The sequence below is a fragment of the Brassica rapa genome, unplaced genomic scaffold (genome assembly GCF_000309985.2).
Source record: "Brassica rapa cultivar Chiifu-401-42 unplaced genomic scaffold, CAAS_Brap_v3.01 Scaffold0472, whole genome shotgun sequence".
NCBI lineage: Eukaryota > Viridiplantae > Streptophyta > Magnoliopsida > Brassicales > Brassicaceae > Brassica > Brassica rapa.
In genome coordinates this window covers 45,277-117,365 of record NW_022610413.1, presented here as the reverse complement: position 1 = coordinate 117,365, position 72,089 = coordinate 45,277, and the positions used below count along the sequence as shown (strand labels likewise).

Here is a 72,089-nt window from a genome sequence, read left to right as displayed (position 1 = left end):
CACCACGCCAACTTCTAGATGGCTTTCTCTTGGAAACCAGATGAGAAACAGCTCTTGAAGCAAGGCGCCCTAGAGGTAGGATAACTCAACCTCTCCATACACCTTTGCTTCCCGTGAGAATCTTCATTAGGACAGGTAGGGACGGCTGAGAGACAAGGAGTACACGCCATGGCTTCAGTCTTCTTCTTCCTCTTGAAGAAACAAGATCCGGATGAACATGTCTTTAAGGTTTGGCTTTGGCTTTGAGCTGAGGGTAGAGCTGGTGTTGTGTGGAAGCTACAGCTCAGGTTCTGATGAACCTGGCTCTGATACCATGTGATTTTTAAAGAGATCTCTACTCTGGTAGTATGTGTGTGTGTATAAGCTTCAATGAAGAATGATTAGAGCTTGTTCTAAGTGATATAGAGAAAAGGATTAGTGAGAGTGTTTATGAGTATGTGAGAGACTTAAGAACAGAGATTAAGAGACTTAAGAGACTAGAGAGAGACTGAGAGAATAAGAGACTGAAGATTAGAGAAGGAGAAGGGAAACCCCCTTTCTCACTTGAGTGTTTACAAAATCGCATATACAAGGCTTTTATATGCCTTTACATTTCACTCATAAACCCTACATCCTAAGGCTGTAAATAAATGATAGAATGGATGGTAAGGATGAGAGAAGACTGGTCTTGATGTTGCTGGAGCTAGCTGGCGAATTGATTCAAATAGAAGGCTCAGATTGCTTCTTTTGAATGAATGGATAGGATGAGTCAAGGTTGTAAAGGTAAAGCACCTTTACCTTTCCAGCTCATACCAACAGCTCACCTTATCCATTTGAATCTTCCTTTACCTCCAAGGCACTTCAACGGACACTTAAGGAAGCTTATCCCGCGCCCACACATTGCACAACTTGACTTGATGCCGAACTGGATAAATGAATGAGGCTTGGGTGTTGTACGGTCTCTTGTACGGCTTGTACCATCCGTACACTCGCCCTAATTATGCACAACACTTCCCCTCCTCTTTAGTTGATCCATTCCTCTTCTTGATTCGCTCATGGCCTTATCATTCTCCCAAGCTTTGCACTTCATGCCATCTTCTCTCTAACTCCTTCACCTCTTCACATGATCAGTCTAAGTCTTTCCTAGACTTAACTTCACAAGATAACTACTTCAGGACACTTCTGAAGCTTGATTGAACTCTTCTGGACATCTTCTAGAGCTTGCCCTATTATTGTACAAGCTCTATCTTCTCTTCAGTTCAACAATATGCTTTGCTGTGAATCAGGTGAGTCAACACATGCAGCTTCCCAAGGAACATCATTGGCGTATGGTGGAGAGGCTGCTGATGTATCTAAATGGCTCGCCAGATCAAGGGGTTTGGATGGGATGCAATGGAAGCTCAGAAGTGGTGGGCTATTGTGATGCTGATTGGGCAGGAGATAGAACTGATAGGAGATCAACTACTGGCTATTGTACTTTCATTGGAGGCAACTTGGTGACTTGGAAGAGCAAGAAGCAGAAGGTGGTGTCATGTTCAAGTGCTGAAGCTGAGTATAGAGCCATGCTGAAGCTGACAAACGAGTTGGTGTGGATCAAAGGCATCTTGAAGCACTTGGAGATTGATCAAGCCACTCCAATGACAATGCATTGTGACAACCAAGCTGCCATTCACATTGCATCCAACTCAGTGTTCCATGAGAGGACCAAGCACATTGAGGTTGATTGCCACAAGGTGAGACAGATGATTGTGCTTGGAGTGATCTTACCTTGCTATACAAGAAGTGAAGATCAGTTGGCTGATGTGTTCACCAAGGCGGCAAGACAAAAGACTATGGAGTCCATTCACATTAGATTGGGACTCATAGATCTTGGGAAGAGAAGGAGCTGATCCCCTTAGCTGTGAGATCTTTACTCTTTTTCCCTCATTAAGGTTTTATCCCAATGGGTTTTCCTTAGTGAGGTTTTTAATGAGGAAGATCTCATGGCTGTCCAAGCTTAGGCTTTCACAAAGCTAAGCTTGAGGGGGAGTGTTGAGAAGAATGCACTATAATATGAAGAAGAAGTCCAAGAGGGTGTAGAAGTGTTGAGGAGTTAATAAGCAAGTAAGAGAAGGAGCATGTACGGACAGACAGTACGGATAGGGAGAGCAGTACGGACGCAGGCCGTACCAATGACCATCCGCAAGAAGTAACTCGGCCAAGGTGAAATGTAAACAGGCTGGAGTTACTTTACCTTTCTTACCGTGAGCTGAACATTAGAAGGATAAGGGAGGCGCGTCTGACAGGCTGTCATAGGCTGGAAAGGTAAAGGCATATTCAAAGATGCTTTACACATGTGGAGACTCTCATTGGAAGGATTCAAATGAGCTCTTAGCTGGTTATTGACCTCACATGCTTTCTACTTTGTGTAATCGAAACCCTAGTGTCTTAAGCTTCCTATATAAGTGTAAACTCTCTCATTAATAAGATCAAGCAAGTTATGAGTCTCTCTTAGCCTCTCTTTAGTTCTTTAGACTCTTAATCTCATTTCATACTTTAATCTTCTCTAAATCTCTTCTAATCTTTCCTAAATACTCAGATCACTCTAAACATCACTAAAAGTGATATTTACAGCCTGTTCCAGCCTGGCACGCTCTTCCCTTATCCACTCAACGGTCTGATCCCTTCTCCTTAAGCCCCCAAGGTAACATTTCCTTGTTGTTGAGATGTGCTGAGGTATTTGAGAAGGCATTGAGGAGTTAAGGAAATGAGGAAGCAAAGGAGTGAAAGGGAAGAGAGAATTGGGCAATGGTACGGACGGATCATCCGTACACTGACCGTACAAGGTAAAAGGGAGGATGGTAACTTCACCGAGTAACCACATGAACTGAGGTGAAGTTACACTCGACCAAAACCTTATCCAGACGTTGGAGTGGATAAGAGAGGCGCGCATTGACAGCTAAGACAGGCTGGCAAAGACTGGAAAGGAAGAGCATCTTGGACTTGGATCAGGAAGATGCCTAATCGTGTGAAGCTTGTCATTGGCCGGTTCAAACAAAAGCAAAGGCTCTTCCCTTGACTTCACATGCTTAGCTATCCTTATGTTTTCGAAAAACCCTAATGCTTAGGACTATATATATGTAACCTCAGTCATTAATAAAGATTAGACAGTTCTAAACAATCCTTCTCTTTACTCATTTCACTATGATTCTCCATTAGTCTCTAAGTTGTCTCTTAATCTCTTATTCTCCTTCTTTAATCCTTTCTAAACTCAGATAATCTTTTACATTCCTAAATGTCATATGGTATCAGAGCCAGGTTGATTACAATCTGAGTTCGTGAGTGTTTCTCTTAAGGATTCAAGTTTGAAACTTTAAGAGAACAAGTGAGTGTGTTTGAGAGTTTCTTGAGAGTTCCAAAAGCTCAAGGTGTTTGTGTGTGTCTTGGTGGTCCGTGAGAGGTTCATTTGAAGACTCAAGAGTGAATCTGTGTTCTAGAGAGCAGCGTGGGTTCTCAGTACAAGATCTAACCGGTTGTTCAAGCTAGAGACGTCAAGCTGTTCAAGATGGAGAGTGGCATGAAGATGAAGGTCGCGGTGACATTCAAGGGAACCAACTACCTAGTCTGGTCTAGGATGGTGAAGACTGCTGTGGGAAGCAAGGGTTTGTGGAAGCATATCACATCTGGTGAGGCTCCAAAGGTGATTACTCAAGGGGATGAAACGGAGAGTCCCGAGGAGAGTGTTGTAGAGAAGTGGCAACAAGAAGACATGATGGTGATGTCAGTTCTTCATGCCTCTTTGGAGCCGGCTATACTAGATGCTTATAGCTACTGTGAGACAGCCAAGGAGCTGTGGGATACTCTACAGAAAGTGTATGGAAACACTTCTAACCTGAACCGAGTGTTTGAAGTCAAGAAGGCAATCAATGGGTTAACTCAAGATGACACGGAGTTCACTAAGCACTTGGGGAGGTTCAGGTCTCTTTGGTCTGAGTTGGAGATGCTGAGGCCAAGCACGGTTGATCCAGAGCTTCTAAATGAGAGACGTGAGCAGGACAAGGTCTTTGGGTTGCTGCTCACGTTGAATGCAAGCTACAGTGGTCTTATCCAGCACATGCTATGGTCTGAGAAGCTGCCTGACCTTGAAGAGGTGTGCGCTAAGATACAGAAGGAGCAGGGCTCAATGGGTTTGTTTGGAGGCAAGGGAGACTTATCTCTTGCAAATGCTGTGCAACCTGACCGGGAAGAGCCTCCACAAGCCAACAAAGCTGGTTACAACAAGTATGAGGATAGGAAGTTCAATGGGAACTGTGATCACTGCAAGAAGCATGGACACAAGAAGAGTCAGTGCTGGATACTTCATCCCCACTTGAAGCCGGCTAAGTTCATGAAGGAGAGAGAGGCAAAAGCTCACATGACTGAAGGATCAAGTGGAGCAGGGCCATCCAACCGTGGAGCTGAAGGGGAGAACCGTGAAGGAGATGGAAAAGCTTTGGTGACCTACACTGGAGCTATCAACCCCCGAGGCAATGATCAAGACTTCATCAGGAGATCCGAGATGGATGCACTCATCAAAATGCTCAAGGATAATGGTAACATTCATGGGTATTCATTTGGTGCTTCTATGATTGCTAGAACTATAGAAATGACTCCTAATGTGGCTGAGATTGCTAGGATTGATAGGAAGACTGGAATTGAGCATTGCATTGATAGAAATGCTAGGATGAATGCATATAGATCACAAATTAGCATCTGCCATAGTGCTAGCAATACATCCAAACCATTGATTATAGATTCAGGTGCATCTCATCATATGATTAGTGACACCAACCTGATTAAAGATATAGAACCTACTAATGGATGTGTGATGATTGCAAATGGGGATAAGATACCTATTAAGGGAATAGGAAACTTAAAGCTATTTGATAAGAACACTAGAGCATTTTATATTCCGGAATTCACATCAAACCTTCTTTCAGTTAAGAAATGCACTACTGATTTGAATTGCAATGTTATATTCAGTCCTAATGATGTGAAGTTTCAGGATATTGAGAGCAGCCAATTGATTGGAAAAGGAGTTACAAAGGGAGACTTATACATGCTTGAGAAGCTTGATCCTGTTTCCAATTATAACTGCTCATTTACTTCTGCTTCTAGTTTGAATAAAAATGCATTGTGGCATGCTAGATTAGGTCATCCCCATGAGAGGGCTTTAAACTTGATGTTACCAGGTGTGGTTTTTGAAAATAATAAGTGTGAGGCTTGCATTTTAGGCAAGCATTGTAAGAATGTGTTTCCAAGAACATCTACTGTCTATGAAAATTGCTTTGATTTGATTCATACTGATGTGTGGACTGCACCTAGTTTTTCTAGAGATAATCATAAGTATTTTGTCACATTCATTGATGAAAAATCTAAATACACCTGGTTAACACTCATTCCATCAAAAGATAGGGTGATAGATGCATTCAAGAACTTTCAAGCTTATGTGACTAACCATTATCATGCTAGGATTAAAATTTTGAGATCAGATAATGGAGGGGAGTACACAAGCTATGCGTTCAAGAGTCATCTAGATCACCATGGAATCCTTCATCAAACAAGCTGTCCCTACACACCACAACAGAATGGTGTAGCTGAGAGGAAGAACAGGCACTTGATGGAAGTGGCTCGGTCACTGATGTTCCAAGCTAATGTACCTAAGAGATTCTGGAGTGATGCTGTATCTACTGCATGCTATCTAATCAACAGGATGCCTACAAAGGTGTTGAAGGTGTTAATATGAAGGCATTGGATGATGAGAAGTGTTGAGAGTAATAGATGAGGTTGGGAAAGAGTAAGGAGTTGGAGAGGAATGAGTTTGGGTCGACCTAAGCCGTACAGGCCGTACAGGCCGTACTGGCCGTACTGACCGTACCATTAGGGTCGATCAAACTCACCAAAGGGAAGTTACCATGCCACGGTAACTTAGGGAAGTAACACTGATCTTCTACCACACTGGTTTACGCTAAGATGGATAAGGAAGAGCTTAGATACAGGCTGTCACTTGCTGGATAAAGCTAAAGGTGCTTTACATCCAAGGATAAGCTAATTGGACAGTTTGAATTAAAGTAGAATCCTATCCATTGTAATAGTGTGATTTCGAAAACCCTTGTGTCTCTTGTAGCCTCACTATATATTGTAGTCTCTCATCATTAATAAAGATTAGACAGTTCTAAACAAATCAATCTCTCTATACTTTTCACAATGATTCTCATTTAGTCTCTTAATCTCTTAAATCTCTCTAATCTCTTCTCTACTCTTATCTAAACTCAGATTATAGTTTACATTACTCAAAAGTGATATGGTATCAGAGCCAGGTTGATTTCAATCTGAGTTCTTGGCGTTTTTCTCTTGAAGATTCAAACTTGAAACTTTGAGAGATCAAGTGAGAGTGGTGTGAGTGTTCTTGGAAGAAGCTGCATCCCGAGAGCTACATCTTCATTCCGGGAGTCTTATCTAGCTGTTTGAGGGTTCCTTGAAGAGTAAAGACAAGGCACGGAAGGGTTTGAGCTGGTGTGGTAGTTCTGAGTCTCAAGATCAAGTCTTTTACAAGTTGTTGAAGTGAAGCCGCTTAAGATGGAGAGTGGTTCCAAGATGAAGGTTGCTGTGACTTTCAAGGGAAGTAACTACCTAGTATGGTCTAGGATGGTGAAGACTGCTGTGGGAAGTAAGGGTTTATGGAAGCACATCACATCTGGTGAGGCTCCAAAACTCATTACTCAAGGAGGAGACAAGGAGAGTGTCTCGGAAGCTGAAGCTGAGAAGTGGCAACAAGAGGACATGATGGTGATGTCTGCTCTTCATAGCTCATTGGAGCCAGCCATTCTTGATGCTTACAGCTACTGTGAGACAGCCAAGGAGCTGTGGGAAACGTTGAAGAAGGTGTATGGAAACACCTCCAACCTCAGCCGGGTCTTTGAAGTGAAGAAAGCTTTGAATGATCTAACTCAGGAGGACATGGAGTTCACTAAGCATTTGGGGAGGTTCCAGACACTTTGGTCAGAGCTGGAGATGCTGAGGCCTAGCACAACTGATCCGGAGCTGCTGAATGAAAGAAGAGAGCAAGACAAGGTCTTTGGGTTGTTGCTGACATTGAATCCAAGCTACAGTGGGTTGATTCAGCATATGTTGAGGGCTGAGAAGCTGCCGGACCTGGAGGATGCGTGTGCTCAGATACAAAAGGAGCAAGGCTCCATTGGCTTGTTTGGTGGTAAAGGAGACTTGTCCCTAGCCAATGCTGCGCAAACTGATCATGAGGAGATACCACAAGCCAACAGAGCAGCACACGGCAAGTATGAAGACAGGAAGTTCAATGGCAATTGTGATCACTGCAAGAAGCATGGACACAAGAAGAACCAGTGCTGGATACTGCATCCTCATCTGAAGCCGGCGAAGTTCATGAAGGAAAGGGAGGCAAGAGCTCATGCTTCAGAGGGAACAAGTGGAGCAGGATCATCTAGCCGTGGAGCTGAAGGAGAGGGACGTGAAGGTGATGGCAAGGCACTGGTGACATACTCAGGAGCTCCCAACATCCGTGGCAATGATCAGGACTTCATCAGGAGATCCGAGATGGATGCCCTCATCAAAATGCTCAAGGAGAATGGTAACACTTATGGGTACTCCTTTGGTGCATCCATGATAGCTAAGACTATAGAAACATCTCATTGTGTTGCTGATATTGCTAGGATGGATAGAGTTAAAAACAATGAACAGGCTAGACATGAGCACACCTTTGCTAGAAATGCTAGGATGAATCATGAACTAAATGCATTTAGATCACCTTTGAACCTGTGTCATAATGCTAGCAGTATAACTAAGCCACTAATTGTTGATTCTGGTGCATCTCATCACATGATTAGTGATACAAACCTGATTAAGGACATAGAACCAACTAGTGGACATGTTATGATTGCAAATGGGGACAAGATCCCTATTAGAGGAATAGGGAACTTGAAATTGTTTGATAAGAACACTAGAGCTTTCTACATGCCTGAATTTACATCTAACTTGCTATCTGTTAAGAAATGCACAACTGATTTGAATTGCAATGTTATATTCAGTCCTAATGATGTAAAGTTTCAGGATATTGAGAGCAGCCACTTGATTGGAAAAGGAATCACTAAAGGAGAGTTGTATTTGCTTGAAGAACTTGATCCTGTTTCCAATTACAATTGCTCGTTTACTACTGCTTCTAGTTTAAATAAAAATGCTTTGTGGCATGCTAGATTAGGACACCCTCATGGTAGAGCTTTGAACTTGATGTTACCAGGTGTTTTATTTGAGAATAAGGATTGTGAAGCTTGCATTTTAGGCAAGCATTGTAAAACTGTGTTTCCAAACTCTACTAGTGTTTATGATAAGTGCTTTGATCTTATTCATTCTGATGTTTGGACTGCACCTTGCATATCTAGAGACAATCATAAATACTTTGTCACATTCATTGATGAAAAATCCAAATACACCTGGTTAACTTTAATCCCATCAAAAGATAGAGTGATAGATGCATTTAAGAACTTTCAAGCTTATGTGACTAACCATTATAATGCCAAGATTAAAATTTTTAGATCAGATAATGGAGGGGAGTACACAAGCTATGCGTTCAAAAGTCATCTAGAGCATCATGGGATCTTACATCAAACAAGCTGTCCTTATACTCCACAACAGAATGGGGTAGCTGAGAGGAAGAACCGACACCTGATGGAGGTTGCTAGGTCCCTGATGTTCCAAGCAAACGTTCCAAAGAGGTTTTGGAGTGATGCTGTGGCTACTGCTTGTTATTTGATCAACAGGATTCCCACAAAGGTGTTGAAGGATCAAGCACCATTTGAAGTTCTGAACAAGCACAAGCCATCAGTGGATTACTTGAGAGTATTTGGATGTTTATGCTTTGTGTTGGTACCAGGAGAGTTGAGAAACAAGTTAGATGCAAGGAGCACTAAGGCTATGTTCATTGGCTACTCAACAACACAAAAGGGATACAAGTGCTATGATCCAGAAACTAGAAGAGTCCTAATCTCTAGAGATGTGAAGTTCATAGAAGCAAGAGGATACTATGAAGAAAAGAATCAAGAGGAGTTAAAGGATTTAACATCAGACAAGGCAGGCGCGTTAAGACTGATTTTGGAAGGTCTAGGTATCAAGATGAACCAGGATCCAAATGTGGGGAGGAGGAACCAACATGAGAGTTCTCCTGCCCCTGTTGAAGCCAATCAGTCACCTCACCTTGATCGTGAGGGGGGAAGGGACTCTGAAACTCAAGAAACTCAAGAAGATGGTCAGGATGGAACCGGCTTGAGTGAAGAAGAAGAAGAGAGTGTTTCAGGCTCTCACAATCAAGGTGATCAAAGCCAAGGAGAAGGAGAAGCTCAGGCTGAAGCACCAGAACCGAGTGTCCAAGAGGAGCAGGTTCAGAACCAACCAGTATTGAGGAGAAGCACAAGGCTGAGAAAGGATCCTTCTAGTTGGGTAAACACGCGAGTGTACTACAATGCCCAAGCTGTGGAGCATCCTACTCAAGCTGTGTGTTCCTTTGCTGAATACCCTGAAGAACATTGTGCTTTTATGGTAAACTTGGATGAGAACTACATACCAAGAAGCTATGAAGAGGCAATGATGGATAAAGAATGGAAGGAATCAGTTGGAGCTGAGGCAGGAGCTATGATCAAGAATGATACATGGTATGAGAGTGAGTTACCAAAAGGGAAGAAGGCTGTGACTAGTAGATGGATCTTCACAATCAAGTATAAGGCTGATGGAAAGGTGGAGAGGAAGAAGTCAAGACTGGTTGCAAGAGGCTTTACTCAAACTTATGGAGAAGATTACATTGAGACCTTTGCACCAGTAGCTAAACTACACACAATCCGGATTGTCTTAAGCTTAGCTGTGAACCTTGGATGGGGCTTATGGCAAATGGATGTGAAGAATGCATTCCTACAAGGAGAGCTGGAGGATGAAGTGTATATGCATCCACCTCCAGGCTTGGAACACTTAGTGAAGAGAGGGAATGTGTTGAGACTGAAGAAAGCTATCTATGGACTGAAGCAATCACCAAGAGCTTGGTACAACAAGCTGAGTACTACTCTGAATGGCCGAGGCTTCAAGAAGTCTGAACTAGACCACACCCTCTTCACACTCACCACTCCCTCAGGTATGATTGCACTCCTTGTGTATGTTGATGATATCATTATCACAGGAAGTGATAAGGAAGGTATCATAGCAACCAAGGAGTTCCTTAAATCCATGTTTGAGATTAAAGACTTGGGAGAAATGAAATACTTTCTTGGAATTGAGATATGTAGATCCAAGGAAGGTTTGTTTATGTCCCAAAGGAAGTATACACTTGATCTTTTGAAAGGTGCAGGTGCTCATGGAGGCAAGACAGCAAGGATGCCTATGGAGGATGGCTACAAAGTCCCACGAGAGGGGGAGATTGAAGACAGCAAACCTTATCAGGATCCTAAACTCTATAGAAAGCTAGTTGGAAAATTGATTTACCTTACCATAACTAGGCCTGACATTTGTTTTGCTGTGAATCAGGTGAGTCAACACATGCAAGTGCCTAAGGAGCATCATTGGCGCATGGTGGAGAGAATCTTGATGTATCTCAACGGCTCACCTGATCAAGGAGTATGGATGGGTTGCAATGGGAGCACTGAAGTGGTTGGATACTGTGATGCGGATTGGGCTGGTGATAGAGCAGACAGGAGATCAACCACAGGCTATTGCACATTCATTGGGAGAAATGTGCAATAGCCTGTGGTTGATCTCCTGTCTCCAAAAGCACCTGCACCTTTCAAAAGATCAAGTGTATACCAAGTTGCCTCCAATGAATGTGCAATAGCCTGTGGTTGATCTCCTGTCTGCTCTATCACCAGCCCAATCCGCATCACAGTATCCAACCACTTCAGTGCTCCCATTGCAACCCATCCATACTCCTTGATCAGGTGAGCCGTTGAGATACATCAAGATTCTCTCCACCATGCGGCAATGATGCTCCTTAGGCACTTGCATGTGTTGACTCACCTGATTCACAGCAAAACAAATGTCAGGCCTAGTTATGGTAAGGTAAATCAATTTTCCAACTAGCTTTCTATAGAGTTTAGGATCCTGATAAGGTTTGCTGTCTTCAATCTCCCCCTCTCGTGGGACTTTGTAGCCATCCTCCATAGGCATCCTTGCTGTCTTGCCTCCATAAGCACCTGCACCTTTCAAAAGATCAAGTGTATACTTCCTTTGGGACATGAACAAACCTTCCTTGGATCTACATATCTCAATTCCAAGAAAGTATTTCATTTCTCCCAAGTCTTTAATCTCAAACATGGATTTAAGGAACTCCTTGGTTGCTATGATACCTTCCTTATCACTTCCTGTGATAATGATATCATCAACATACACAAGGAGTGCAATCATACCTGAGGGAGTGGTGAGTGTGAAGAGGGTGTGGTCTAGTTCAGACTTCTTGAAGCCTCGGCCATTCAGAGTAGTACTCAGTTTGTTGTACCAAGCTCTTGGTGATTGCTTCAGTCCATAGATAGCTTTCTTCAGTCTCAACACATTCCCTCTCTTCACTAAGTGTTCCAAGCCTGGAGGTGGATGCATATACACTTCATCCTCCAGCTCTCCTTGTAGGAATGCATTCTTCACATCCATTTGCCATAAGCCCCATCCAAGGTTCACAGCTAAGCTTAAGACAATCCGGATTGTGTGTAGTTTAGCTACTGGTGCAAAGGTCTCAATGTAATCTTCTCCATAAGTTTGAGTAAAGCCTCTTGCAACCAGTCTTGACTTCTTCCTCTCCACCTTTCCATCAGCCTTATACTTGATTGTGAAGATCCATCTACTAGTCACAGCCTTCTTCCCTTTTGGTAACTCACTCTCATACCATGTATCATTCTTGATCATAGCTCCTGCCTCAGCTCCAACTGATTCCTTCCATTCTTTATCCATCATTGCCTCTTCATAGCTTCTTGGTATGTAGTTCTCATCCAAGTTTACCATAAAAGCACAATGTTCTTCAGGGTATTCAGCAAAGGAACACACAGCTTGAGTAGGATGCTCCACAGCTTGGGCATTGTAGTACACTCGCGTGTTTACCCAACTAGAAGGATCCTTTCTCAGCCTTGTGCTTCTCCTCAATACTGGTTGGTTCTGAACCTGCTTGTAACGGCCCGGTTCCTAGCCCAAAAATTTTCTTAAGGAGAGCCCGTTAAGACTGCAGCCCATTAGGGTAAATGACCTAGGGTTCCCTCCTTTTCCTATAAATAAAGCTGCCTCCTCTCATTTTTCTCTCATTCTGAAACTAGAGCGAAGCTCTGCAGAGATTTAGAGAGACTAGAAAACCCTAGCCGTCAAGCTTCCCTTTTCCTCTTCTCTCTTCTTCTCTCACGCCTCCTCTCTCTCCCTCTCCCTCTCCTTTCTCTTTCCGTTGGTTCTCTTCCTCTCTCCTCGCCGTGAGTCCCCCGAGAGCAAGCCGAGCCGCCGGTGGTGGTGGTGGTGGTCGTCCAAGTGGTGATGGGGTGATCGTCCGAGTGTGGTGATGGTGGTGGATGTGTGGTGTTGTGGTGGTGACCAGATCTCGTCTCTCTTGTTTACTTGTTCCAGATCTGTTCAGATCTCATCCCCTTTGTCTCTTGTTCCAGATCCAGATCCAGATCTAGGCTAAGGTGGAGTGTTTCGAACCCAACCTTCTTTCATGGTTCTGTATACTCCTTTATGTTGGAGTTAGGCTTGATTAGACCCTGATTGGGAGTTAGGTTGATAGGACATGGTATTGCTAGGATGATAGATGAATGAATCATGATGCATAAGAACCCTCATACTGATAAATGGGACTTGATGAACTGAATTGAATTGTCGTGGTAATGATTGATTGGTAGTTGATACTTGTATGTTTGGTTGTGTTGTCCCATGTGTTGTTGTGATTGAAGTTAGGATGCTAGAGAGGAACAAATGCTAGGATGATAGATGAGCAATGATTATAAACGTTATTGAAGTAGAACTTGAATGCGATGTGTATTGTGTGTGACACCGATAACGGGTGGCGTCTAGTGATTTAGTCCAAGTTCAAGTATGAATGAAAAGGGAAAGTAATTGGGAATGGGGAGGATTAAGTGAAAACGATAAGGAAGTGAAATGATAAGTAAAAGTATGAAAGAAGGATGTTAAGGTTAAGCATGGGTGGGAAAGCATATAGAGAGTCTAAGGTTTGTAGGTGGGGTAAGTGGTCCAAGCTAGGTATCCATAGGAGATGTGGCGAATCCACATGAATATGGAAGCACCCATAGGAGATGTGGCGAATCCACATGAATATGGGGTAGAAGCCTAGTGGGGGGCTACCCACTGAGGAAAAGAGGAAAAGAGGAAAAGAGGAAAAGATGAAAAGTTGAAAAGGATGTGCATTGTAGGGTTTTAGCTCATGGTCGGGTAACGGGGAGTTAAAGGTGTCATAGGGTCGGGTCGGACGGACAAGAGGAGTCGGTTAAGTCTAGGGTTTGACGTGTGTGGCAATGAGTGAGATCATTGTATTGATTGATCGCTAGGTTGTTAGAAATGAATGGAAGTGATTGTGGAAATTGCAGATAACATTAGGAAATGATGAAAATGCATTAACTGATTGTAGTGGCTAGTCAGTCCTAGTTCCCGCATGGAGTAGTATAGAGTGTCATGCGGGCAGGCTGGTCTAGAACCACTTCACTGAGTAACTTGTTGCTCACCCCTCCATTTCCATTTTTCCTGTGCGCAGGACTGTAAGTAGAAGTATATGGATGTGGGTATGACGGTATTTCAAAGAAGGTTATGCGCTCGTCTCTCGGGACCAGTAACGGGACACGTAGGGTTGTCTAGATGAGTAGACACGTGTCCATAACGCCCCTTCGATAACCCCGGTCGGACTCCGGGGAATCGGGCTGTTACAATTGGTATCAGAGCGGGTTAAGATCCCTTAGTTCTGTCCTAAGGGATCAGCATTTCCGACGTTTTCGAAAAAAAAAAAAAAAAAAAAAAAAAAAAAACTTGTTTTCATTAAAAGAAAAGAGTTTGTAAAAGTTTTGTTTCTTCTAACACTCCTGGAAATGATTTCAAAACCACCCATTATATCTATACGTTATTATGATTTTGATCGGATCCATTGTATTTGCAAAATTTCTTTTTGAGCTTAATTCATTCATTGGTTTTTAAAAGATCCCCGAGCAAAGTTGTTCTCGCCTTGTGTGCCTCCCTTGTATGATGTGTGATTGTGTGAGTTCCTTTTGTTATCGGATGTTAAGTTTGGAAGTCTAGGGCTTGGAATTCGGGGACGAATTCCGATTAACAGGGGAGAATTGTAACGGCCCGGTTCCTAGCCCAAAAATTTTCTTAAGGAGAGCCCGTTAAGACTGCAGCCCATTAGGGTAAATGACCTAGGGTTCCCTCCTTTTCCTATAAATAAAGCTGCCTCCTCTCATTTTTCTCTCATTCTGAAACTAGAGCGAAGCTCTGCAGAGATTTAGAGAGACTAGAAAACCCTAGCCGTCAAGCTTCCCTTTTCCTCTTCTCTCTTCTTCTCTCACGCCTCCTCTCTCTCCCTCTCCCTCTCCTTTCTCTTTCCGTTGGTTCTCTTCCTCTCTCCTCGCCGTGAGTCCCCCGAGAGCAAGCCGAGCCGCCGGTGGTGGTGGTGGTGGTCGTCCAAGTGGTGATGGGGTGATCGTCCGAGTGTGGTGATGGTGGTGGATGTGTGGTGTTGTGGTGGTGACCAGATCTCGTCTCTCTTGTTTACTTGTTCCAGATCTGTTCAGATCTCATCCCCTTTGTCTCTTGTTCCAGATCCAGATCCAGATCTAGGCTAAGGTGGAGTGTTTCGAACCCAACCTTCTTTCATGGTTCTGTATACTCCTTTATGTTGGAGTTAGGCTTGATTAGACCCTGATTGGGAGTTAGGTTGATAGGACATGGTATTGCTAGGATGATAGATGAATGAATCATGATGCATAAGAACCCTCATACTGATAAATGGGACTTGATGAACTGAATTGAATTGTCGTGGTAATGATTGATTGGTAGTTGATACTTGTATGTTTGGTTGTGTTGTCCCATGTGTTGTTGTGATTGAAGTTAGGATGCTAGAGAGGAACAAATGCTAGGATGATAGATGAGCAATGATTATAAACGTTATTGAAGTAGAACTTGAATGCGATGTGTATTGTGTGTGACACCGATAACGGGTGGCGTCTAGTGATTTAGTCCAAGTTCAAGTATGAATGAAAAGGGAAAGTAATTGGGAATGGGGAGGATTAAGTGAAAACGATAAGGAAGTGAAATGATAAGTAAAAGTATGAAAGAAGGATGTTAAGGTTAAGCATGGGTGGGAAAGCATATAGAGAGTCTAAGGTTTGTAGGTGGGGTAAGTGGTCCAAGCTAGGTATCCATAGGAGATGTGGCGAATCCACATGAATATGGAAGCACCCATAGGAGATGTGGCGAATCCACATGAATATGGGGTAGAAGCCTAGTGGGGGGCTACCCACTGAGGAAAAGAGGAAAAGAGGAAAAGAGGAAAAGATGAAAAGTTGAAAAGGATGTGCATTGTAGGGTTTTAGCTCATGGTCGGGTAACGGGGAGTTAAAGGTGTCATAGGGTCGGGTCGGACGGACAAGAGGAGTCGGTTAAGTCTAGGGTTTGACGTGTGTGGCAATGAGTGAGATCATTGTATTGATTGATCGCTAGGTTGTTAGAAATGAATGGAAGTGATTGTGGAAATTGCAGATAACATTAGGAAATGATGAAAATGCATTAACTGATTGTAGTGGCTAGTCAGTCCTAGTTCCCGCATGGAGTAGTATAGAGTGTCATGCGGGCAGGCTGGTCTAGAACCACTTCACTGAGTAACTTGTTGCTCACCCCTCCATTTCCATTTTTCCTGTGCGCAGGACTGTAAGTAGAAGTATATGGATGTGGGTATGACGGTATTTCAAAGAAGGTTATGCGCTCGTCTCTCGGGACCAGTAACGGGACACGTAGGGTTGTCTAGATGAGTAGACACGTGTCCATAACGCCCCTTCGATAACCCCGGTCGGACTCCGGGGAATCGGGCTGTTACACTGCTCCTCTTGGACACTCGGTTCTGGTGCTTCAGCCTGAGCTTCTCCTTCTCCTTGGCTTTGATCACCTTGATTGTGAGAGCCTGAAACACTCTCTTCTTCTTCTTCACTCAAGCCGGTTCCATCCTGACCATCTTCTTGAGTTTCAGAGTTCCTTCCCCCCTCACGATCAAGGTGAGGTGACTGATTGACGTCAACAGGGGCAGGAGAACTCTCATGTTGGTTCCTCCTCCCCACATTTGGATCCTGGTTCATCTTGATACCTAGACCTTCCAAAATCAGTCTTAACGCGCCTGCCTTGTCTGATGTTAAATCCTTTAACTCCTCTTGATTCTTTTCTTCATAGTATCCTCTTGCTTCTATGAACTTTACATCTCTAGAGATTAGGACTCTTCTAGTTGCTGGATCATAGCACTTGTATCCCTTTTGTGTTGTTGAGTAGCCAATGAACATAGCCTTAGTGCTCCTTGCATCTAACTTGTTTCTCAACTCTCCTGGTACCAACACAAAGCATAAACATCCAAATACTCTCAAGTAATCCACTGATGGCTTGTGCTTGTTCAGAACTTCAAATGGTGCTTGATCCTTCAACACCTTTGTGGGAATCCTGTTGATCAAATAACAAGCAGTAGCCACAGCATCACTCCAAAACCTCTTTGGAACGTTTGCTTGGAACATCAGGGACCTAGCAACCTCCATCAGGTGTCGGTTCTTCCTCTCAGCTACCCCATTCTGTTGTGGAGTATAAGGACAGCTTGTTTGATGTAAGATCCCATGATGCTCTAGATGACTTTTGAACGCATAGCTTGTGTACTCCCCTCCATTATCTGATCTAAAAATTTTAATCTTGGCATTATAATGGTTAGTCACATAAGCTTGAAAGTTCTTAAATGCATCTATCACTCTATCTTTTGATGGGATTAAAGTTAACCAGGTGTATTTGGATTTTTCATCAATGAATGTGACAAAGTATTTATGATTGTCTCTAGATATGCAAGGTGCAGTCCAAACATCAGAATGAATAAGATCAAAGCACTTATCATAAACACTAGTAGAGTTTGGAAACACAGTTTTACAATGCTTGCCTAAAATGCAAGCTTCACAATCCTTATTCTCAAATAAAACACCTGGTAACATCAAGTTCAAAGCTCTACCATGAGGGTGTCCTAATCTAGCATGCCACAAAGCATTTTTATTTAAACTAGAAGCAGTAGTAAACGAGCAATTGTAATTGGAAACAGGATCAAGTTCTTCAAGCAAATACAACTCTCCTTTAGTGATTCCTTTTCCAATCAAGTGGCTGCTCTCAATATCCTGAAACTTTACATCATTAGGACTGAATATAACATTGCAATTCAAATCAGTTGTGCATTTCTTAACAGATAGCAAGTTAGATGTAAATTCAGGCATGTAGAAAGCTCTAGTGTTCTTATCAAATAATTTGAGGTTCCCTATTCCTCTAATAGGGATCTTGTCCCCATTTGCAATCATAACATGTCCACTAGTTGGTTCTATATCCTTAATCAGGTTTGTATCACTAATCATGTGATGAGATGCACCAGAATCAACAATTAGTGGCTTAGTTATACTGCTAGCATTATGACAAAGGTTCAAAGGTGATCTAAATGCATTTAGTTCATGATTCATCCTAGCATTTCTAGCAAAGGTGTACTCATGTCTAGCCTGTTCATTGCTTTTAACTATATCCATCCTAGCAATATCAGCAACACAAGGAGATGTTTCTATAGTCTTAGCTATCATGGATGCACCAAAGGAGTACCCATGAGTGTTACCATTCTCCTTGAGCATTTTGATGAGAGCATCCATCTCGGATCTCCTGATGAAGTCCTGATCATTGCCGCGGTTGTTAGGAGCTCCTGAGTAAGTCACCAGTGCCTTGCCATCACCCTCACGCCCCTCTCCTTCAGCTCCACGGCTAGATGATCCGGCTCCACTTGTTCCCTCAGAAGCATGAGCCCTTGCCTCCCTTTCCTTCATGAACTTCGCCGGCTTCAGATGAGGATGTAGTATCCAGCACTGGCTCTTCTTGTGTCCATGCTTCTTGCAGTGATCACAGTTGCCATTGAACTTCCTATCTTCATACTTGCCGTGTGCTGCTCTGTTGGCTTGTGGTATCTCCTCATGATCAGTTTGCGCAGCATTGGCTAGGGACAAGTCTCCTTTACCACCAAACAAGCCAATGGAGCCTTGCTCCTTTTGTATCTGAGCACACGCATCCTCCAGGTCCGGCAGCTTCTCAGCCCTCAACATATGCTGAATCAACCCACTGTAGCTTGGATTCAATGTCAGCAACAACCCAAAGACCTTGTCTTGCTCTCTTCTTTCATTCAGCAGCTCCGGATCAGTTGTGCTAGGCCTCAGCATCTCCAGCTCTGAGCAGAGTGTCCGGAACCTCCCCAAATGCTTAGTGAACTCCATGTCCTCCTGAGTTAGATCATTCAAAGCTTTCTTCACTTCAAAGACCCGGCTGAGGTTAGAGGTGTTTCCATACACCTTCTTCAACGTTTCCCACAGCTCCTTGGCTGTCTCACAGTAGCTGTAAGCATCAAGAATGGCTGGCTCCAATGAGCTATGAAGAGCAGACATCACCATCATGTCCTCTTGTTGCCACTTCTCAGCTTCAGCTTCCGAGACACTCTCCTTGTCTCCTCCTTGAGTAATGAGTTTTGGAGCCTCACCAGATGTGATGTGCTTCCATAAACCCTTACTTCCCACAGCAGTCTTCACCATCCTAGACCATACTAGGTAGTTACTTCCCTTGAAAGTCACAGCAACCTTCATCTTGGAACCACTCTCCATCTTAAGCGGCTTCACTTCAATAACTTGTAAAAGACTTGATCTTGAGACTCAGAACTACAACACCAGCTCAAACTCTTCAAGGAACCCTCAATCAGCTAGATAAGACTCCCGGAATGAAGATGTAGCTCTCGGGATGCAGCTTCTTCCAAGAACACTCACACCACTCTCACTTGATCTCTCAAAGTTTCAAGTTTGAATCTTCAAGAGAAAAACGCCAAGAACTCAGATTGAAATCAACCTGGCTCTGATACCATATCACTTTTGAGTGATGTAAACTATAATCTGAGTTTAGATAAGAATAGAGAAGAGATTAGAGAGATTTAAGATATTAAGAGACTAAATGAGAATCATTGTAAAAAGTATAGAGAGATTGATTTGTTTAGAACTGTCTGATCTTTATTAATGATGAGAGACTACAATATATAGTGAGGCTACAAGAGACACAAGGGTTTTCGAGATCACACTATTACAATGGATAGGATTCTACTTTAATTCAAACTGTCCAATTAGCTTATCCTTTGATGTAAAGCACCTTTAGCTTTATCCAGCAAGTGACAGCCTGTATTAAGCTCTTCCTTATCCATCTTTAACGTAAACCAGTGTGGTAGAAGATCAGTGTTACTTCCCTAAGTTACCGTGGCATGGTAACTTCCCTTTGGTGAGTTTGATCGACCCTAATGGTACGGTCAGTACGGCCAGTACGGCCTGTACGGCCTGTACGGCTTAGGTCGACCCAAACTCATTCCTCTCCAACTCCTTACTCTTTCCTAACCTCATCTATTACTCTCAACACTTCTCATCATCCAATGCCTTCATATTAACATGAGGTCTTTACTCTTTTTCCCTTATCAAGGTTTTATCCCAATGGGTTTTCCTTGGTAAGGTTTTTAATGAGGAAGATCTCATAGCTATCCAAGCTTAGGCTTTCACAAAGCTAAGCTTGAGGGGGAGTGTTGAGATGTGCTGAGGTATTTGAGAAGGCATTGAGGAGTTAAGGAAATGAGGAAGCAAAGGAGTGAAAGGGAAGAGAGAATTGGGCAATGGTACGGACGGATCATCCGTACACTGACCGTACAAGGTAAAAGGGAGGATGGTAACTTCACCGAGTAACCACATGAACTGAGGTGAAGTTACACTCGACCAAAGCTTATCCAGACGTTGGAGTGGATAAGAGAGGCGCGCATTGACAGCTAAGACAGGCTGGCAAAGACTGGAAAGGAAGAGCATCTTGGACTTGGATCAGGAAGATGCCTAATCGTGTGAAGCTTGTCATTGGCCGGTTCAAACAAAAGCAAAGGCTCTTCCCTTGACTTCACATGCTTAGCTATCCTTATGTTTTCGAAAAACCCTAATGCTTAGGACTATATATATGTAACCTCAGTCATTAATAAAGATTAGACAGTTCTAAACAATCCTTCTCTTTACTCATTTCACTATGATTCTCCATTAGTCTCTAAGTTGTCTCTTAATCTCTTATTCTCCTTCTTTAATCCTTTCTAAACTCAGATAATCTTTTACATTCCTAAATGTCATACTCCTCTCTTCAGGTCTTCACCACGCCAACTTCTAGATGGCTTTCTCTTGGAAACCAGATGAGAAACAGCTCTTGAAGCAAGGCGCCCTAGAGGTAGGATAACTCAACCTCTCCATACACCTTTGCTTCCCGTCAGAATCTTCATTAGGACAGGTAGGGACGGCTGAGAGACAAGGAGTACACGCCATGGCTTCAGTCTTCTTCTTCCTCTTGAAGAAACAAGATCCGGATGAACATGTCTTTAAGGTTTGGCTTTGGCTTTGAGCTGAGGGTAGAGCTGGTGTTGTGTGGAAGCTACAGCTCAGGTTCTGATGAACCTGGCTCTGATACCATGTGATTTTTAAAGAGATCTCTACTCTGGTAGTATGTGTGTGTGTATAAGCTTCAATGAAGAATGATTAGAGCTTGTTCTAAGTGATATAGAGAAAAGGATTAGTGAGAGTGTTTATGAGTATGTGAGAGACTTAAGAACAGAGATTAAGAGACTTAAGAGACTAGAGAGAGACTGAGAGAATAAGAGACTGAAGATTAGAGAAGGAGAAGGGAAACCCCCTTTCTCACTTGAGTGTTTACAAAATCGCATATACAAGGCTTTTATATGCCTTTACATTTCACTCATAAACCCTACATCCTAAGGCTGTAAATAAATGATAGAATGGATGGTAAGGATGAGAGAAGACTGGTCTTGATGTTGCTGGAGCTAGCTGGCGAATTGATTCAAATAGAAGGCTCAGATTGCTTCTTTTGAATGAATGGATAGGATGAGTCAAGGTTGTAAAGGTAAAGCACCTTTACCTTTCCAGCTCATACCAACAGCTCACCTTATCCATTTGAATCTTCCTTTACCTCCAAGGCACTTCAACGGACACTTAAGGAAGCTTATCCCGCGCCCACACATTGCACAACTTGACTTGATGCCGAACTGGATAAATGAATGAGGCTTGGGTGTTGTACGGTCTCTTGTACGGCTTGTACCATCCGTACACTCGCCCTAATTATGCACAACACTTCCCCTCCTCTTTAGTTGATCCATTCCTCTTCTTGATTCGCTCATGGCCTTATCATTCTCCCAAGCTTTGCACTTCATGCCATCTTCTCTCTAACTCCTTCACCTCTTCACATGATCAGTCTAAGTCTTTCCTAGACTTAACTTCACAAGATAACTACTTCAGGACACTTCTGAAGCTTGATTGAACTCTTCTGGACATCTTCTAGAGCTTGCCCTATTATTGTACAAGCTCTATCTTCTCTTCAGTTCAACAATATGCTTTGCTGTGAATCAGGTGAGTCAACACATGCAGCTTCCCAAGGAACATCATTGGCGTATGGTGGAGAGGCTGCTGATGTATCTAAATGGCTCGCCAGATCAAGGGGTTTGGATGGGATGCAATGGAAGCTCAGAAGTGGTGGGCTATTGTGATGCTGATTGGGCAGGAGATAGAACTGATAGGAGATCAACTACTGGCTATTGTACTTTCATTGGAGGCAACTTGGTGACTTGGAAGAGCAAGAAGCAGAAGGTGGTGTCATGTTCAAGTGCTGAAGCTGAGTATAGAGCCATGCTGAAGCTGACAAACGAGTTGGTGTGGATCAAAGGCATCTTGAAGCACTTGGAGATTGATCAAGCCACTCCAATGACAATGCATTGTGACAACCAAGCTGCCATTCACATTGCATCCAACTCAGTGTTCCATGAGAGGACCAAGCACATTGAGGTTGATTGCCACAAGGTGAGACAGATGATTGTGCTTGGAGTGATCTTACCTTGCTATACAAGAAGTGAAGATCAGTTGGCTGATGTGTTCACCAAGGCGGCAAGACAAAAGACTATGATCTCTTATTCTCCTTCTTTAATCCTTTCTAAACTCAGATAATCTTTTACATTCCTAAATGTCATAATAGGACCTTCAGATATGGCTAGAGCTCCTCCATCAGCTGGATCTTCCATGCTCCCATCATCTTCTTTGTTTGACTGGTCCATGATCATATCATCCCCTCCCTCTTGAAAAGGATTTGTCCTCAAATCTAGCTCATCTGCAACAAAAGGAGCCAAGTCAGTAACATTAAAGCTATTACTTATATCATACTTACCTTGAAGATCAAGCTTGTAGGCATTGTCATTGATTTTCTGGATGACTTCAAAAGGGCCATCAATCCGCGGCATGAGCTTAGACTTTCTTTCATTTGGAAACCTCTCCTTGCGCAAGTGAACCCACACTTTATCACCTACATCAAAGATCATCTCACGCCTGCCTTTGTTTGCTCTTTTAGTGTACTGCTTGGTTTTCTCCACAATGTTTCTTCTTGCCTGCTCATGAATCTGCTGCACCATTTCTGCTTTCTTTTTCCCATCCATACTCACCCTTTCACACTCAGGTAAAGGCATTAGATCCAAAGGTGAGATGGGATTGAACCCATAAACAATTTCAAAAGGAGAATACTTAGAAGCAGAATTCTGAGCATGATTATAAGCAAATTCACAGTGAGGCAAATACTCTTCCCATGATTTCAGATTCTTTTTAATGAATGCACGCAAGAGAGTTCCAAGAGTTCTATTAACTACCTCAGTTTGCCCATCAGTTTGTGGATGACATGTAGTAGAGAATAACAGCTTAGTACCTAGCTTAGACCAAAGAGTCTTCCAAAAATAACTAAGAAACTTAGTATCTCTATCAGAAACTATAGTCTTAGGCATGCCATGAATGCGCACAATCTCTTTAAAGAACAGGTTAGCAACATGCAATGCATCATCAGTTTTATGGCAAGCAATGAAATGTGCCATCTTAGAGAACCTATCCACAACTACAAAGATAGAATCCTTTCCTGTCCTAGTTCTTGGCAATCCCACAATAAAATCCATAGATATATCATTCCAAGGATGAGTAGGAATAGGCAAAGGAGTATACAAACCGTGGGGTTGAACCTTAGACTTTGCAAGCTTGCAAGTTGTGCACCTTCCACAGATTCTCTCCACATCTCTTTTCATATGTGGCCAATAGAAGTGATCCTGCAAAACTTTAAGAGTTTTTGCTATACCAAAATGACCCATCAAGCTTCCTCCATGGGAGTCCCTGACAAATAGATCTCTCAAAGAGCAATTAGGCACACATAAACGATTGTCATAGAATAAGAATCCATCATGCCTAAAATAATGTCCAGCAGCATACTTAGCACATGAATTATAAGCTTCTTGGAAGTCAGGATCAGATTCATACATTTCTTTAATCTGCTCAAAGCCTAGCAACTTAGCATCAAGAGTATTTAAGAGGACATACCTTCTGGATAGTGCATCAGCAACTATATTTTCCTTACCTTGTTTGTATTTGATCACATAAGGGAAGGTTTCAATGAATTCTACCCATCTGGCGTGTCTCTTGCTGAGCTTACTTTGTCCTTTGAGGTACTTGAGAGATTCATGGTCTGTGTGAATGACAAACTCCTTTGGCCAGAGATAATGCCGCCAAGTCTGTAGAGCTCTCACCAAGGCATAGAGTTCTTTGTCATAAGTGGCATAGTTGAGAGTAGCTCCACTGAGTTTCTCACTGAAATAAGCAATAGGTCTTTTATCCTGCATCAACACAGCACCAATTCCAATTCCTGAGGCATCACATTCTATTTCAAATGTTTTAGAAAAATCAGGAAGTATGAGAAGAGGAGATTGAGTAAGCTTCTCTTTAAGGAGTTGGAATGCGGCTTCTTGAACTTCTCCCCACTTGAATCCTACATCCTTCTTTATTATCTCAGTCAGGGGAGCTGCAAGAGTGCTGAAATCCTTCACAAAGCGCCTATAGAAACCTGCCAGTCCATGGAAACTCCTTACTTCTCCTACTGTAGTTGGACTCGGCCACTCTTGTATTGCTTTGATCTTCTCCTGATCCACCTTTACACCATCTGCACTTACAACAAAACCTAGAAAGACCAAGTTATCTGTGCAAAAAGTGCACTTCTTCAGATTGGCATAAAGTTTTTCTTTTCTCAAAACATCCAAAACAGCCCTAAGATGTTCTATATGATCTTCTAAGCATTTGCTGTAAACTAATATATCATCAAAGTACACAACAACAAAGATGCCTATGAAAGACCTAAGAATATGATTCATCAGTCTCATGAATGTACTAGGAGCATTGGTTAATCCAAATGGCATAACTAACCACTCATACAAGCCATGTTTAGTTTTAAAAGCAGTTTTCCACTCATCTCCTTCTTTCATCCTAATCTGATGATATCCACTTTTCAAGTCTATCTTAGAAAAGAAGCAAGAACCATGTAACTCATCAAGCATATCATCTAATCTAGGAATAGGGTGGCGATACTTCACTGTTATGTTGTTGATTGCTCTACAATCAACACACATGCGCCAGCTCCCATCTTTCTTAGGCACAAGGAGCACCGGAACTGCACAAGGACTTAAACTCTCCCGGATATGACCCTTCTCCATCAGCTCCTCTACTTGTCTTTGCAATTCTTTAGTCTCCACTGGATTAGTTCTGTATGCAGGTCTGTTTGGTAGTGTTGAACCAGGTACAAAGTCGATTTGGTGCTCAATCCCACGAACTGGAGGCAATCCAATGGGGCTATCTTCTGGAAACACATCTGCATATTCCTGTAAAAGAGAGACTAGTTCACTCGGATGATCCGGTGTGTGATCAGTAACTGTTAGTAAAGTCTCCTTAAACATAAGCAAGATAATAGAATTTTGAGAGTAAAGAATTCTTTTGATATCTCCCTGTTTGGCATAGAGGCTGTGATGCTTGTTCTGATCAGGTTTGAGGTCTATCGCTTTCTCTTTCTTTTTCTGAAGCTGGAGTTGATCTTCATGAACCTCTTTAGGAGATAAAGGCACCAGTACAGTCTTCTTTCCATTGAATTCAAATGAGTGCTTGTTGGTGAAGCCATCATGATTCACACGTCTATCATACTGCCAGGGTCTTCCAAGGAGTATATGACTGGCTTCCATTGGCAACACATCACACAAGACTTCATCTTCATATCTACCAATGGCTATAGGAACCAGCACTTGAGTAGAAACTCTCATCTCGCCCTCCTCATTAAGCCACTGCAATCTATATGGTCTTGGGTGTTTCTGAATTTTCAAACCCAATTTCTTCACCATTGTCTCACTAGCTACATTGACACAACTTCCTCCATCAATAATGAGACTGCACACCTTTCCCTGAACCATACACCTTGTGTAAAACAGATTCTCACGCTGCTCAAGCACTTCATGCTTAGTTTGCAAGTTCAAGAGCCTTCTTGTCACCAACAACCTTCCTTTCACTGGTTCTACTTCACTTTCTTCTCCAGACTCCTCATGATCAGACCCAGACTTCTCTTCTTCTGATTCATACTCTCCATTCTCAAGAAGAATCATAACCTTTTTGTTGGTGCACTCATTAGCATAATGCCCACGCCCTTGACATTTGAAACACTTAACATCTCTGGTTCTGGAACTAGTAGCTTCAGCTTTGCCTTTGTCTTTGCTGGATGTGCTGCTTGGCTTAGTCTCTTCTTTCTGCTGAGGCTTGCTATCCTTCAGATAGGATGTTTTCTCTTCCTTAGAGTGGTGGAACCTAGAAGATCCATAGCTGCGTGAGTTACCCTTCCTCTTGAGCTGCTGCTCCACTAGAATAGCTTTGTGCAACATCTCTTCTATCTCCACATAGTGTTGCATCTCCACACTGTCTTGTATCTCACGGTTAAGCCCTCCAAGGAACCTGGCCATAGTAGTTTCTCTATCCTCCAAGATACCAGCCCTTAACATCAGCATCTCCATGTCTTGATAGTACTCTTCCACAGTCTTAGATCCTTGGGTAAGTCTTCTAAGCTTCTGATGGAGATCTCGGTGGTAATGGCTTGGCACAAACCTCTTGCGCATAAGAGACTTCATCTCATTCCATGAGTCAACTGGATATTCCTGGTTAAGTCTTCTAGTCGTCACCAACTGATCCCACCAACTCAAAGCATAGTCATAGAACTCAGTGGCAGCAATCTGAATTCTTTGGGCATTGGAGTAGTGTTGCACATTGAAGACAAGCTCTATCTTCTTCTCCCAATCTAAGTAAGCATCCGGATCAACTTTCCCATGAAAGGGGGGAATTTTAAGCTTTAAACCAGCAAGCTCATCCCTGTGAAGTCTTCTTCCATCATGACCACGCCTATGCCTCCTCCTACTGTCCCTAGAGGAAGAGCTACTGCGCTCAGATCGGTTGCGGTCATAGTAGTTGTCAGTCTCTTGTGAACCAGCATGCTCCTGTTGTGGTTGAGTCCGTCTGTTCCTCCTAGATTCATTACTGTGACCCTGACCAGTAGCTTGTCTGATCTCTTCTCTGATCTCTTTCAGACTTTCTTTCATCATCTCGGTCATGTTGGTAAGCATAGTCTGATTGAGTTGATTAGTCATGGCTTCCATCAACAACTTGTTCTTCCTCATTAGTTCTGCTTCTTCATCAGTTGCATTACCCATTGGTACCTGAAACCAAAAGATAACACTCAACCAGTAAGGAGTTCGAAATCAAAATCAAATAAGGAAAACAAACAAGAGATGAAACAGATTCAGCACAGATCTAGAATAAAATTTCTCAGATTTTCGACAAACAATAACAGATCTATCAGGTTTACACAAGTTAATCAACAGATCGGATGATAAACTGATAGAAACAATAGATCTAACTCAACAACACCAAAAGATGAACAGATTCAGTACAGATCTAGAATAAAAATTCTCAGATTTATCACTTTCAAAGCTCAGAACAACAGATCTACCAATATTGAACTCAGAGTGAAACAGATCGACAGAAATAAGACAACAAACCCAGATCTAGCAATGGTTATGAAAACAAATGAATAGATCTAGTAAAAGCTTAAAGAAAACGAGAACTTCCCTAGCCAGAGTTGCTCTGATACCACATAATACACTCCTAGGATGCTTCTCTGGTTGGAATGGGATAGATCCTTGCAAATAGAGAATCAACAGACTCAATCTACTTCAAGGTGTGTGGATTGAATGGTGACACAAAGAGATGTGAGAGGTCTCCTTGATACTCCTAAGTAAATCCCTTGGATATGACACACCAAGACAATCACTCTTGTGGTTTTGTTAGATATGACACACTAACAAAGACTCAAGAACACTCAGATCTACAAGAAGACTTGCATATGAGATTAAGAGATCTTTAGAGTAACTAGAATGTAAGTGAGAGTTTTAGGTGAAGTTTAGAAGAGATTATGAAAGACTAAGTAACTTGAGAAACGTTTAGAGTCTAAGAGAGAACCATAGTGTCTAAGAGATTAGAGAGACTCAAACTGCATAATATTTATTAGTGTTGATGAGTTACAATATATAGGAGAGCTACTAGGGTTTACAAATCGCAAGGTTAAGGAGTAAGCATGTGAAGTCAAGGTAAAGGATTCAAATTAGCCACTAAGAGGCATCACACGCTTATGGCATCTTGGACTAAAGTTGCTTTAGCTTTCCAGCCTGTCCCAGCCTGGCAATGCGCGTCCCTTATCCCTTAAACGGTCTGATCCTTCTCCACTTGAGTAACTCTTCCATAGTTACCGTTTCACTTGTGCAAGGTAAGTTTAGGTTGAGGCTTGGATGGTACGGACTGTACGGCTTGTACGGCCTTGTACGGACGTCCGTACCATGCTCTCCCTAAACTCCCTTAAGTTTCCTCATCTCCTTTCCTCTTCAACTCCTTAGCTCTTCATACATATACTCAGCTCAACTCAACACTCCCCCTCAAGCTTAGCTTTGTGAAAGCCTAAGCTTGGACAGCCACAAGATCTTCCTCATTAAAAACCTCACCAAAGAAAACCCAATGGGATAAAACTTTGATGAGGGAAAAAGAGTAAAGACCTTGCAGCTAAGGGGACTAGCTCCTTCTCTTCCCAAGATCAATGAGGCCCAACCTGATGTGAATGGACTCCATTGTCTTCTGTCTTGCAGCCTTGGTAAACACATCCGCTAACTGATCTTCACTCCTTGTGTAGCATGGCAAGATGACTCCTAAGGTGATCATCTGCCTCACCTTGTGACAATCAACTTCAATGTGCTTGGTTCTCTCATGGAACACCGAGTTGGAGGCAATGTGAATGGCAGCTTGGTTGTCACAATGCATGGTCATTGGCGTGGCTTGATCAATCTCCAAATGCTTCAAGATGCCTTTGATCCATACTAACTCGTTGGTGAGCTTCAGCATGGCTCTATACTCAGCTTCTGCACTTGAGCAAGACACCACCTTCTGCTTCTTACTCTTCCAAGTCACCAAGTTGCCTCCAATGAATGTGCAATAGCCTGTGGTTGATCTCCGGTCTGCTCTATCACCAGCCCAATCCGCATCACAGTATCCCACCACTTCAGTGCTTCCATTGCAGCCCATCCATACTCCTTGATCAGGTGAGCCGTTGAGATACATCAAGATCCTCTCCACCATGTGCCAGTGATGTTCCTTAGGCACTTGCATGTGTTGACTCACCTGATTCACAGTAAAACAAATGTCAGGTCTAGTTATAGTAAGATAAATCAATTTGCCAACTAGTTTTCTATAGAGTTTAGGATCCTGATAAGGTTTGCTGTCTTCAATCTCCCCCTCTCGTGGAACTTTGTAGCCATCCTCCATAGGCATCCTTGCTGTCTTGCCCCCATAAGCCCCTGCACCTTTCAAGAGATCAAGTGTATACTTCCTTTGGGACATGAATAAACCTTCCTTGGATCTACATATCTCAATCCCAAGAAAGTATTTCATCTCTCCCAAGTCTTTAATCTCAAACATGGACTTAAGAAACTCCTTGGTTGCAATGATACCTTCCTTATCACTCCCTGTGATAATGATATCATCAACATACACAAGGAGTGCAATCATACCTGAGGGAGTTGTGAGTGTGAAGAGAGTGTGATCTAGTTCAGACTTCTTGAAGCCTCGGCCATTTAGAGTTGTGCTCAGCTTGTTGTACCAAGCTCTTGGTGATTGCTTCAACCCATAGATAGCCTTCTTCAGTCTCAACATATTTCCCTTCTTCACTAAGTGTTCCAAGCCTGGTGGGGGATGCATATATACTTCATCCTCAAGTTCCCCTTGTAGGAATGCATTCTTCACATCCATTTGCCATAAGCCCCATCCAAGGTTCACAGCCAAGCTTAATACAATTCGGATTGTATGCAACTTAGCTACTGGTGCAAATGTCTCAACATAATCCTCTCCATAGGTTTGAGTAAAGCCTCTTGCAACCAGTCTTGACTTCTTCCTCTCAATCTTTCCATCCGCTTTGTACTTGATTGTGAAGATCCATCTACTAGTCACAGCCTTCTTCCCTTTTGGTAACTCACTCTCATACCATGTATCATTCTTGATCATAGCTCCTGCTTCATCTCCTACTGACTCTTTCCATTCTTTATCCTTCATTGCCTCTTCATAGCTTCTTGGGATGTGATTCTCATCCAAGTTTACCATGAAAGCGCAATGTGCTTCTGGATATTGAGCAAAGGAGCACACGGCTTGAGAAGGATGCTCCACAGCTTGGGCATTGTAGTACACTCTCGTGTTTACCCAACTGGAAGGATCCTTCCTTATCCTTGTACTCCTTCTTAGTGGCTGCACAACCGGTTCTTCTTCCTGTTGTTCTTCTACAACTTCATCTTGAGAAGGTGTTTGTATCACACCATGATCATGCCCATGACCATCAGAGCCTATGCTCTCTTCTCCTTCATCTTGGTTAGTCTCTTGCGTAGGCTCCTCCTCATGTGTCTCTCCTCCCTCATGATCAAGGTGGGATGGTGAACCAACTTCAGGAGGTGTTGTTGCGTGATCTCTTGGATCCTGGGATGTACTGATTCCAAGACCTTCAAGGATGATCCGCAAGGTGGTGGCCTTGTCTGATGTTAAATCCTTCAAGTCTTCTTGGTTCTTTTCTTCATAGTATCCTCTATCTTCCAAGAACTTCACATCTCTAGATACAAGAACTCTCCTTGCTATAGGGTCATAGCATTTGTATCCTTTCTGTGTAGCTGAGTATCCTATGAACACAGCCTTAGTACTTCTTGCTTCTAGCTTGTTGATCATCTCTCCTGGTTTGAGCACAAAGCATAGACATCCAAAGACTCGCAAGTAATCAAGCACTGGTTTGTACCTGTTCAGAACTTCAAATGGAGCCTTCTCATTCAGAACCTTGGTTGGAGTTCTGTTGATCAAGTAACAAGTAGTGGCAACCGCATCACTCCAGAATCTCTTTGGAACATTACTCTGAAACATCAGAGACCTTGCCACTTCCATGAGGTGCCTATTCTTCCTCTCAGCCACTCCATTTTGCTGTGGAGTATACGGACAGCTTGTTTGATGTAGGATCCCATGTTGTGATAAGTGTTCCTTGAAAGCATGACTTGTGTACTCTCCTCCATTATCTGATCTCAAAATTTTAATCTTAGCATGATAATGGTTAGTTACATAAGTTTGAAAGTTCCTAAATGCATCAAGTACCCTATCTTTGGTCTGAATTAAGGTTAACCAGGTGTATTTGGATTTTTCATCAATGAATGTGACAAAGTACTTATAACTATCTCTAGATAAGCAAGGGGCAGTCCACACATCAGAATGAATTAAATCAAAGCAGTTATCATAGATAGTAGTAGACTTTTGAAACACAGTTCTACAATGCTTGCCTAAAATACAAGCTTCACAATCTTTGTTCTCAAACACAACACCTGGTACCATTAAGTTCAAAGCTTTAACATGAGGGTGTCCTACTCTAGCATGCCACAATGCATTTTTATTCAACAAAGAAGCAGAAGTAAATGAGCAACTATAATCAGGAACAGAAGTGAGTTCTTCAAGCATATAGAGATCTCCCTTAGTCACCCCTTTCCCAATCAATCTGCTGCTCTCAATATCCTGAAACTTCACATCATTAGGACTAAAGATAACATTGCATTGTAAATCATTAGTACATTTCTTCACAGATAATAGGTTTGATGTAAATTCAGGCATGTAAAAAGCTCTAGATTCTTTGTTAAACAACTTAAGCTTTCCTATTCCTCTAATAGGTATCTTATCCCCATTTGCTATCATCACATGCCCATGTGTAGGTTCTATATCCTTAATCAAGTTCTCATCACTTATCATATGATGTGATGCACCAGAATCAACAATCAATGGTTTACCTACTCGTTTAGCATTATTATTAGATTTTATGATTTAAAGAGTGATTAAGTTTAATCTGAGAATTAAAGAGATTGGAGATTAAGAACAAGAGAGAGACTAGAGAGAGAGACTCAAAACTCCATTAGATTGATTAATGAGAGAGTTTACAACACATATAGATTAGAGATACATGATTTCGTCCAGATTCAGTCTAGCTAGGATAAGAGGCATGTGTAGTCAAAGATGCTTGATTCAAACTGGCCAATAAGGTTCCTCACATGCTTGGGTATCTTGCTTTAGCTTTCCAGCTGGTGCCAGCCTGTCTAAAGCTCTCTAGCCTTGACCAGACCTTATCCAAACTCCTCCTTGCTTATCCAGACTCCTCCTGGCGTGTTTCACTCTCCAAATGGATGCAAGGTAACTTCCCAAGTCTTTTAACTCAGTTACCACAGTAACAATAAAGTTACTGTGGTAAATCTCCAAAGTTACTGCCTGCTCCAAATCTCTTCCTCTCTCAATATATCAACTCTTTATTCTCTCATCTCAACACTCCCCCTCAAGCTTGACCATGTGGAACAAGTCAAGCTTGGAAGGACCATGAGATCTCCCTCATTAAAACCTCATTAAGGAAAACCCATTGGGACAAAACCTTAATGAGGAAAAAGAGTAGAGATCACATGATCAGGAGAGTGTATAGACTAGCCCTTAGGCGAGAGATCAATGAGTCCTAACCTGATGTGTATGGACTCCATTGTCTTTTGCCTTGCTGCCTTTGTGAACACATCTGCTAACTGATCCTCACTCCGAGTATAACAAGGTAGAATCACCCCAAGAATCATCATCTGTCTCACCTTGTGACAATCAACCTCAATGTGCTTTGTTCTCTCATGGAACACAGAATTAGATGCAATGTGGATAGCTGCTTGATTATCACAATGCATTGTCATTGGCGTTGCTTGAATAATCTCCAGATGCTTCAAGATCCCTTTTATCCACACTAGCTCATTTGTAAGCTTCAGCATTGCTCTATACTCGGCCTCAGCACTGGAACAAGACACCACCTTCTGCTTCTTACTCTTCCAAGTGACCAAGTTACCACCAATGAATGTACAATAGCCTGTGGTTGATCTTCTGTCTGCTCGGTCTCCAGCCCAATCTGCATCACAGTAGCCTACAACCTCAGTACTCTTGTTACATCCCATCCATACTCCAAGACCAGTAGTTCCATTCAGATACATCAAGATCCTTTCCACCATCCGCCAATGGTGCTCCTTAGGAACTTGCATGTGCTGACTGACTTGATTCACCGCAAAACACACATCAGGTCTGTAATGGTAAGATAAATCAACTTCCCCACTAGCTTCCTATATAGCTTAGGATCATGGAACGGATTGCTATCCTCAATCTCCCCCTCACGTGGAACCTTGTAACCATCCTCCATTGGCATCTTGGCTGTCTTTCCTCCATAGGCATCTGCTCCCTTCAAGAGATCAATCACATACTTCCTTTGGGACATAAACAATCCTTCCTTTGATCTGCATATCTCAATCCCAAGAAAATACTTCATTTCCCCCAAGTCTTTAATCTCAAAGCTTGCCTTGAGATACTCCTTTGTAGCCTTGATGCCTTCCTTATCACTGCCTGTGATGATGATATCATCCACATACACAAGCAACACCACAATACCAGATGAGGTGGTTAGGGTAAAGAGAGTGTGATCCAATTCTGACTTTCTGAACCCTCTCCCATTCAGTGTAGTACTCAACTTGTTGTACCACGCCCTTGGAGACTGCTTGAGACCATAGATAGCTTTCCTCAACCTCAACACATTACCCTTCTTTACTAGATGTTCAAGACCTGGTGGTGGATGCATGTATACTTCATCTTCCAACTCTCCTTGAAGGAATGCATTCTTCACATCCATTTGCCACAAATCCCACTCAAGATTCACAGCTAAAGATAATACAATCCTGATAGTATGAAGTTTAGCCACAGGAGCAAAGGTCTCAACATAGTCCTCACCATATGTCTGAGTAAATCCTCTTGCCACCAACCTAGACTTGCGCCTCTCTATTCTTCCATCAGGATGAAACTTGATTGTGAACACCCATTTACTAGTCACTGCCTTCTTCCCTTTAGGCAGCTCACTCTCATACCATGTTTCATTCTTAATCATGGCTCCGGACTCATCAGCAACTGAATCTCTCCACTCCTTTAAAGCCATAGCTTCTTCATATGTCCTTGGAATATAGCTCTCATCCAAGCTTACTGTGAAGGCTGTATGCTCGTCCGGAAACTCTGCAAAGGAACACATAGCTTGAGAAGGATGCTCCACAGCCTGGGCATTGTAGTACACTCTCGTGTTTACCCAGTTGGAAGCATCTCTCTTCACCCTTGTGCTCCTCCTTAGCTCCTGAACTTGTTCTTCTTGTGGCTCTTGCCCATCTTCACTTGATTGAGCACCACTCTCATTTGACCCATCTCCTTCACTAGACTGAGTACCACTCTCATCTGAGCCAGTAGACTCTCTTTGCCCATCTCCACTAGACTGAGCACCACTCTCTACTTCCTGTGTCACCTCTTGATTATGCTGGCCTGAATCTTCTTGATTTTGCACTTGCTCATGAGATTCAGTTCCATTCCCCCTCTCATGATCAAGAGGAGTTGTTCTTTCAGCTTCACTAGTCGGATTGGAAGACTCTCTTCTTCCAGATTCCTGATCCTGGGATAACCCTATCCCTAGCTTCTCCAACAGCACCCTCAGTGTTGTTGCTCTATCAGATGGAGCTTGAGACAAATCCTTCAGATTTTCCCACTCCTTTTCTTCATAATACCCTTTTGATTCAATAAACTTCACTTCTCTAGATACCATCACTCTCCTTGCTTCTGGATCATAGCACTTGTATCCCTTTTGAGTGATAGAGTACCCAATAAACATAGCCTTAGTACTCTTTGCCTCCAGCTTGTTTCTCTGTTCTCCTGGAGTCATGACATAGCATACACACCCAAATACCCGTAGGTGATCAATAAAAGGCGTGCTCTTATTCAGCACCTCAAATGGAGACAGATTCTTTAGTATCTTGGTTGGGACCCGGTTGATGAGATAGCAAGCAGTCTGTACAGCATCTCCCCAAAAACGTTTTGGGACATTTGCATGAAACATCATCGACCTAGCAACCTCCATCAAGTGCCTATTCTTCCTCTCAGCTACACCATTCTGCTGTGGTGTGTAGGGACAACTGGTCTGATGCACAATCCCATGCTTGGCTAGATGACTCTTGAAGGCATTGCTGATGTATTCACCTCCGTTGTCTGATCTCAGTACCTTCACAGTAGCATTGTATTGATTAGATACATATGCTTGGAAGTTCATAAACGCTTCTAGCACCTTATCTTTAGATGGAAGCAATGTGAGCCATGTATACTTAGACTTCTCATCAATGAATGTCACAAAGTATTTATGGCTGTCTCTAGACATGCATGGAGCGGTCCACACATCCGAGTGAACTAGATCAAAGCAATGCTCATAAGTAGTCTTAGATGTTGGGAAAACAGTCCTACAATGCTTTCCTAATATGCATGCTTCACAATCCAAGTGATTGAATGACATATTAGGGATTATCAATTCAATGGCACGAGCATGAGGATGTCCTAATCTAGCATGCCAAGTAATACTATCAATCTTCTCAGCAGTACTACTCAAGCAAATAGAATCAAAGGGATTAGAGGTCTTAGCCAAGTCGAGGTGGTATAGCTGATTCTTGCTGTCTCCTCTGCCAATGACTCTCCCAGTCTTCAAATCTTGAAACTCAACTTCATCAGGTCTGAATACTACTTGACAATCAAGATCAATGGTAGCTTTCTTCACAGATAATAGATTTGAAGTGAACTGAGGCATGTAGAAGGCAGCCGTGTCCTTCTCAAACAGTTTGAGCTTTCCCACTCCTTCTATTGGGATCATAGCACCATTAGCTATCCTAACACTCCCTGTTGCAGCCTTGATCTCACTTATAAGCCTCCTATCACTGATCATATGATGACTTGCTCCAGAATCAATCACCATGGGTTTAGAAGCTCCGGATTGTATAGCATGCTTCTTGCTTGCTGCTAAGGCTTGTACATGTTCCATGAACACTCTCCATTCCTTCCTGGTGATGCGATCATCAGCTCCACTCCCTTTCTCCTGCTCTCTTAACACCCCACTGTCTTCTACTGATTCCCCCATGTAGGCTGAGTAAGAACACTCTCCCACAACTCTCTTCCTACCCTTTCCTATGTTGATATAAGCTTTGGATAGCATTCTGCACCTCCTCCTCTTCCGGAAGCCCTCACTCCTACTCCCGGTTAGCCTCCATGAGCCCTCACTCCTACTCATGGTTAGCTTCTGGAAGCTCTCACTCCTACTCCCAGTTGGCTTCCATGAGCTCTCACTCCTACTCATGGTTAGCCTCTCATCATCTCTCATTATCTCATACGCCCTTCTTATAAGCACACAGATCTCTTCCATTTCCGGAAGCTGTTCCCCTCTTAGAACCATCTCCACCAGCCACCCATATGATGACTCCATGCTCGCCAAGAGCTTCAAGACCATCTCTTGCTCTGGTGTAGCATCCCCATCCACATGGGATCTCAACCCTTGTAGTTCAACCCACAAGTGTTGTAGCTTCCTCACATGGTTATTGAACTCTTCTCTTCCTTGCTTAGCTTCACTGATCACCTTCTTGACTTCATACACTCTCCTAAGATTGATCTTGTTCTCATAAACATCTTCAATCTTCTCAAGCAGTATACTCTCTTCAAGACTAAAGCAATCTCCACTTGTTTCTCTTGCTGTCTGATCTTTCTCAGCAGCTTTACCCTTCAAAGACTCTTCCTTCTCATGGTTTCTCCAAACTCCACACCTTTTCAGAGTTGTTTTCATCTGTGAGAACCACCCCCACTCATTCCCTCTCTCTTTCTTCTCTTCACGCCTTGTTGTACCAGATTGAAGCAGCTCCATTTCCTTTAGCCTAAAGCTTCCCCCCAAATGCTTCTAATCTCACACGCCAAGCTTAACCACAAGCTAGACCCCTCTTCTGACCTTGTCAACCACCTAAAGGGACTCCCTTGAGGCTGACTCTCCAAAAGAAACACCAACAGACACAAACTTGACTTTCAAAGGATCTAGCTCTTGAAAACTCTCAAGAACTCTCAAGAACACTCAAGAACACTCAAGAACATTTAGAAAACGAAATCAATCTCTCCTTTTAAAGTAACCTGGCTCTGATACCATATTAGATTTTATGATTTAAAGAGTGATTAAGTTTAATCTGAGAATTAAAGAGATTGGAGATTAAGAACAAGAGAGAGACTAGAGAGAGAGACTCAAAACTCCATTAGATTGATTAATGAGAGAGTTTACAACACATATAGATTAGAGATACATGATTTCGTCCAGATTCAGTCTAGCTAGGATAAGAGGCATGTGTAGTCAAAGATGCTTGATTCAAACTGGCCAATAAGGTTCCTCACATGCTTGGGTATCTTGCTTTAGCTTTCCAGCTGGTGCCAGCCTGTCTAAAGCTCTCTAGCCTTGACCAGACCTTATCCAAACTCCTCCTTGCTTATCCAGACTCCTCCTGGCGTGTTTCACTCTCCAAATGGATGCAAGGTAACTTCCCAAGTCTTTTAACTCAGTTACCACAGTAACAATAAAGTTACTGTGGTAAATCTCCAAAGTTACTGCCTGCTCCAAATCTCTTCCTCTCTCAATATATCAACTCTTTATTCTCTCATCTCAACAATTATGACATAGATTACTAAGTAATGGATGCATCCTATCAGTTCTAGCAATGTGGGCATTTCTATACTCATTCCTAGTTTCTAACCGTTCTACTAGTTCTCTAATCAAGTGATCATCCTTATATGCAATCATAGAAGCTCCAAAGGAATAACTATAAGTGTTACCGTTTTCCTTTAGCATTTTGAAGAGTGCATCAAGGTCTGATCTCTTGATGTAGTCATCATTGCTGCGTGAGCTTGAGGCGCCAGTGTAAGCCACAAGAGACTTCCCATTCCCATCATTGCCTCCAAGCCCATCCACTTCACTCATCTTGCTGGTGCCAGCTCCACTTGAACCTTCAGTCACATTTGCCCTTCCCTCACGCTCCTTCATGAACTTGGCCGGCTTGAGGTGTGGGTGAAGTATCCAGCATTGGCTCTTCTTATGACCATGCTTCTTGCAATGATCACAGTTACCATTGAACTTCCTGTCCTCATACTTCCCGTGAGATGCCTTGTTTGCTTGTGGAGCCTCGGTTGAGTCCTCATGAGCTGCTTGATTGGCAAGAGAGAGCTCCCCCTTTCCTCCAAACAACCCCATAGATCCCTGCTCCCGTTGAATTTGCGCACACACCTCCTCAAGGTCCGGAAGCTTGTCTGACCTCAACATGTGCTGAATGAGTTGAGTGTAGGCCGGGTTCAGTGTGAGAAGCAACCCAAAGACCTTGTCTTGCTCGCGCCTCTCATTCAGCTGATCTGGATCAGTTGTGCTCGGCCTCAGCATCTCCAGCTCTGACCATAAGGACCTGAACCTCCCCAAGTGCTTAGTGAACTCCATGTCCTCTTGTGCAAGACGGTTGATCACTAGCTTCACTTCAAACACACGGCTGAGGTTGGAAGTGTTCCCATACACCTTCTTCAGCGTGTCCCACAGCTCTTTGGCTGATTCACAGTAGCTGTAAGCATCCAAGATAGCTGGGTCCAAGGATGCGTGTAGAACCGTCATCACCAGCATGTCTTCTTGTTGCCATTTCTCCACAGCCGCTTCATTGGAGACCTCTTCTTGATCTCCTCCCTGAGTAATGAGTTTCGGAGCCTCCCCTGTTGTGATGTGCCCCCACAAACCCTTACTTCCCACCGCAGTCTTCACCATCCGAGACCACACAAGGTAGTTGCTACCCTTGAAAGTAACCGCCACCTTCATCCTCATGCTCAACCCATGCTCCATCTTTACTCAGCTTGACTTGAACAGCTTGAATCTGATGAAATCTTGAGTCTTGAATCACGTACACACACCAACCTTGAGTCTTGAGTCACGCACAAACACAGAACGTAGCGCAGCTCCAATACCTTCAAAGCTACTAGCGTGTAGCTTCAAAGCCTTGTAACTCTCTAAAGATCAAACCCCAGATTCTAATGAACCTGGCTCTGATACCATATGAGATTAAGAGATCTTTAGAGTAACTAGAATGTAAGTGAGAGTTTTAGGTGAAGTTTAGAAGAGATTATGAAAGACTAAGTAACTTGAGAAACGTTTAGAGTCTAAGAGAGAACCATAGTGTCTAAGAGATTAGAGAGACTCAAACTGCATAATATTTATTAGTGTTGATGAGTTACAATATATAGGAGAGCTACTAGGGTTTACAAATCGCAAGGTTAAGGAGTAAGCATGTGAAGTCAAGGTAAAGGATTCAAATTAGCCACTAAGAGGCATCACACGCTTATGGCATCTTGGACTAAAGTTGCTTTAGCTTTCCAGCCTGTCCCAGCCTGGCAATGCGCGTCCCTTATCCCTTAAACGGTCTGATCCTTCTCCACTTGAGTAACTCTTCCATAGTTACCGTTTCACTTGTGCAAGGTAAGTTTAGGTTGAGGCTTGGATGGTACGGACTGTACGGCTTGTACGGCCTTGTACGGACGTCCGTACCATGCTCTCCCTAAACTCCCTTAAGTTTCCTCATCTCCTTTCCTCTTCAACTCCTTAGCTCTTCATACATATACTCAGCTCAACTCAACATTGCAGCCGTCAGAGAGAGACAAGAGTCTGAAAATAAAAGATTGGATAACTCTATTAGGGTTTTCAGACACATATTTATAGAGAAAGCAAGGAACAGGCTCCTTGGTCTCTAAATGGGCCTTAAAAATAAACCTTATAAAACCCATATAAAACCTTATAAGGGCTTTCAAGTCTGGCAGCTTAATTTCCAAGTCTGGCAGCTTAATTCTCAAGTCTGGCAGCTTAATTCTCAAGTCTAGCAAAGATAAATAATTAAAATAAAGTCTTGAACTGAGATCATCAAATGAGTGATAGGAAAGCAACATATGGCCTCATTAAAAACCTATCTTTGGAAAACCCAGTGGGACAAAACCAAAGATAGGGAAAAAGAGCACACATATGTTACTTGCTCATTTGATGTCTATCTTGTAGCTGAGATGGCTTGAATTGTGGTAAGTGTGTCTTGGTTGATCAAGCTTCTTCCAAGACTCTCTTCTTGCTTCAGTGATGTCTTAAGTAATCCTCCAATGGCTTCTTTGAGTTGCTTGCTTCTGGCTCGAGTCATAGGACCTTCAGATATGGCTAGAGCTCCTCCATCAGCTGGATCTTCCATGCTCCCATCATCTTCTTTGTTTGACTGGTCCATGATCATATCAGAAGCTGTCCTATTCCCAAACTGGGAAACTGGAATCACCTGATTAGAAAGTGGGATAACTTCTTCATCCCAACTCCTATGAGATTTATTCAACTTCCTGGTGTTTCTCCACCATTTTATGTATCCAAATCAAGCTTCTTACAAAGTGATTCATCCTGGTTTGATTGGAACGACGAAGAAGCTGTCCTATTCCCAAACTGGGAAAATGGAATCACCTGATTTGAAAGTGGGATAACTCATTCATCCCAACTCCTATGATATTAATTCAACTTCCTGGTGATTCTCCAACACTTTATCTATCCAAGTCAAGCTTCTTACAAAGTGATTCATCCTGGTTTGATTGGAACGCCGAAGAAGCTGTCCTATTCCCAAACTGGGAAACTGGAATCACCTGATTAGAAAGTGGGATAACTTCTTCATCCCAACTCCTATGAGATTTATTCAACTTCCTGGTGATTCTCCAACACTTTATGTATTTAAATCAAGCTTCTTACAGAGTGATTCATCCTGGTTTGATTGGAACGACGAAGAAGCTGTCCTATTCCCAAACTGGGAAACTGGAATCACCTGATTAGAAAGTGGGATAACTTCTTCATCCCAACTTCTATGAGATTTATTCAACTTCCTGGTGTTTCTCCACCATTTTATGTATCCAAATCAAGCTTCTTACAAAGTGATTCATCCTGGTTTGATTGGAACGACGAAGAAGCTGTCCTATTCCCAAACTGGGAAAATGGAATCACCTGATTTGAAAGTGGGATAACTCTTCATCCCAACTCCTATGATATTAATTCAACTTCCTGGTGATTCTCCAACACTTTATCTATCCAAGTCAAGCTTCTTACAAAGTGATTCATCCTGGTTTGATTGGAACGCCGAAGAAGCTGTCCTATTCCCAAACTGGGAAACTGGAATCACCTGATTAGAAAGTGGGATAACTTCTTCATCCCAACTCCTATGAGATTTATTCAACTTCCTGGTGATTCTCCAACACTTTATGTATTTAAATCAAGCTTCTTACAGAGTGATTCATCCTGGTTTGATTGGAACGACGAAGAAGCTGTCCTATTCCCAAACTGGGAAACTGGAATCACCTGATTAGAAAGTGGGATAACTTCTTCATCCCAACTTCTATGAGATTAATTCAACTTCCTGGTGATTCTCCACCACTTTATGTATCCAAATCAAGCTTCTTACAGAGTGATTCATCCTGGTGTTATTGGAACGACGAAGAAGCTGTCCTATTCCCAAACTGGGAAACTGGAATCACCTGATTAGAAAGGAGGATAACTTCTTCATCCCAACTCCTATGAGATTAATTCAACTTCCTGGTGATTCTCCACCACTTTATGTATCCAAATCAAGCTTCTTACAAAGTGATTCATCCTGGTGTTATTGGAACGACGAAGAAGCTGTCATATTCCCAAACTGGGAAACTGGAATCACCTGATTAGAATGTGGGATAACTTCTTCATCCCAACTCCTATGAGATTTATTCAACTTCCTGGTGATTCTCCAACATTTTATGTATCCAAATCAAGCTTCTTACAGAGTGATCATCCTGGTTTGATTGGAACGACGAAGAAGCTGTCCTATTCTCAAACTGGGAAACTGGAATCACCTGATTAGAAAGTGGGATAACTTCTTCATCCCAACTCCTATGAGATTTATTCAACTTCCTGGTGATTCTCCAACACTTTATGTATCCAAATCAAGCTTCTTACAGAGTGATTCATCCTGGTTTGATTGGAACGACGAAGAAGCTGTCCTATTCCCAAACTGGGAAACTGGAATCACCTGATTAGAAAGTGGGATAACTTCTTCATCCCAACTTCTATGAGATTAATTCAACTTCCTGGTGATTCTCCACCACTTTATGTATCCAAATCAAGCTTCTTACAGAGTGATTCATCCTGGTGTTATTGGAACGACGAAGAAGCTGTCCTATTCCCAAACTGGGAAACTGGAATCACCTGATTAGAAAGGAGAATAACTTCTTCATCGCAACTCCTATGAGATTTATTCAACTTCCTGGTGATTCTACACCACTTTATGTATCCAAACTAAGGTTCTTACAAAGTGATTCATCCTGGTGCTATTGGAACGACGAAGAAGCTGTCCTATTCCCAAACTGGGAAACTGGAATCACCTGATTAGAAAGTGGGATAACTTCTTCATCCCAACTCCTATGAGATTAATTCAACTTCCTGGTGATTCTCCACCACTTTATGTATCCAAATCAAGCTTTTACAAAGTGATTCATCCTGGTGTTATTGGAACGACGAAGAAGCTGTCCTATTCCCAAACTGGGAAACTGGAATCACCTGATTAGAAAGTGGGATAACTTCCTGGTGATTCTCCACCACTTTATGTATCCAAATCAAGCTTCTTACAAAGTGATTCATCCTGGTGTTATTGGAACGACGAAGAAGCTGTCCTATTCCCAAACTGGGAAACTGGAATCACCTGATTAGAAAGTGGGATGACTTCTTCATCCCAACTCCTATGAGATTTATTCAACTTCCTGGTGATTCTCCAACACTTTATGTATCCAAATCAAGCTTCTTACAGAGTGATTAATCCTGGTTTGATTGGAACGACGAAGAAGCTGTCCTATTCCCAAACTGGGAAACTGGAATCACCTGATTAGAAAGTGGGATAACTTCTTCATCCCAACTCCTATGAGATTAATTCAACTTCCTGGTGATTCTCCACCACTTTATGTATCCAAATCAAGCTTCTTACAGAGTGATTCATCCTGGTTTGATTGGAACGACGAAGAAGCTGTCCTATTCCCAAACTGGGAAACTGGAATCACCTGATTAGAAAGTGGGATAACTTCTTCATCCCAACTCCTATGAGATTTATTCAACTTCCTGGTGATTCTCCAACACTTTATGTATCCAAATCAAGCTTCTTACAACGTGATTCATCCTGGTTTGATTGGAACGACGAAGAAGCTGTCCTATTCCCAAACTGGGAAACTGGAATCACCTGATTAGAAAGTGGGATAACTTCTTCATCCCAACTCCTATGAGATTAATTCAACTTCCTGGTGATTCTCCACCACTTTATGTATCCAAATCAAGCTTCTTACAAAGTGATTCATCCTGGTTTGATTGGAACGACGAAGAAGCTGTCCTATTCCCAAACTGGGAAACTGGAATCACCTGATTAGAAAGTGGGATAACTTCTTCATCCCAACTCCTATGAGATTTATTCAACTTCCTGGTGATTCTCCAACACTTTATGTATCCAAATCAAGCTTCTTACAAAGTGATTCATCCTGGTTTGATTGGAACGACGAAGAAGCTGTCCTATTCCCAAACTGGGAAACTGGAATCACCTGATTAGAAAGTGGGATAACTTCTTCATCCCAACTCCTATGAGATTAATTCAACTTCCTGGTGATTCTCCACCACTTTATGTATCCAAATCAAGCTTCTTACAAAGTGATTCATCCTGGTTTGATTGGAACGACGAAGAAGCTGTCCTATTCCCAAACTGGGAAACTGGAATCACCTGATTAGAAAGTGGGATAACTTCTTCATCCCAACTCCTATGAGATTTATTCAACTTCCTGGTGATTCTCCAACACTTTATGTATCCAAATCAAGCTTCTTACAAAGTGATTCATCCTGGTTTGATTGGAACGACGAAGAAGCTGTCCTATTCCCAAACTGGGAAACTGGAATCACCTGATTAGAAAGTGGGATAACTTCTTCATCCCAACTCCTATGAGATTAATTCAACTTCCTGGTGATTCTCCAACACTTTATGTATCCAAATCAAGCTTCTTACAAAGTGATTCATCCTGGTTTGATTGGAACGCCGAAGAAGCTGTCCTATTCCCAAACTGGGAAACTGGAATCACCTGATTAGAAAGTGGGATAACTTCTTCATCCCAACTCCTATGAGATTAATTCAACTTCCTGGTGATTCTCCACCACTTTATGTATCCAAATCAAGCTTCTTACAAAGTGATTCATCCTGGTTTGATTGGAACGACGAAGAAGCTGTCCTATTCCCAAACTGGGAAACTGGAATCACCTGATTTGAAAGTGGGATAACTCATTCATCCCAACTCCTATGAGATTAATTCAACTTCCTGGTGATTCTCCAACACTTTATGTATCCAAATCAAGCTTTTTACAAAGTGATTCATCCTGGTTTGATTGGAACGACGAAGAAGCTGTCCTATTCCCAAACTGGGAAACTGGAATCACCTGATTAGAAAGTGGGATAACTTCTTCATCCCAACTCCTATGAGATTTATTCAACTTCCTGGTGTTTCTCCACCACTTTATGTATCCAAATCAAGCTTCTTACAAAGTGATTCATCCTGGTTTATTGGAACGACGAAGAAGCTGTCCTATTCCCAAACTGGGAAACTGGAATCACCTGATTAGAAAGTGGGATAACTTCTTCATCCCAACTCCTATGAGATTTATTCAACTTCCTGGTGATTCTCCAACACTTTATGTATCCAAATCAAGCTTCTTACAAAGTGATTCATCCTGGTTTGATTGGAACGACGAAGAAGCTGTCCTATTCCCAAACTGGGAAACTGGAATCACCTGATTAGAAAGTGGGATAACTTCTTCATCCCAACTCCTATGAGATTTATTCAACTTCCTGGTGATTCTCCAACACTTTATGTATCCAAATCAAGCTTCTTACAAAGTGATTCATCCTGGTTTGATTGGAACGACGAAGAAGCTGTCCTATTCCCAAACTGGGAAACTGGAATCACCTGATTAGAAAGTGGGATAACTTCTTCATCCCAACTCCTATGAGATTTATTCAACTTCCTGGTGATTCTCCACCACTTTATGTATCCAAATCAAGCTTCTTACAAAGTGATTCATCCTGGTTTATTGGAACGACGAAGAAGCTGTCCTATTCCCAAACTGGGAAACTGGAATCACCTGATTAGAAAGTGGGATAACTTCTTCATCCCAACTCCTATGAGATTAATTCAACTTCCTGGTGATTCTCCACCACTTTATGTATCCAAATCAAGCTTCTTACAAAGTGATTCATCCTGGTGTTATTGGAACGACGAAGAAGCTGTCATATTCCCAAACTGGGAAACTGGAATCACCTGATTAGAAAGTGGGATAACTTCTTCATCCCAACTCCTATGAGATTTATTCAACTTCCTGGTGATTCTCCAACACTTTATGTATCCAAATCAAGCTTCTTACAGAGTGATTCATCCTGGTTTGATTGGAACGACGAAGAAGCTGTCCTATTCCCAAACTGGGAAACTGGAATCACCTGATTAGAAAGTGGGATAACTTCTTCATCCCAACTCCTATGAGATTTATTCAACTTCCTGGTGATTCTCCAACACTTTATGTATCCAAATCAAGCTTCTTACAAGTGATTCATCCTGGTTTGATTGGAACGACGAAGAAGCTGTCCTATTCCCAAACTGGGAAACTGGAATCACCTGATTAGAAAGTGGGATAACTTCTTCATCCCAACTCCTATGAGATTAATTCAACTTCCTGGTGATTCTCCACCACTTTATGTATCCAAATCAAGCTTCTTACAAAGTGATTCATCCTGGTTTGATTGGAACGACGAAGAAGCTGTCCTATTCCCAAACTGGGAAACTGGAATCACCTGATTAGAAAGTGGGATAACTTCTTCATCCCAACTCCTATGAGATTTATTCAACTTCCTGGTGATTCTCCAACACTTTATGTATCCAAATCAAGCTTCTTACAAAGTGATTCATCCTGGTTTGATTGGAACGACGAAGAAGCTGTCCTATTCCCAAACTGGGAAACTGGAATCACCTGATTAGAAAGTGGGATAACTTCTTCATCCCAACTCCTATGAGATTTATTCAACTTCCTGGTGATTCTCCACCACTTTATGTATCCAAATCAAGCTTCTTACAAAGTGATTCATCCTGGTTTATTGGAACGACAAAGAAGCTGTCCTATTCCCAAACTGGGAAACTGGAATCACCTGATTAGAAAGTGGGATAACTCATTCATCCCAACTCCTATGAGATTAATTCAACTTCCTGGTGATTCTGCAACCCTTTATGTATCCAAATCAAGCTTCTTACAAAGTGATTCATCCTGGTTTGATTTGAACGACGAAGAAGCTGTCCTATTCCCAAACTGGGAAACTGGAATCACCTGATTAGAAAGTGGGATAACTTCTTCATCCCAACTCCTATGAGATTTATTCAACTTCCTGGTGATTCTCCACCACTTTATGTATCCAAATCAAGCTTCTTACAGAGTGATTCATCCTGGTTTGATTGGAACGACGAAGAAGCTGTCCTATTCCCAAACTGGGAAACTGGAATCACCTGATTAGAAAGTGGGATAACTTCTTCATCCCAACTCCTATGAGATTAATTCAACTTATGATTTTAGAGAGTTGAACAGGTATTGAGAGATTTAGAGAAAGATTAAAGTGAGATGAGATGATTTATGAAATGTAGAAGAGAAACATGATGAACTCGTGTTAATCATTAATCAAGACAGAGTTTACAATATATAGAGAGAGACATTAGGGTATTCAGAAGCACTAAGCATGTGAGGTCAAGGATAAGGTTGCTTTAATTTGAATGTAAACCAATGGGGATGATCACACGCTTAAGGCATCTTTGGGTGAGACTCCTTTTGCCTTTACAGCCTGTGCCAGACTGTCAGGATAAGCCGCGTCACTCTATCCATCCAAACAGTCATATCTTCTATGGTAAATCCCCTTTGGCCGTTTACCTCTCTTACCCGGGTAACTTCTCTTCTTGGCCGAGTTATGGATCGACCCGGACAGTACGGACGGTACGGCCAGTACGGCCTCTTGTACGGCCTGGTCGATCCCTAACCTTCCTTCCCTTTGCCTCCACATTCTCACATCCTTAACTCCCTAAGCCATCTTCTCACATATTGATCAACTCATTTCAACACTCCCCCTCAAGCTTAACTTAATAACTTAGTTAAGCTTGGAACCACCATGAGATCTTCCTCATTAAAAACCTCACCAAGGAAAACCCAATGGGACAAAACCTTGATGAGGGAAAAAGAGTGAAGACCTCATGGCAAAAGGGGATCAGCTCCTTGGGGAAAGATCTATGAGCCCCAATCTGGTATGAATGGACTCCATAGTCTTTTGTCTCGCAGCCTTGGTGAACACATCCGCAAGTTGATCCTCACTCCTTGTATAGCATGGCAAGATCACTCCCAAGACAATCATCTGCCTCACCTTGTGGCAATCAACTTCAATGTGTTTGGTTCTCTCATGGAAGACAGAGTTGGTTGCAATGTGTATAGCCGCTTGATTATCACAATGCATAGTCATTGGAGTTCCCTGCTCTATCTCCAAGTGCTTCAAGATTCCTTTGATCCATACCAACTCATTGGTAAGCTTCAGCATTGCTCTATACTCAGCTTCAGCGCTTGAACAAGACACCACCTTCTGCTTCTTACTCTTCCAAGTCACCAAGTTGCCTCCAATGAATGTACAATAGCCAGTGGTTGATCTCCTGTCTGCTCTATCTCCAGCCCAATCCGCATCACAGTATCCCACCACTTCAGTGCTCTTGTTGCATCCCATCCACACTCCAAGGCTTGACGTCCCATTCAGATACAAGAGAAGTCTCTCCACCATGCGCCAGTGATGATCCTTTGGGACTTGCATATGCTGGCTCACTTGGTTCACCGCAAAGCATATGTCTGGTCGTGTGATTGTGAGGTAGATGAGCTTCCCTACTAGCTTCCTGTACAGCTTTGGATCATGAAAGGCCTTGCTGTCTTCAATCTCCCCCTCACGTGGAACCTTGTATCCATCTTCAAGAGGCATCTTTGCTGTCTTGTCTCCTTGTATACCTGCATCTTTCAAAAGATCAAGTGTATACTTCCTTTGGGAAATGAACAATCCTTCCTTAGATCTACACAACTCAATTCCAAGGAAGTATTTCATTTCCCCTAAGTCTTTGATTTCAAACACAGATTTCAAAAACTCCTTTGTGGCTTTTATACCAGCCTTATCACTACCTGTTATGATAATGTCATCAACATATACAAGTAGACAGATGATACCTGAAGGTGTAGTGAGAGTGAAGAGGGTGTGATCCAACTCTGACTTCTTGAACCCACGCCCATTCAGAGTAGTGCTCAGCTTGTTGTACCATGCTCTAGGTGATTGCTTTAACCCATAGATTGCCTTCTTGAGTCTCAATACATTCCCTGGTTTCACCAGATGCTCTAGGCCTGGTGGTGGATGCATATACACTTCATCCTCTAGCTCTCCTTGAAGAAAGGCATTCTTCACATCCATCTGCCAAAGCTCCCACTCAAGGTTCACAGCAAGAGACAATACAATCCTTATTGTATGTAGCTTGGCAACAGGAGCAAAGGTATCAATGTAGTCTTCCCCATATGTTTGAGTGTATCCTCTAGCCACCAGTCTTGTCTTCTTTCTCTCAATGGTTCCATCAGGTAGATACTTAATGGTGAATATCCACTTGCTGGTTACTGCCTTCTTTCCTTTTGGCAACTCACTTTCAAACCAAGTGTCATTCTTTATCATGGCATTTGCTTCATCTCCAACAGATTCCTTCCAATCTTGATGTAGCATTGCTTCTTCATATGATCTTGGTATACTGCTTTCATCTAGGCTCATCATGAATGCGCAATGCTCCTTTGGATAACAGGCAAATGAACACACAGCTTGAGAAGGATGCTCCACAGCCTGGGCATTGTAGTACACTCTCGTGTTTACCCAGTTGGAAGCATCTCTCTTCAGCCGTGTGCTTCTCCTTAATGGTACCTCAGCTGGTGCTTGCTCTGGTGCTTCTACTTCAGTAGCTTCCACTCCTCCTTGTTCTGGTAGCTCATTAGGCTCTTCATTACTTGGTTCAGCTCCACCTTGATCAGGATGATCCGCAAAATCTTGATTCTCATCCGGCTCAATTCCATTCCCTCCCTCATGATCAAGGTGAGATGGTTCTTCAGCTTCTTGTCTTTCAGATGACTGATTCTCTGTCGACTCCTGGGACATTCCAATTCCAAGACCTTCTAGTATCTGTCTCAAGCTTGTAGCTCTATCTGAAGGTTGTGAAAGATCCTCCAGCTCTTTCCAATCTTTATCTTCATAGTAGCTCTTCTCTTCAAAGAACTTGACATCTCTTGATACAAGAACTCTCCTTGACTCAGGAACAAAGCACTTGTATCCCTTCTGTGTGGTTGAGTATCCTATCATCATAGCTTTGATACTCTTTGCTTCCAGCTTGTTTCTCATCTCTCCCGGGATAAGAACATAGCTTACACACCCAAACACTCTTAGGTGATCTAGGACTGGCTTGCTGTTGTTGAGAACTTCATAAGGAGCTTTATCTTCCAGGATCTTGGTTGGAATCCTATTGATTAGGTAGCAAGCCGTGATCACAGCATCACTCCAGAATCTCTTTGGCACTCTCATCTGGAACATCATTGATCTAGCCACTTCCATAAGATGTCTGTTCTTCCTCTCAGCCACTCCATTTTGTTGAGGTGTATAAGGGCAACTCGTTTGATGGAGTATCCCATGTTGAGCTAGATGGTTCTTGAATGCATGGCCAGTATACTCTCCACCATTATCAGACCTGAAAATCTTAATCTTGGCATTATACTGGTTAGAAACATATAATTGAAAGTTTCTAAATGCATCTAGAACCCTATCCTTTGTTTTAATTAGTGTTATCCAGGTGTATTTGGATTTCTCATCTATGAATGTGACAAAGTATTTGTAATTGTCCCTAGATAAGCATGGAGCAGTCCATACATCAGAATGAACAAGATCAAAGCATTTATCATAGATAGTAGTAGATCTTTTGAACACAGTCTTACAATGTTTTCCCAAAATACAAGCTTCACACTCATTATTTTTAAACATGACACCTGGTAACATTAAGCTTAAGGCTCTAACATGTGGATGTCCTAGCCTAGAATGCCACAATGCACCTCTACTTAAAACGGAACTCAACAAGCAACTAGAACTAGAAATGAAAGAAAGGTCTTCAAGTAAATAAAGGTCTCCTTTGGTTACTCCTTGCCCAATCAACTTACTGCTTTCAATATCCTGAAATTTCACATCATTAGGACTGAAAATAACATTGCATTGAAGATCATTGGTACACCTCTTAACAGATAATAGATTAGAAGTAAACTCAGGCATGTACAAAGCTTTAGAATCCTTATTAAACAGTTTCAAGTCTCCTACACCTCTAATAGGAATTCTATCACCATTTGCAATCATTACATGTCCATGAGCCGGTTCTATGTTCTTTATAAGGCTATCATCACTTATCATATGGTGTGAAGCACCTGAATCAATAATCAATGGTTTTATTCCTTGAGCAATATGATTCCTAGGTGATTCTTTTACCATTTTCAGTTTATCAATGAGATCAAGCAATGTGGATTCATTTCTAGACATCCTATCAGCAGCAAAAGTTGTATATCTACCTTGTTCATTTCCCATTCTATCAAAGTTTCCTAGCAAGCTATCACAAGTTCTAGGCAACACATGAGCAGTATAAGAATAACCAAGGGCGTTACCAGACTCCTTAAGGGCTTTGATCAAGGCATCAATGTCTGACTTCTTGATCACCTCATGATCCATGTTCTTCACAGCTACTTGGTGGTGAGAGGTTAAGGCTCTTCCTTCACTTTCACCCGCAAGACCAGATGAGCCAGCTCCTGATGCGCCAGCTTCACTTGTCTCTGCAGAAAGGTGAGCTCTTCCCTCTCTCTCCTTGTTGAACTTGGCCGGCTTCAAATGGGGGTGTAGGATCCAGCACTGACTCCTCTTGTGTCCCGGCTTCTTGCAATGGTCACAGTTTCCACTGAACTTCCTTTCCTCTCCACGGTAAGCAGCCTTGTTTGCTTGGATTGCTTCAGCCTTGTTGGACAGAGCCATGTCTCCTTTCCCTCCAAACATACCAAGTGACCCCTCTTCCTTCTGAATCTGCGCACACACTTCCTCCATGGATGGAAGACTCGGCATCCTCAACATGTGCTTGATCACATCATTGAATGGAGGATCTAGTGTCAACAGCAATCCAAACACCTGATCCTGCTCCCTCCTCTCCATGAGTAGCTCTTGATCCGCGGTGCTTGGCCTCAATGATTCAAGCTCAGACCACAAGGATCTATACTTGCCCAAATGCTTGGTGAACTCTTCCCCATCTTGTACCAGTGTGTTGATGGCCTTCTTAATCTCAAACACACGGTTCAGATTGGTAACGTTCCCAAAAGTCTTCTGGAGTACCTCCCACAGGTGTTTTGGAGTCTCGCAGTAGCTGTAGGCCTCCAAGAGATGCTCTTCAAGGGACCCTTGTAGCACTGAAAGCACCATCAAGTCTTCTTGAATCCACTTCTTCTCGGCCGCAGCAACTTGATCTCCCACACCCTCATCTCCTTCTCCGTCTTTAGCCACTGGCTTGGTTGCATCATCCGTGATGTGACTCCACAGCCCTAGCCTCCCAATGGCTGTCTTCACCAGCCTTGACCACAACAGGTAGTTACTACCACCCTTCAACGCAACAGGAACCGTAATGACCTTGTAGTTTCCCTCCATCTTGCTTTGTTAGAACCGAAAAGAAAGTATGAACTAGTATGAACTGAAGCTGAAGAACACTCTAAATCTCAATACCAAAGCCAACCTGGCTCTGATACCATATGATTTTAGAGAGTTGAACAGGTATTGAGAGATTTAGAGAAAGATTAAAGTGAGATGAGATGATTTATGAAATGTAGAAGAGAAACATGATGAACTCGTGTTAATCATTAATCAAGACAGAGTTTACAATATATAGAGAGAGACATTAGGGTATTCAGAAGCACTAAGCATGTGAGGTCAAGGATAAGGTTGCTTTAATTTGAATGTAAACCAATGGGGATGATCACACGCTTAAGGCATCTTTGGGTGAGACTCCTTTTGCCTTTACAGCCTGTGCCAGACTGTCAGGATAAGCCGCGTTCACTCTATCCATCCAAACAGTCATATCTTCTATGGTAAATCCCCTTTGGCCGTTTACCTCTCTTACCCGGGTAACTTCTCTTCTTGGCCGAGTTATGGATCGACCCGGACAGTACGGACGGTACGGCCAGTACGGCCTCTTGTACGGCCTGGTCGATCCCTAACCTTCCTTCCCTTTGCCTCCACATTCTCACATCCTTAACTCCCTAAGCCATCTTCTCACATATTGCACAACTTCTGGTGATTCTCTTTATGTATCAAATCAAGCTTCTTACAAAGTGATTCATCCTGGTTTGATTGGAACGACGAAGAAGCTGTCCTATTCCCAAACTGGGAAACTGGAATCACCTGATTTGAAAGTGGGATAACTTCTTCATCCCAACTCCTATGAGATTTATTCAACTTCCTGGTGATTCTCCAACACTTTATGTATCCAAATCAAGCTTCTTACAAAGTGATTCATCCTGGTTTGATTGGAACGACGAAGAAGCTGTCCTATTCCCAAACTGGGAAACTGGAATCACCTGATTTGAAAGTGGGATAACTTCTTCATCCAACCTCCTATGAGATTTATTCAACTTCCTGGTGATTCTCCAACACTTTATGTATCCAAATCAAGCTTCTTACAAAGTGATTCATCCTGGTTTGATTGGAACGACGAAGAAGCTGTCCTATTCCCAAACTGGGAAACTGGAATCACCTGATTAGAAAGTGGGATAACTTCTTCATCCCAACTCCTATGAGATTAATTAAACTTCCTGGTGATTCTCCACCACTTTATGTATCCAAATCAAGCTTCTTACAAAGTGATTCATCCTGGTTTGATTGGAACGACGAAGAAGCTGTCCTATTCCCAAACTGGGAAACTGGAATCACCTGATTAGAAAGTGGGATAACTTCTTCATCCCAACTCCTATGAGATTTATTCAACTTCCTGGTGATTCTCCACCACTTTATGTATCCAAATCAAGCTTCTTACAAAGTGATTCATCCTGGTTTGATTGGAACGACGAAGAAGCTGTCCTATTCCCAAACTGGGAAACTGGAATCACCTGATTAGAAAGTGGGATAACTTCTTCATCCCAACTCCTATGAGATTTATTCAACTTCCTGGTGATTCTCCAACACTTTATGTATCCAAATCAAGCTTCTTACAAAGTGATTCATCCTGGTTTGATTGGAACGACGAAGAAGCTGTCCTATTCCCAAACTGGGAAACTGGAATCACCTGATTGAAAGTGGGATAACTTCTTCATCCCAACTCCTATGAGATTTATTCAACTTCCTGGTGATTCTCCAACACTTTATGTATCCAAATCAAGCTTCTTACAAAGTGATTCATCCTGGTTTGATTGGAACGACGAAGAAGCTGTCCTATTCCCAAACTGGGAAACTGGAATCACCTGATTAGAAAGTGGGATAACTTCTTCATCCCAACTCCTATGAGATTTATTCAACTTCCTGGTGATTCTCCAACACTTTATGTATCCAAATCAAGCTTCTTACAAAGTGATTCATCCTGGTTTGATTGGAACGACGAAGAAGCTGTCCTATTCCCAAACTGGGAAACTGGAATCACCTGATTAGAAAGTGGGATAACTTCTTCATCCCAACTCCTATGAGATTTATTCAACTTCCTGGTGATTCTCCACCACTTTATGTATCCAAATCAAGCTTCTTACAAAGTGATTCATCCTGGTTTGATTGGAACGACGAAGAAGCTGTCCTATTCCCAAACTGGGAAACTGGAATCACCTGATTAGAAAGTGGGATAACTTCTTCATCCCAACTCCTATGAGATTTATTCAACTTCCTGGTGATTCTCCACCACTTTATGTATCCAAATCAAGCTTCTTACAAAGTGATTCATCCTGGTTTGATTGGAACGACGAAGAAGCTGTCCTATTCCCAAACTGGGAAACTGGAATCACCTGATTAGAAAGTGGGATAACTTCTTCATCCCAACTCCTATGAGATTTATTCAACTTCCTGGTGATTCTCCACCACTTTATGTATCCAAATCAAGCTTCTTACAAAGTGATTCATCCTGGTTTGATTGGAACGACGAAGAAGCTGTCCTATTCCCAAACTGGGAAACTGGAATCACCTGATTAGAAAGTGGGATAACTTCTTCATCCCAACTCCTATGAGATTTATTCAACTTCCTGGTGATTCTCCACACTTTATGTATCCAAATCAAGCTTCTTACAAAGTGATTCATCCTGGTTTGATTGGAACGACGAAGAAGCTGTCCTATTCCCAAACTGGGAAACTGGAATCACCTGATTAGAAAGTGGGATAACTTCTTCATCCCAACTCCTATGAGATTTATTCAACTTCCTGGTGATTCTCCAACACTTTATGTATCCAAATCAAGCTTCTTACAAAGTGATTCATCCTGGTTTGATTGGAACGACGAAGAAGCTGTCCTATTCCCAAACTGGGAAACTGGAATCACCTGATTAGAAAGTGGGATAACTTCTTCATCCCAACTCCTATGAGATTAATTCAACTTCCTGGTGATTCTCCAACCATTTATGTCTTACAAAGTGATTCATCCTGGTTTGATTGGAACGACGAAGAAGCTGTCCTATTCCCAAACTGGGAAACTGGAATCACCTGATTAGAAAGTGGGATAACTTCTTCATCCCAACTCCTATGAGATTTATTCAACTTCCTGGTGATTCTCCAACACTTTATGTATCCAAATCAAGCTTCTTACAATTGATTCATCCTGGTTTGATTGGAACGACGAAGAAGCTGTCCTATTCCCAAACTGGGAAACTGGAATCACCTGATTAGAAAGTGGGATAACTTCTTCATCCCAACTCCTATGAGATTTATTCAACTTCCTGGTGATTCTCCACCACTTTATGTATCCAAATCAAGCTTCTTACAAAGTGATTCATCCTGGTTTGATTGGAACGACGAAGAAGCTGTCCTATTCCCAAACTGGGAAACTGGAATCACCTGATTAGAAAGTGGGATAACTTCTTCATCCCAACTCCTATGAGATTTATTCAACTTCCTGGTGTTTCTCCACCATTTTATGTATCCAAATCAAGCTTCTTACAAAGTGATTCATCCTGGTGTTATTGGAACGACGAAGAAGCTGTCCTATTCCCAAACTGGGAAACTGGAATCACCTGATTAGAAAGTGGGATAACTTCATCCCAACTCCTATGAGATTTATTCAACTTCCTGGTGATTCTCCAACACTTTATGTATCCAAATCAAGCTTCTTACAAAGTGATTCATCCTGGTTTGATTGGAACGACGAAGAAGCTGTCCTATTCCCAAACTGGGAAACTGGAATCACCTGATTAGAAAGTGGGATAACTTCTTCATCCCAACTCCTATGAGATTTATTCAACTTCCTGGTGATTCTCCAACACTTTATGTATCCAAATCAAGCTTCTTACAAAGTGATTCATCCTGGTTTGATTGGAACGACGAAGAAGCTGTCCTATTCCCAAACTGGGAAACTGGAATCACCTGATTAGAAAGTGGGATAACTTCTTCATCCCAACTCCTATGAGATTAATTCAACTTCCTGGTGATTCTCCACCACTTTATGTATCCAAATCAAGCTTCTTACAAAGTGATTCATCCTGGTTTGATTGGAACGACGAAGAAGCTGTCCTATTCCCAAACTGGGAAACTGGAATCACCTGATTAGAAAGTGGGATAACTTCTTCATCCCAACTCCTATGAGATTATTCAACTTCCTGGTGATTCTCCACCACTTTATGTATCCAAATCAAGCTTCTTACAAAGTGATTCATCCTGGTTTGATTGGAACGACGAAGAAGCTGTCTATTCCCAAACTGGGAAACTGGAATCACCTGATTAGAAAGTGGGATAACTTCTTCATCCCAACTCCTATGAGATTTATTCAACTTCCTGGTGATTCTCCAACACTTTATGTATCCAAAAAGCTTCTTACAAAGTGATTTCATCCTGGTTTGATTGGAACGACGAAGAAGCTGTCCTATTCCCAAACTGGGAAACTGGAATCACCTGATTAGAAAGTGGGATAACTTCTTCATCCCAACTCCTATGAGATTTATTCAACTTCCTGGTGATTCTCCAACACTTTATGTATCCAAATCAAGCTTCTTACAAAGTGATTCATCCTGGTTTGATTGGAACGACGAAGAAGCTGTCCTATTCCCAAACTGGGAAACTGGAATCACCTGATTAGAAAGTGGGATAACTTCTTCATCCCAACTCCTATGAGATTTATTCAACTTCCTGGTGATTCTCCACCACTTTATGTATCCAAATCAAGCTTCTTACAAAGTGATTCATCCTGGTTTGATTGGAACGACGAAGAAGCTGTCCTATTCCCAAACTGGGAAACTGGAATCACCTGATTAGAAAGTGGGATAACTTCTTCATCCCAACTCCTATGAGATTTCTTCAACTTCCTAGTGATTCTCCACACTTTATGTATCAAAATCAAGCTTCTTTTATCACGATTCATTCTGGTATGATTAGAATAACGAAGAAGCTGTCATATTCCCAAACAGGAAACTGGGAATCACCTGATTTGAAAGTGGGATAGCTTCTTCATCCTAACTCCTATGAGATTATTCAACTTCCTAGTGATTCACCATTACTTTATGTATCAAAATCAAGCTTCTTACATCACGATTCATCCTGGTTTGATTAGAATGACAAAGAAGCTGTCATATTCCCAAACAGGAAAACTGGGATCACCTGATTTGAAAGTGGGATAGCTTCTTCATCCTAACTCCTATGAGATTTATTCAACTTCCTAGTGATACACCATTACTTTATGTATCAAAATCAAGCTTCTTACATCAAGATTCATCCTGGTTTGATTAGAATGACAAAGAAGCTATCACATTCCCAAACAGGAAAACTGGGATCACCTGATTTGAAAGTGGGATAGCTTCTTCATCCTAACTCCTATGAGATTTATTCAACTTCCTAGTGATTCTCCATTACTTTATGTATCAAAATCAAGCTTCTTACATCGCGATTCATCCTGGTTCTATTAGAATGACAAGGAAGCTGTTATATTCCCAAACAGGAAAACTAGGATCACCTGATTTGAAAGTGGGATAGCTTCTTCATCCTAACTCCAATGAGATTTATTCAACTTCCTAGTGATTCTCCATTACTTTATGTATCAAAATCAAGCTTCTTACATCGCGATTCATCCTGGTTTGATTAGAATGACAAGGAAGCTGTTATAATCCCAAACAGGAAAAGTGGGATCACCTGATTTGAAAGTGGGATAGCTTCTTCATCCTAACTCCTATGAGATTTATTCAACTTCCTAGTGATTCACAATTACTTTATGTATCAAAATCAAGCTTCTTACATCAAGATTCATCCTGGTTTGATTAGAATGACAAAGAAGCTTGTTAATATGAAGGCATTGGATGATGAGAAGTGTTGAGAGTAATAGATGAGGTTGGGAAAGAGTAAGGAGTTGGAGAGGAATGAGTTTGGGTCGACCTAAGCCGTACAGGCCGTACAGGCCGTACTGGCCGTACTGGCCGTACCATTAGGGTCGATCAAACTCACCAAAGGGAAGTTACCATGCCACGGTAACTTAGGGAAGTAACACTGATCTTCTACCACACTGGTTTACGTTAAAGATGGATAAGGAAGAGCTTAATACAGGCTGTCACTTGCTGGATAAAGCTAAAGGTGCTTTACATCAAAGGATAAGCTAATTGGACAGTTTGAATTAAAGTAGAATCCTATCCATTGTAATAGTGTGATTTCGAAAACCCTTGTGTCTCTTGTAGCCTCACTATATATTGTAGTCTCTCATCATTAATAAAGATCAGACAGTTCTAAACAAATCAATCTCTCTATACTTTTTACAATGATTCTCATTTAGTCTCTTAATCTCTTAAATCTCTCTAATCTCTTCTCTATTCTTATCTAAACTCAGATTATAGTTTACATCACTCAAAAGTGATATGGTATCAGAGCCAGGTTGATTTCAATCTGAGTTCTTGGCGTTTTCTCTTGAAGATTCAAACTTGAAACTTTGAGAGATCAAGTGAGAGTGGTGTGAGTGTTCTTGGCAGAAGCTGCATCCCGAGAGCTACATCTTCATTCCGGGAGTCTTATCTAGCTGTTTGAGGGTTCCGTGAAGAGTTTGAGCTGGTGTTGTAGTTCTGAGTCTCAAGATCAAGTCTTTTACAAGTTATTGAAGTGAAGCCGCTTAAGATGGAGAGTGGTTCCAAGATGAAGGTTGCTGTGACTTTCAAGGGAAGTAACTACCTAGTATGGTCTAGGATGGTGAAGACTGCTGTGGGAAGTAAGGGTTTATGGAAGCACATCACATCTGGTGAGGCTCCAAAACTCATTACTCAAGGAGGAGACAAGGAGAGTGTCTCGGAAGCTGAAGCTGAGAAGTGGCAACAAGAGGACATGATGGTGATGTCTGCTCTTCATAGCTCATTGGAGCCAGCCATTCTTGATGCTTACAGCTACTGTGAGACAGCCAAGGAGCTGTGGGAAACGTTGAAGAAGGTGTATGGAAACACCTCTAACCTCAGCCGGGTCTTTGAAGTGAAGAAAGCTTTGAATGATCTAACTCAGGAGGACATGGAGTTCACTAAGCATTTGGGGAGGTTCCGGACACTCTGGTCAGAGCTGGAGATGCTGAGGCCTAGCACAACTGATCCGGAGCTGCTGAATGAAAGAAGAGAGCAAGACAAGGTCTTTGGGTTGTTGCTGACATTGAATCCAAGCTACAGTGGGTTGATTCAGCATATGTTGAGGGCTGAGAAGCTGCCGGACCTGGAGGATGCGTGTGCTCAGATACAAAAGGAGCAAGGCTCCATTGGCTTGTTTGGTGGTAAAGGAGACTTGTCCCTAGCCAATGCTGCGCAAACTGATCATGAGGAGATACCACAAGCCAACAGAGCAGCACACGGCAAGTATGAAGATAGGAAGTTCAATGGCAACTGTGATCACTGCAAGAAGCATGGACACAAGAAGAGCCAGTGCTGGATACTACATCCTCATCTGAAGCCGGCAAAGTTCATGAAGGAAAGGGAGGCAAGGGCTCATGCTTCTGAGGGAACAAGTGGAGCCGGATCATCTAGCCGTGGAGCTGAAGGAGAGGGGCGTGAGGGTGATGGCAAGGCACTGGTAACTTACTCAGGAGCTCCTAACAACCGCGGCAATGATCAGGACTTCATCAGGAGATCCGAGATGGATGCTCTCATCAAAATGCTCAAGGAGAATGGTAACACTCATGGGTACTCCTTTGGTGCATCCATGATAGCTAAGACTATAGAAACATCTCCTTGTGTTGCTGATATTGCTAGGATGGATATAGTTAAAAGCAATGAACAGGCTAGACATGAGTACACCTTTGCTAGAAATGCTAGGATGAATCATGAACTAAATGCATTTAGATCACCTTTGAACCTTTGTCATAATGCTAGCAGTATAACTAAGCCACTAATTGTTGATTCTGGTGCATCTCATCACATGATTAGTGATACAAACCTGATTAAGGATATAGAACCAACTAGTGGACATGTTATGATTGCAAATGGGGACAAGATCCCTATTAGAGGAATAGGGAACCTCAAATTATTTGATAAGAACACTAGAGCTTTCTACATGCCTGAATTTACATCTAACTTGCTATCTGTTAAGAAATGCACAACTGATTTGAATTGCAATGTTATATTCAGTCCTAATGATGTAAAGTTTCAGGATATTGAGAGCAGCCACTTGATTGGAAAAGGAATCACTAAAGGAGAGTTGTATTTGCTTGAAGAACTTGATCCTGTTTCCAATTACAATTGCTCGTTTACTACTGCTTCTAGTTTAAATAAAAATGCTTTGTGGCATGCTAGATTAGGACACCCTCATGGTAGAGCTTTGAACTTGATGTTACCAGGTGTTTTATTTGAGAATAAGGATTGTGAAGCTTGCATTTTAGGCAAGCATTGTAAAACTGTGTTTCCAAACTCTACTAGTGTTTATGATAAGTGCTTTGATCTTATTCATTCTGATGTTTGGACTGCACCTTGCATATCTAGAGACAATCATAAATACTTTGTCACATTCATTGATGAAAAATCCAAATACACCTGGTTAACTTTAATCCCATCAAAAGATAGAGTGATAGATGCATTTAAGAACTTTCAAGCTTATGTGACTAACCATTATAATGCCAAGATTAAAATTTTTAGATCAGATAATGGAGGGGAGTACACAAGCTATGCGTTCAAAAGTCATCTAGAGCATCATGGGATCTTACATCAAACAAGCTGTCCTTATACTCCACAACAGAATGGGGTAGCTGAGAGGAAGAACCGACACCTGATGGAGGTTGCTAGGTCCCTGATGTTCCAAGCAAACGTTCCAAAGAGGTTTTGGAGTGATGCTGTGGCTACTGCTTGTTATTTGATCAACAGGATTCCCACAAAGGTGTTGAAGGATCAAGCACCATTTGAAGTTCTGAACAAGCACAAGCCATCAGTGGATTACTTGAGAGTATTTGGATGTTTATGCTTTGTGTTGGTACCAGGAGAGTTGAGAAACAAGTTAGATGCAAGGAGCACTAAGGCTATGTTCATTGGCTACTCAACAACACAAAAGGGATACAAGTGCTATGATCCAGCAACTAGAAGAGTCCTAATCTCTAGAGATGTAAAGTTCATAGAAGCAAGAGGATACTATGAAGAAAAGAATCAAGAGGAGTTAAAGGATTTAACATCAGACAAGGCAGGCGCGTTAAGACTGATTTTGGAAGGTCTAGGTATCAAGATGAACCAGGATCCAAATGTGGGGAGGAGGAACCAACATGAGAGTTCTCCTGCCCCTGTTGACGCCAATCAGTCACCTCACCTTGATCGTGAGGGGGGAAGGAACTCTGAAACTCAAGAAGATGGTCAGGATGGAACCGGCTTGAGTGAAGAAGAAGAAGAGAGTGTTTCAGGCTCTCACAATCAAGGTGATCAAAGCCAAGGAGAAGGAGAAGCTCAGGCTGAAGCACCAGAACCGAGTGTCCAAGAGGAGCAGGTTCAGAACCAACCAGTATTGAGGAGAAGCACAAGGCTGAGAAAGGATCCTTCTAGTTGGGTAAACACGCGAGTGTACTACAATGCCCAAGCTGTGGAGCATCCTACTCAAGCTGTGTGTTCCTTTGCTGAATACCCTGAAGAACATTGTGCTTTTATGGTAAACTTGGATGAGAACTACATACCAAGAAGCTATGAAGAGGCAATGATGGATAAAGAATGGAAGGAATCAGTTGGAGCTGAGGCAGGAGCTATGATCAAGAATGATACATGGTATGAGAGTGAGTTACCAAAAGGGAAGAAGGCTGTGACTAGTAGATGGATCTTCACAATCAAGTATAAGGCTGATGGAAAGGTGGAGAGGAAGAAGTCAAGACTGGTTGCAAGAGGCTTTACTCAAACTTATGGAGAAGATTACATTGAGACCTTTGCACCAGTAGCTAAACTACACACAATCCGGATTGTCTTAAGCTTAGCTGTGAACCTTGGATGGGGCTTATGGCAAATGGATGTGAAGAATGCATTCCTACAAGGAGAGCTGGAGGATGAAGTGTATATGCATCCACCTCCAGGCTTGGAACACTTAGTGAAGAGAGGGAATGTGTTGAGACTGAAGAAAGCTATCTATGGACTGAAGCAATCACCAAGAGCTTGGTACAACAAGCTGAGTACTACTCTGAATGGCCGAGGCTTCAAGAAGTCTGAACTAGACCACACCCTCTTCACACTCACCACTCCCTCAGGTATGATTGCACTCCTTGTGTATGTTGATGATATCATTATCACAGGAAGTGATAAGGAAGGTATCATAGCAACCAAGGAGTTCCTTAAATCCATGTTTGAGATTAAAGACTTGGGAGAAATGAAATACTTTCTTGGAATTGAGATATGTAGATCCAAGGAAGGTTTGTTCATGTCCCAAAGGAAGTATACACTTGATCTTTTGAAAGGTGCAGGTGCTTATGGAGGCAAGACAGCAAGGATGCCTATGGAGGATGGCTACAAAGTCCCACGAGAGGGGGAGATTGAAGACAGCAAACCCTATCAGGATCCTAAACTCTATAGAAAGCTAGTTGGAAAATTGATTTACCTTACCATAACTAGGCCTGACATTTGTTTTGCTGTGAATCAGGTGAGTCAACACATGCAAGTGCCTAAGGAGCATCATTGGCGCATGGTGGAGAGAATCTTGATGTATCTCAACGGCTCACCTGATCAAGGAGTATGGATGGGTTGCAATGGGAGCACTGAAGTGGTTGGATACTGTGATGCGGATTGGGCTGGTGATAGAGCAGACAGGAGATCAACCACAGGCTATTGCACATTCATTGGAGGCAACTTGGTTACTTGGAAGAGTAAGAAGCAGAAGGTGGTGTCTTGCTCAAGTGCAGAAGCTGAGTATAGAGCTATGCTGAAGCTTACCAACGAGCTGGTGTGGATCAAAGGTATCTTGAAGCATTTGGAGATTGATCAAGCCACTCCAATGACGATGCACTGTGATAACCAAGCTGCCATCCACATTGCCTCCAACTCGGTGTTCCATGAGAGAACCAAGCACATTGAAGTTGATTGTCACAAGGTGAGGCAGATGATCATCCTAGGAGTCATCCTGCCATGCTACACAAGAAGTGAAGATCAGTTGGCTGATGTGTTCACCAAGGCGGCAAGACAGAAGACAATGGAGTCCATTCACATCAGGTTGGGCCTCATTGATCTTGGGAAGAGAAGGAGCTGATCCTCTTGGCTGTGAGGTCTTTACTCTTTTTCCCTCATCAAGGTTTTGTCCCAATGGGTTTTCCTTGGTGAGGTTTTTAATGAGGAAGATCTCATAGCCATCCAAGCTTAGGCTTTCACAAAGCTAAGCTTGAGGGGGAGTGTTAATATGAAGGCATTGGATGATGAGAAGTGTTGAGAGTAATAGATGAGGTTGGGAAAGAGTAAGGAGTTGGAGAGGAATGAGTTTGGGTCGACCTAAGCCGTACAGGCCGTACAGGCCGTACTGGCCGTACTGGCCGTACCATTAGGGTCGATCAAACTCACCAAAGGGAAGTTACCATGCCACGGTAACTTAGGGAAGTAACACTGATCTTCTACCACACTGGTTTACGTTAAAGATGGATAAGGAAGAGCTTAATACAGGCTGTCACTTGCTGGATAAAGCTAAAGGTGCTTTACATCAAAGGATAAGCTAATTGGACAGTTTGAATTAAAGTAGAATCCTATCCATTGTAATAGTGTGATTTCGAAAACCCTTGTGTCTCTTGTAGCCTCACTATATATTGTAGTCTCTCATCATTAATAAAGATCAGATAGTTCTAAACAAATCAATCTCTCTATACTTTTTACAATGATTCTCATTTAGTCTCTTAATCTCTTAAATCTCTCTAATCTCTTCTCTATTCTTATCTAAACTCAGATTATAGTTTACATCACTCAAAAGTGATAAAGCTATCATATTCCCAAACAGGAAAACTGGGATCACCTGATTTGAAAGTGGGATAGCTTCTTCATCCTAACTCCTATGAGATTTATTCAACTTCCTAGTGATTCTCCATTACTTTATGTATCAAAATCAAGCTTCTTACATCGCGATTCATCCTGGTTTGATTAGAATGACAAAAAGCTGTCATATTCCCAAACAGGAAAACTGGATCACCTGATTTGAAAGTGGGACAGCTTCTTCATCCTAACTCTTATGAGATTTATTCAACTTCCTAGTGATTATCCATTACTTTATGTATCAAAATCAAGCTTCTTACATCGCGATTCATCCTGGTTTGATTAGAATGACAAGGAAGCTGTCATATTCCCAAACAGGAAAACTGGGATCACCTGATTTGAAAGTGGGATAACTACTTCATCCTAACTCCTATGAGATTTATTCAACTTCCTAGTGATTCTCCATTACTTTATGTATCAAAATCAAGCTTCTTACATCAAGATTCATCCTGGTTTGATTAGAATGACAAGGAAGCTGTCATATTCTCAAATAGGAAAGCTGGGATCACCTGATTTGAAAGTGGGATAGCTTCTTCATCCTAACTCCTATGAGATTTATTCAACTTTCTAGTGATTCTCCATTACTTTATTTATCAAAATCAAGCTTCTTACATCGCGATTCATCCTGGTTTTATTAGAATGACAAAGAAGCTGTCATATTCCCAAACAGCAAAATTGGGATCACCTGATTTGAAAGTGGGATAGCTTCTTCATCCTAACTCCTATGAGATTTATTCAACTTCCTAGTGATTCTCCATTACTTTATGTATCAAAATCAAGCTTCTTACATCAAGATTCATCCTGGTTTGATTAGAATGACAAAGAAGCTATCATATTCCCAAACAGGAAAACTGGGATCACCTGATTTGAAAGTGGGATAGCTTCTTCATCCTAACTCCAATGAGATTTATTCAACTTCCTAGTGATTCTCCATTACTTTATGTATCAAAATCAAGCTTCTTACATCAAGATTCATCCTGGTTTGATTAGAATGACAAAGAAGCTATCATATTCCCAAACAGGAAAACTGGGATCACCTGATTTGAAAGTGGGATAGCTTCTTCATCCTAACTCCTATGAGATTTATTCAACTTCCTAGTGATTCTCCATTACTTTATGTATCAAAATCAAGCTTCTTACATCGCGATTCATCCTGGTTTGATTAGAATGACAAGGAAGCTGTCATATTCCCAAACAGGAAAAGTGGGATCACCTGATTTGAAAGTGGGATAGCTTCTTCATCCTAACTCCTATGAGATTTATTCAACTTCCTAGTGATTCTCCACTACTTTATGTATCAAATCAAGCTTCTGACATTTCAATTCATCCTGGTTTGATTAGAATAACAAAGAAGCTGTCATATTCCCAAACAGGAAAACTGGGATCACCTGATTTGAAAGTGGGATAGCTTCTTCATCCAAACTCCTATGAGATTTATTCAACTTCCTAGTGATTCTCCATTACTTTATGTATCAAAATCAAGCTTCTTACATCACGATTCATCCTGGTTTGATTAGAATGACAAGGAAGCTGTCATATTCCCAAACAGGAAAACTGGGATCACCTGATTTGAAAGTGGGATAGCTTCTTCATCCTAACTCCTATGAGATTTATTCAACTTCCTTGTGATTCTCCATTACTTTATGTATCAAAATCAAGCTTCTTACATCACGATTCATCCTGGTTTGATTAGAATTACAAAGAAGTTGTCATATTCCCAAACAGGAAAACTGGGATCACCTGATTTGAAAGTGGGATAGCTTCTTCATCCTAACTCCTATGAGATTTATTCAACTTCCTAGTGATTCTCCATTACTTTATGTATCAAAATCAAGCTTCTTACATCGCGATTCATCCTGGTTTGATTAGAATGACAAAGAAGCTGTCATATTCCCAAACAGGAAAACTGGGATCACCTGATTTGAAAGTGGGATAGCTTCTTCATCCTAACTCCTATGAGATTTATTCAACTTCCTAGTGATTCTCCATTACTTTATGTATCAAAATCAAGCTTCTTACATCGCGATTCATCCTGGTTTGATTAGAATGACAAGGAAGCTGTTATATTCCCAAACAGGAAAACTGGGATCACCTGATTTGAAAGTGGGATAGCTTCTTCATCCTAACTCCTATGAGATTTATTCAACTTCCTAGTGATTCTCCATTACTTTATGTATCAAAATCAAGCTTCTTACATCGCGATTCATCCTGGTTTGATTAGAATGACAAGGAAGCTGTTATATTCCCAAACAGGAAAAGTGGGATCACCTGATTTGAAAGTGGGATAGCTTCTTCATCCTAACTCCTATGAGATTTATTCAACTTCCTAGTGATTCTCCATTACTTTATGTATCAAAATCAAGCTTCTTACATCAAGATTCATCCTGGTTTGATTAGAATGACAAAGAAGCTGTCATATTCCCAAACAGGAAAACTGGGATCACCTGATTTGAAAGTGGGATAGCTTCTTCATCCTAACTCCTATGAGATTTTTCAACTTCCTAGTGATTCTCCATTACTTTATGTATCAAAATCAAGCTTCTTACATCGCGATTCATCCTGGTTTGATTAGAATGACAAAAAGCTGTCATATTCCCAAACAGGAAAACTGGATCACCTGATTTGAAAGTGGGATAGCTTCTTCATCCTAACTCCTATGAGATTTATTCAACTTTCTAGTGATTCTCCATTACTTTATGTATCAAAATAAAGTTTCTTACATCGCGATTCATCCTGGTTTGATTAGAATGACAAAGAAGCTGTCATATTCCCAAACAGGAAAACTGGGATCACCTGATTTGAAAGTGGGATAGCTTCTTCATCCTAACTCCTATGAGATTTATTCAACTTCCTAGTGATTCTACATTACTTTATGTATCAAAATCAAGCTTCTTACATCGTGATTCATCCTGGTCTGATTAGAATGGCAAAGAAGCTGTCATATTCCCAAACAGGAAATGTGGGATCACCTGATTTTTAAAGTGGGATAGCTTCTTCATCCTAACTCCTATGAGATTTATTCAACTTCCTAGTGATTCTACATTACTTAATGTATCAAAATCAAGCTTCTTACATCGCGATTCATCCTGGTCTGATTAGAATGGCAAAGAAGCTGTCATATTCCCAAACAGGAAAACTGGGATCACCTGATTTGTAAAGTGGGATAGCTTCTTCATCCTAACTCCTATGAGATTTATTCAACTTCCTAGTGATTCTACATTACTTTATGTATCAAAATCAAGCTTCTTACATCGCGATTCATCCTGGTCTGATTAGAATGGCAAAGAAGCTGTCATATTCCCAAACAGGAAAACTGGGATCACCTGATTTGAAAGTGGGATAGCTTCTTCATCCTAACTCCTATGAGATTTATTCAACTTCCTAGTGATTCTCCATTACTTTATGTATCAAAATCAAGCTTCTTACATCGCGATTCATCCTGGTTTGATTAGAATGACAAAGAAGCTGTCATATTCCCAAACAGGAAAACTGGGATCACCTGATTTGAAAGTGGGATAGCTTCTTCATCCTAACTCCTATGAGATTTATTCAACTTCCTAGTGATTCTCCATTACTTTATGTATCAAAATCAAGCTTCTTACATCAAGATTCATCCTGGTTTGATTAGAATGACAAAGAAGCTGTCATATTCCCAAACAGGAAAACTGGGATCACCTGATTTGAAAGTGGGATAGCTTCTTCATCCTAACTCCTATGAGATTTATTCAACTTCCTAGTGATTCTCCATTACTTTATGTATCAAAATCAAGCTTCTTACATCGCGATTCATCCTGGTTCTATTAGAATGACAAGGAAGCTGTTATATTCCCAAACAGGAAAACTGGGATCACCTGATTTGAAAGTGGGATAGCTTCTTCATCCTAACTCCTATGAGATTTATTCAACTTCCTAGTGATTCTCCATTACTTTATGTATCAAAATCAAGCTTCTTACATCGCGATTCATCCTGGTTCGATTAGAATGACAAGGAAGCTGTTATATTCCCAAACAGGAAAACTGGGATCACCTGATTTGAAAGTGGGATAGCTTCTTCATCCTAACTCCTATGAGATTTATTCAACTTCCTAGTGATTCTCCATTACTTTATGTATCAAAATCAAGCTTCTTACATCGCGATTCATCCTGGTTTGATTAGAATGACAAGGAAGCTGTCATATTCCCAAACAGGAAAACTTGGATCACCTGATTTGAAAGTGGGATAGCTACTTCATCCTAACTCCTATGAGATTTATTCAACTTCCTAGTGATTCACCATTACTTTATGTATCAAAATCAAGCTTCTTACATCGCGATTCATTCTGGTTTGATTAGAATGACGAAGAAGCTGTCATATTCCCAAACAGGAACAGTGGGATCACCTGATTTACAAGTGGGATAGCTTCTTCATCCAAACTCCTATGAGATTTATTCAACTTCCTAGTGATTCTCCATTACTTTATGTATCAAAATCAAGCTTCTTACATCGCGATTCATCCTGGTTTGATTAGAATGACAAGGAAGCTGTCATATTCCCAAACAGGAAAACTGGGATCACCTGATTTGAAAGTGGGATAGCTTCTTCATCCTAACTCCTATTATGAGATTAAGAGATCTTTAGAGTAACTAGAATGTAAGTGAGAGTTTTAGGTGAAGTTTAGAAGAGATTATGAAAGACTAAGTAACTTGAGAATCGTTTAGAGTCTAAGAGAGAACCATAGTGTCTAAGAGATTAGAGAGACTCAAACTGCATAATCTTTATTAGTGTTGATGAGTTACAATATATAGTGTGAGCATACAAGGGTTTTCGAAATCAAGGAGAGGACTAAAGCATGTGAGGTCAATCAGGAGAGGATAAGCTCGTTTGGACTAGCCAATTAGCTTCTCCACATGCGCGGAGTATCTAGCATCTTGGACCGAGATGCTCTTGCCTTTCCAGCTGTTCCAGCCTGTCAAGGCGCGCTCTACCTTATCCCTAAACGGTCTGATCCTTCTCCACTTGAGTAACTCTTCCTAGTTACCGTTTCACTTGTGAAAGGTAACTTTGGTTGAGGCTTGGATGGTACGGACTGTACGGCTTGTACGGCCTTGTACGGACGTCCGTACCATGCTCTCCCTAAACTCCCTTAAGCTTCCTCATCTCCTTTCCTCTTCAACTCCTTAGCTCTTCATACATATACTCAGCTCAACTCAACACTCCCCCTCAAGCTTAGCTTTGTGAAAGCCTAAGCTTGGACAGCCACAAGATCTTCCTCATTAAAAACCTCACCAAAGAAAACCCAATGGGATAAAACTTTGATGAGGGAAAAAGAGTAAAGACCTTGCAGCTAAGGGGACTAGCTCCTTCTCTTCCCAAGATCAATGAGGCCCAACCTGATGTGAATGGACTCCATTGTCTTCTGTCTTGCAGCCTTGGTAAACACATCCGCTAACTGATCTTCACTCCTTGTGTAGCATGGCAAGATGACTCCTAAGGTGATCATCTGCCTCACCTTGTGACAATCAACTTCAATGTGCTTGGTTCTCTCATGGAACACCGAGTTGGAGGCAATGTGAATGGCGGCTTGGTTGTCACAATGCATGGTCATTGGCGTGGCTTGATCAATCTCCAAATGCTTCAAGATGCCTTTGATCCATACTAACTCGTTGGTGAGCTTCAGCATGGCTCTATACTCAGCTTCTGCACTTGAGCAAGACACCACCTTCTGCTTCTTACTCTTCCAAGTCACCAAGTTGCCTCCAATGAATGTGCAATAGCCTGTGGTTGATCTCCGGTCTGCTCTATCACCAGCCCAATCCGCATCACAGTATCCCACCACTTCAGTGCTTCCATTGCAGCCCATCCATACTCCTTGATCAGGTGAGCCGTTGAGATACATCAAGATCCTCTCCACCATGTGCCAGTGATGTTCCTTAGGCACTTGCATGTGTTGACTCACCTGATTCACAGCAAAACAAATGTCAGGTCTAGTTATAGTAAGATAAATCAATTTGCCAACTAGTTTTCTATAGAGTTTAGGATCCTGATAAGGTTTGCTGTCTTCAATCTCCCCCTCTCGTGGAACTTTGTAGCCATCCTCCATAGGCATCCTTGCTGTCTTGCCCCCATAAGCCCCTGCACCTTTCAAGAGATCAAGTGTATACTTCCTTTGGGACATGAATAAACCTTCCTTGGATCTACATATCTCAATCCCAAGAAAGTATTTCATCTCTCCCAAGTCTTTAATCTCAAACATGGACTTAAGAAACTCCTTGGTTGCAATGATACCTTCCTTATCACTCCCTGTGATAATGATATCATCAACATACACAAGGAGTGCAATCATACCTGAGGGAGTTGTGAGTGTGAAGAGAGTGTGATCTAGTTCAGACTTCTTGAAGCCTCGGCCATTTAGAGTTGTGCTCAGCTTGTTGTACCAAGCTCTTGGTGATTGCTTCAACCCATAGATAGCCTTCTTCAGTCTCAACACATTTCCCTTCTTCACTAAGTGTTCCAAGCCTGGTGGGGGATGCATATATACTTCATCCTCAAGTTCCCCTTGTAGGAATGCATTCTTCACATCCATTTGCCATAAGCCCCATCCAAGGTTCACAGCCAAGCTTAATACAATTCGGATTGTATGCAACTTAGCTACTGGTGCAAATGTCTCAACATAATCCTCTCCATAGGTTTGAGTAAAGCCTCTTGCAACCAGTCTTGACTTCTTCCTCTCAATCTTTCCATCCGCTTTGTACTTGATTGTGAAGATCCATCTACTAGTCACAGCCTTCTTCCCTTTTGGTAACTCACTCTCATACCATGTATCATTCTTGATCATAGCTCCTGCTTCATCTCCTACTGACTCTTTCCATTCTTTATCCTTCATTGCCTCTTCATAGCTTCTTGGGATGTGATTCTCATCCAAGTTTACCATGAAAGCGCAATGTGCTTCTGGATATTGAGCAAAGGAGCACACGGCTTGAGAAGGATGCTCCACAGCTTGGGCATTGTAGTACACTCTCGTGTTTACCCAACTGGAAGGATCCTTCCTTATCCTTGTACTCCTTCTTAGTGGCTGCACAACCGGTTCTTCTTCCTGTTGTTCTTCTACCACTTCATCTTGAGAAGGTGTTTGTATCACACCATGATCATGCCCATGACCATCAGAGCCTATGCTCTCTTCTCCTTCATCTTGGTTAGTCTCTTGCGTAGGCTCCTCCTCATGTGTCTCTCCTCCCTCATGATCAAGGTGGGATGGTGAACCAACTTCAGGAGGTGTTGTTGCGTGATCTCTTGGATCCTGGGATGTACTGATTCCAAGACCTTCAAGGATGATCCGCAAGGTGGTGGCCTTGTCTGATGTTAAGTCCTTCAAGTCTTCTTGGTTCTTTTCTTCATAGTATCCTCTATCTTCCAAGAACTTCACATCTCTAGATACAAGAACTCTCCTTGCTATAGGGTCATAGCATTTGTATCCTTTCTGTGTAGCTGAGTATCCTATGAACACAGCCTTAGTACTTCTTGCTTCTAGCTTGTTGATCATCTCTCCTGGTTTGAGCACAAAGCATAGACATCCAAAGACTCGCAAGTAATCAAGCACTGGTTTGTACCTGTTCAGAACTTCAAATGGAGCCTTCTCATTCAGAACCTTGGTTGGAGTTCTGTTGATCAAGTAACAAGCAGTGGCAACCGCATCACTCCAGAATCTCTTTGGAACATTACTCTGAAACATCAGAGACCTTGCCACTTCCATGAGGTGCCTATTCTTCCTCTCAGCCACTCCATTTTGCTGTGGAGTATACGGACAGCTTGTTTGATGTAGGATCCCATGTTGTGATAAGTGTTCCTTGAATGCATGACTTGTGTACTCTCCTCCATTATCTGATCTCAAAATTTTAATCTTAGCATGATAATGGTTAGTTACATAAGTTTGAAAGTTCCTAAATGCATCAAGTACCCTATCTTTGGTCTGAATTAAGGTTAACCAGGTGTATTTGGATTTTTCATCAATGAATGTGACAAAGTACTTATAACTATCTCTAGATAAGCAAGGGGCAGTCCACACATCAGAATGAATTAAATCAAAGCAGTTATCATAGATAGTAGTAGACTTTTGAAACACAGTTCTACAATGCTTGCCTAAAATACAAGCTTCACAATCTTTGTTCTCAAACACAACACCTGGTACCATTAAGTTCAAAGCTTTAACATGAGGGTGTCCTACTCTAGCATGCCACAATGCATTTTTATTCAACAAAGAAGCAGAAGTAAATGAGCAACTATAATCAGGAACAGAAGTGAGTTCTTCAAGCATATAGAGATCTCCCTTAGTCACCCCTTTCCCAATCAATCTGCTGCTCTCAATATCCTGAAACTTCACATCATTAGGACTAAAGATAACATTGCATTGTAAATCATTAGTACATTTCTTCACAGATAATAGGTTTGATGTGAATTCAGGCATGTAAAAAGCTCTAGATTCTTTGTTAAACAACTTAAGCTTTCCTATTCCTCTAATAGGTATCTTATCCCCATTTGCTATCATCACATGCCCATGTGTAGGTTCTATATCCTTAATCAAGTTCTCATCACTTATCATATGATGTGATGCACC

The 72,089-nt window shown here is 41.9% G+C and overlaps 1 protein-coding gene across 1 annotated transcript; it reads right to left on the bottom strand.

Annotated features, from left to right (window-relative positions):
• Positions 1 to 25,631: 25,631 nt before the first annotated feature.
• Positions 25,632 to 40,149, bottom strand: LOC117130420. The gene is made up of 3 exons (XM_033283292.1): positions 39,339 to 40,149; positions 25,855 to 27,575; positions 25,632 to 25,636 (listed from the first exon to the last, which is right to left on the bottom strand). The coding sequence occupies exons 2-3, from the start codon at positions 26,888 to 26,890 to the stop codon at positions 25,632 to 25,634; spliced, it is 1,041 nt and encodes a 346-aa protein (XP_033139183.1). The 5' UTR covers positions 26,891 to 27,575; positions 39,339 to 40,149.
• Positions 40,150 to 72,089: the final 31,940 nt, after the last annotated feature.

Coding starts and splice junctions, on each gene's coding strand:
- LOC117130420 (XM_033283292.1), bottom strand. CDS start 26,890: ATGGGTAATGCAACTGATGAAGAAGCAGAACTAATGAGGAAGAACAAG.